This window comes from Saimiri boliviensis, chromosome 16 (genome assembly GCF_048565385.1).
Source record: "Saimiri boliviensis isolate mSaiBol1 chromosome 16, mSaiBol1.pri, whole genome shotgun sequence".
NCBI lineage: Eukaryota > Metazoa > Chordata > Mammalia > Primates > Cebidae > Saimiri > Saimiri boliviensis.
The window spans coordinates 41,683,370-41,755,458 of NC_133464.1; positions in this window are offsets into that span (position 1 = coordinate 41,683,370).

The following is a 72,089-nucleotide window of genomic DNA, read 5'->3' on the forward strand; positions in this document are numbered from 1 at the left end:
TGTCTAAATACAAAAAAAACAGATGGAATATCTGGCCACACATAGTAGCAATTTCAATACTTGTCTTTGTTTTAAACAGCTCTATAACTTGGGAGATATAAAGGAAGTAAATGAACGGTTCCTGATTTCAATGACTTTACTATGTAATTGACAAGATAAAATACTTTGTATATAATCACAAAAATGAGAAGACTATTGATAATTAAATTGTAACATGCCATATCAGAGGCTTAAGTGCAATAGGAATTAAGAGGCAAGGGAATGAGAGCAGTCTCGGAAGTCAATGCTAGCTGAGGGCAAGGGGCATGACCTTGACGACTTCTGTATAACCAAAGTAGGTTTACACAGGATTAAATGTTAAATCAGCTTTGTTTGTCTCTGTCTAGATAAGATGTCACCTTGAGCACAACCAAATGTATACTTACTTTTCCCAACGTTTGACTGCATTGGCAAGTCCTAGTTACTATTACAACTAATATTTGAAGACAATTTACATTTTGAAGATTATGGCTATAAAAATCAATAAAAACATTTAACAATAATTGAACAATTTGAAGTTGACATCTGCCTACTGTTAGCAAAGGATGAACTATTTATAAACATGTAATCAGTAAATAACAATAATGCAAATTTTTGAGTTTAAGGGCCAAGTATTTTCGAACTGCCTTATTCAAACATGCAAAAGACACTTCCTAATGTATATTCAGAAACATCTGCAATGTGACTTTTAAAAACTGTCTCAGGTGTGTGATCATTGAACCAAGGATTTTTTAAATGTCTCAGGTGTGTGATCATTAGACCAAAAATTGGATAATCCATATCTGGAGATAGACAATCTGAGTGATAATGGTAAAACTATTCAGACACTTAGTCTGTCTGAATAGATTTCTTGTGAAATAATATTAATGACACATACATTTGAGATGCGAAAACACCTTTGCTAATGAACACATAGAGAACATTTGTGAGTCTGCTGAATTTGTAACACATATGCTATGCACTGACCTACTGTTGTCCGTCTTCCTTATTTTTACTGCAAATTTCTTCCTAATTATAGCAGCAAACCTGTATTTGGCATTTAATGTGTACCAGTCTGTTTGAGAGTTTGATGTGTCTTATATTAATCATCTATTATCCTTATGTATTGTATTATTATTTGTATTCTACACACAAGGAAAGTGGTGCACAAAGCAACTGGATAGTTTTGAAAGATTCTACAGGTAGTATGGACCAGAGACAGGTAGTGTGTGACAAAAATATAATTAAATCCCAGCCTCTCTGACTCTACCACTTGAACAGAGAATCATACCATAGTGCCCCTCAGGATTTTGCACCTGTAAGAAAATGACTATATTTTATCCAGTTAATTATAAACTCATTTTTTACAGTAGAATTGGATAACAAAACTGTTTAAAATAATTTTTGAATAATTTTTGTTATTTTATATAAGGTTTTTCAAGTGGGAAAGTGTATAAACTATTGTTTCTGTACTTAAAAATCCAATAACAAAATGAGTAATGGCAGAGCTAACTAATCATCTCTGACCTGCTTTGTGTTGGTCTAGAGGTAACACACATTTATATCATTGAGTATATCCTTGCCAGTGCAAATAAATATAACTCTGACTCTCATAGATTATTTACTTGTTTATGTTTTGCTAAAATAAAATCATAATATATGCAATTTGCTTATGTCACCTAACATGATTACCTTTAAGAGTTAATAAATTTAGATCTAAATTTATTTTTATCAGATTATTTTATTTAGACATATATCTCTATAAATATGTCTTTACATACTATTTCTTGATTTATACACACATATCAAAGTATATACAGAAGGTGTTATACTCTACATGTTGTCTTTCCAACAGTCATCTTTTTTCTTCAGTCATCACAATTCATTCAACCTCTTCTGTTCTTTTCAAATTGAATTACAACTCACAACCAGCTTTAGCAGCTTAAGTGTACCCTCCTTGACTTTTTTCATTCTCTCTCGAGTATTCTGTATGCATATATTTTTGTAATGTCTATAAACATATAGGAATAAACATATCAATATACACATACTAATTTAGTGTTATATGCCTTTTAAAGATATAGTAATATACATTATATAAAATTTTTTTGTCTAATTTTTTTCTAATATCTCATGAGTAACTTTTGAAGTTAACTGGTATATTTTGTACTATTTTTCTATTAGTTTCATAATATCCCATTGTATAGATGTACCATTATTTTCCAATCATTTATCAATGGATTTACTGGAATACCACAGAAACAGTGCTGAGATAAAGTGATAAACATAATTATATTCTCAACCTTTGTATTTTTGGAAGTTCTTTGTGTTAGATTCCCAGGAATAGGACTACTGGGAAGAAGGATGGGGATGTGGGTCTTATTTTAGGTGACATTGACAGATTGCTTTCCAGAAATGTCATAGCAATTCACCTATCCACTAGCAATATATGAGAGTTCACTTGCATTTTATGTGCCATTGGGAAGAGAAAATTTTTACATTTAATTTTTTTTTAATGTCAGGAATTTTTCTAAGATCTGCCAAGATTTGTGTCATCTCTCATTAGTCGTGTCTGGAATTAGATGAGCAATGCAACACAACACACAGCTTTAGGTCTTTGATGAGCTCTGAGGAATTTCATCTGTTATTTTCTTAACATATCTCTCTCCTTGTGTCTGTTTTCTTCTGTCCTGATATCATGTTTATCATGTGCATACTAATCCCTAGGGTTTATGACTTACTTTTTCAAGCCTCATTGTTCTTATAGTTTTTCTCTTTTTCTGTGCCTTTAAATGTTTTTGCCACTTGTTTTTCTAGTCTGCTAATTTGAATCTTGTTAGATACTATTTTCCTTGAAGAATGGAGACCCTTCTTTTTAACATTCTAGAGAAACTTTATGAACATGCTGTACTTAAAACTTCTGAGTGCTTTTAATTTATTTATTCAAGTTATCACCTGCAGGAGGCTAATTATCCTGATTCTTGTCTTTGATTGCAGGATTCTCTTCTGTTGTTTTCCTTTTGCTGTCATTTGTTTCTGATCTTGATTTTTCTTAAAGAAATATACGTATTAGGTAAAATTAACGTGGCATTTATATTTGTTCCTGTCAGATTCCAACCCAAGCTGTGGTCTGATGGGATTTGGTGGATAGGTGGTGGGTAGCTGAAAGAACAATTAAGGCGGGTGGGCTATGGCTTTATTCTTCTCTCCCCTCTCTACAGAGTCAGCACTACAGTTATATTACAGACAGTGGTGGCTCAAAGTCAGGTCTGAGCTCACACAAACAGATTACTTTCAATGGCTACTTAATGCACAGGGTTGTACACCTGTGCTCCAAACCCACTGTGCCATGCTATACTGGATGTCTGACTCAGCCTACTCCTGACTGAAGCACAGCCATTTTCCTTGCATTTCCTAGTCTCAACCCTGTCATCTCTTGTCCCAAAGCACAGGTAACAACAGTCCTAAATTTGTTGTTTATCATTTGCATACATCATTAGATCATTTTATTAAATAGCTAGTTGCCTACATACAGTATGTGGTCCCATTTTGCCTTTTTTTTAAAATCATATACATGTGTGCTGATGATTTTTTAGTGATTGTCATTCTAACTGCCGTGAGTTGGTACCTCAATGTGGTTTTGATTTACATTTCTCGAATAATCGGTGAGGATAAGCATTTGTTCATGTGTTTGTTGGCCTCATAAATGTCTTCTTTTGAAAAATGTCTTTTCATAGCCTGCTCTCACTTTTGGATGGGTTTCTTTGTTTTTTTCTTGTAAATCTGTTTTAGTTCTTAGTAGATTCTGAGTATTAGCTCTTTGTCAGATGGGTAGATTGCGAATTTTTTTCCCATTCTGTTGGTTGCTGGTTCATTCTAATGTTTGTTTCTTTTGCTGTACAGAAGCTCTGAAGTTTATTTAGGTCCCATTTGTCTATTTTGGCTTTTGTTGCCAATGCTTTTGGTGTTTTAGTCATGAAGCCCTTGCGTATGCCTATGTCCTGAATGATTTTGCCTAGGTTTTCCTCTAGGGTTTTTATGGTGTTAGGTCTTATGTTTGTCTTTCATCCACCTGGAGTTAATTTTAGTTTACATAGTTAAGTTCAGTAAAACAGTTATATGTGTCATATATCTGTATATACCTATATTTTATGATGATATTCTGTATAATTTATTAGAGAACTAGCAATTTCATTTGTGATATATGTGTCATATCTGTATTATTTGAACTTAACTGTGCAGTGAAAAATCAGGTTTACCCAAATCTGCACAAGCTCAGGTCTCAATACAGCATATCCTTTAAAGCCCTTGAGTTTAAATGCTACCTCTGAGTTTCATTACTTTGTTAATTTAAAATAGCATTCAGGAGCCTGGGATACTGTATGTAAAATGAGGATAATCATACTTGCCTCATTGAAGACACTGCATTTAATACATAACAAAACATAGAACACGGTGTCGGGCCCGTGCTAAAAACTCAGTGGATGAGAGCCAAGTCAGCCTTATGTAATTAATAAACATTTTAACTTCCAATGTATTTTCCAACTGTAAGAGCTATCTTTATAATTTTTATAAATTTGAAAAAAAAAAAAAAAACCTGTGATTTAACGCAGAGCACTTGCAGTGGCCTAAAATAAATAGATCTTATGCTCCCCCTCACTTGTGATACTATGTGCAAAGGAATAAGATACAAAGAAATATACTCGGGATTCTCTCATATGCAATTCTGAAATGAAAACATAATCGGCATGTGGGGTAGATGATGGTAAACTGACTCAACTGTTGCTAAGAAGTATTGGCTGATTATCATAGGTCAAGACCTTTCAAGGAGAGGCTAAGTGTTAAAATAATCAAATCAGGACTTTTGCATATCATCAGCAGCATATTGCACATGACAAAGAAAAATCCAAGAGACGTCCATGCTGTGGGATAAAAGGAATAAAAGAAATAAAATTGCTAACAGTAAGTTCTTAAAAGGAAACTCTCACAAATATGGACTCACCTCCATGTACTTCATGCACTAATTAGTTTTTTATGTTCGTGTTATGGAAAGAGTTTTTGCCATTTAATTATTATGAAATTTCTATGCGTTCATAAAAACTATTGAAAAAACCACTTCCTCCATATTACCCGCCTTATTATGTTTATGTTATGCAGTATGATACTCTACTGAATAAAAGTTAATAATTTACAGATCGTTTACTATACCATCTGGGCTTTGAAAAATGACAACATTTTTGCCTGAATTTTAAAGGGAAATAACATGAACTTTTGGAAATGTATCTGGAGAATTCAAACTGTAATAAGAGTAAGTAAATAATTGTGTATAGAAAATTGTGTTATAAAAGGGAGAATTAACTCTAACCAGCTCCAATTCAGTTGCCCACTCTTCTTCACTTCTCCTTTTTAAAATATAGGTAACCTTTAACTTTTTCTGAAATAAAAATGATTATTATTTCAGTACTAGCAACTCATTCTATAATTTAAAAGATGTACATTGACAAATATGTATTTAAAAATGTATCATAGTTCAAAATAAAAATTTTATTCAAATCAATTTAAGAAATCAATATTGAATACATTTTGTATGAATTAAAAATGCTTTATTTCTCAGTTTAATAATACAATGTATCTGACTGATGGAAGCATCAAGGTATTTAGAATAACATATGGAGAAATCATAAAAATAAATTTGTAAACACATCAACTGAAATGTTCAAATAAATGATGCAAAAAGAAAGAAATAATGATGGTCACGGGACGGTAGCTTATGCCTTTAAATCCCAAGACTTTAAAGGCCGAGGCAGGCAGGTCTCTTGAGCTCAAGAATTCGAGACCAGCCTGGGCAACACGGTGAAAACCCCTCTCTCCTAAAATGGGAAAGAAACTAGCCAAGGAGTGGCCGCAGGCCCCTGTACTCCCAGCTACTCCGGAGGCTGAGGCAGTAGAATTGTTTGCACCCGGGAGGCAGAGGTGTACTGGGAGCCGAGATCCCGCCACCGCACTCCAGCATGGACTACAGAGGGAGACTCCGTCTGAAAAAAAAAAAAAAAAAAAAAAAAAAAAAAAAAAAAAAATAGCTCGGCTTGGCTGCGCTTGCCTGCAATCCCAGATTTTCCAGAGGCTGAGGCATAAGAATTACTTGAACCTGGGAGTGAAAGGTGGTTGCAGTGAGCCATGATCCCACTACTGCAATCCAGCCTGGGCAACACAGTGAGACCCTGTCTCCAAAAAGAGAGAGACAGAGAGAGAAAAGAAATAAATAATGCTGAGCATCTTAAAAGAAAAACTGAAATTATGAAATAAATCATTACTACAAAGAAGTTTAAAAGTCAAGAAAAACATGATAGTACAATGTGCTTTTTTGTCAACATGCATTTTCTTATTTGGTAAATGCTAATTTTGGTGAATAAACTCTGCTGGTTGGTGAATAATTTTATGGCGGAACCAGAAGTTTAACCACAGTATCCAGAAGCATAAGTAAAGACTGACTTTAAGTCTACTCTTCCATTAAGTCATAAATATTTAACATACGTTTACCGCTGACTTAATAAATTAATATAAATTGGTGATCAAAAGTCTAAAGAAGAATGAAAGTAAGCATTGATATTCTTTGTGCAGCTGAATGGAAAAAAAAAAAATGAAGCACAAAAATACTGTTGATTCCAAAATGCTATACTAAAGCAATTATTTCTTAAAATATATTTTAAGAATTTATTTGTTCTTATTCCTTTAAATATGTGAATGTTATAAAACCTTTACAGTTAAAAATGACTTGAACTATCTGAAAACACCCAGGAAACTAATGAGAAAAGAAAGAAGAAATAAAAAGAGAACAAAAGTAAATGGAATGGAGAATTTACATTTACAGTTAAGACAAAACCTTGGAGGAATAAATATCCTTGCAAGATTAGTGAGTGATATTTTTATAGAAAAGCCAAAGCTTTTTAAAATGCCAGATTAAATAAAATAAATCTTTATCATAAAGATGTAAATAAAAAGAGTTAAACAATTGGGGAAAAGTATCAGTACGTTATAAATTGGTCAATCCGAAGTATTTCACTTAAAGAATCCATCAAAAGACTTTCCTTTGGGTTGGTGTAAAGTAATTGTGGTTTTTGCCATTAATATCTTGATTCCATGAAATACTGTTATCCTAAGTTAAAATAATTGAACGTTTGATTTCATGAGATCTTTATATATGAAGTTTTCACGATTCTAGCATAAATCAGGAAATAAAATTTTAATAAATATTTTAGAAAAAATTCAGAAAAGTCTTTTTTTTGTAACTTAGAAAATTTTATTGATATGTATTGCTAATGGCAGACAACGTTAGCTGAGATTTCATAACACTTGTATAACACTTGTATGCCAAGGGAATTTATTTTAATAACCATGTAGCTATATAAATATTTAATAATTATATAAATTATAGTCCTGTAAATCTAGGTGGATCATAAACTTAAAAAACAAATGAACGACATTTTCTTATGTTTAAGAAAGAATAATTATTATTAATATAATACTCTTAATATAAGTCTTTCTCATACATTAAAAAAATGTGTTTATTGGCTAGGTTTTATCCAGAACAGTTGGAATTTCATTTCTGTTTACTGGGCCTACAGTAAAACTAAAGCAAGGAAATAAATTACCTCCATATGGAAGGAACTGAACTTTTTAAATAGAGTACTACATTCTTCTATTCAGTCACTTATTCTGTCAGTCCTCTGCTTCATTACTTTCTTACTATAACTTTCTTCTCTTTTTAACACATACATACTTATACAGGCAAACTCATACTTGCACATGTCCAAAAATATAATTAATGATAAGAATTTGGTACATATTGCTTACATCCTAGATATTGTCCAGCGGTTTCATTAACAAAAAAATTTGAAGGGCCATATTGTAAATTTTAGTTTTCAAAGGGCCAACAAAATAAACTTTAAGAACAAGACACTTAGCCCTACAGAATTTTGATAGACATATCTATCAAAATTGCAAATAAGTTGAAGATTTAAGAAAAATCTTGAGCCATTTATCAATCACAACAAAGAAGGAAAGGAAAGTAATATGATAATTAGCATATCATTGTGATATATCTCAATATTGTTTTGTGGTTAATTCTCTAGAAGCAGTAATGTTCATTTATTTTTGAAATAGACATTTTTAATACTTGATTAACACTTAATATTATATTCCATACTGATAATAAGAAAGGTAGCAGACTTAAACTTCTACAACTTAAATTCTTCAAAAAGCTTCATCTTCTCTTTTGTAAGCAAGCTGTTACCTGCTGAAAAATTGATTGACACGGGGAACAACGCATTGATTTTATTTGTAACAATTTTTCTTTTCTTTTTCTTTTCTTTTTTTTTTTTTTTTTTTTGAGACGGAGTTTCGCTCTTGTTACCCAGGCTGGAGTGCAATGGCATGATCTCAGCTCACCGCAACCTCCACCTCCTGGGATCGGGCAATTCTCCTGCCTCAGCCTCCTAACAATTTTTCTTTTGAAGTAAACATACTTCTTTTTTAATATTCATGTGGTAGTGAAGAATAACATACATATAGAAAAGTATGCAAGTCATGATTTTTCGGGGAACACCTCCGTATAATCAGCTGATAAAAATATAGAACACTGCAGCATCCCAGAAGACCCCAGCCTCAGAACCCATTCAGGCAGTGAGCACTCAAATGTATCTCCTTTTATAACTTCTCTACCAAAGATTGATTTTGTCTGTTTTTAAGATTTATATCAATGAAGTCATGCAGTACACAGTTTTGCCTTTGTGTACTTTTGCTCAAATTTATGTGAATGAGAACCATCCATTTTGTTTACTGTATTTGTGACTGAGTGCATACTAATTCTTTATAAACTCATGTAAAGGGTTTGCACTAATTAGTGTTAATCATGTTAATTTTAGTTCTGCTGAGGATACTATATGTCAGAGTAAGGGCTTTTTCATTCTATTCCTTTTAAGTCAAACATTTATTTTAACTATCAATGGATATGAGATACTGTTAAAAGTTGATTCTTATATTGTGATGGTGATACATTTTTCTTTATCTTAATACGATAGATTAAACTGATTTATTTTTTATATTTACCTTTACTTGGATTCATACAATAAACTTCACTTTCCTTTTTTAAAGTATATTACTGGACTTAATTTTCAATTTTGTGGGTTTTTTTTTAAAACTTTACAACTATTTGCATGGAAAGGATCCTTTGTATTTTTTTTTCCTTGTTATATTCTTGCCAATTATGCTGGCCTTCGTCTTGAGAAGGATTCCTTCCTTTTCTGGAAAAGTTCATGTAAAATTATTGTTCTTTCTTTCACAATTAACAATATTAGACAAACAAGTTACCCTCAATTTTTATTTGTTTGTGGAAATAACGGATATATAGGTTAATTTTCTGAAATACATGTGCAAGTCTTGGAACTATTTTTTTCTGGTATTAATTTTGGAAAGTTGTATTTTTAAAAGAATTTGTTTTTCCTCAAAATATTCCAAATTACATACATGAAGTCATTCATAATAAATTCTCATTGTTTACTGCATGCTGATTTTATAAATAGGTCTCCTCTGTTGTTCCAAATATTAGCAATTGCATAGTCTTATTTTTGTGTGTATAATTGCTTGATTATACACTTATTTTTATGTGTATAATTGCTTGACTAATTTATTGATGATTCCAAATAAATTACTTCCTACTTCATCAACTTCTACTTGTATCTTTATTATTTTCCTATCTACTTTCATTTAATTTGTGTCATTTTTTTCTTTTTTCTCTTTAGAGTAAGAGATTACTGATATATGTTATTCATGATTTCTTATTTTCTAATCTATATGTTTTAAGTTATAAATGTTTCTCTAAAAAAGTATTTAGCTGTAATCCACTATCTTTTGTACACAATATATGAATTATTATTTGACCTAAGAATTCACACATAACAATATTAACCTTAAATGTAAATGGGCTACATGCCCCAATTAAAAGACTTAGACTGGCAAATTTGATAGCTAAGGCTCATCAGTGTGCTGTATTCAGGAGACCCATCTCACGTGTAAAGACAAACATAGGCTCCATATAAGGGAGGGAGGAATATTTACCAAGCAAATGGAAAGCAAGAAAAAGCAGAGGTTGCAATCCTAGTCTCTGACAAAACAGAACTTAAAGCAACAAAGATCAAAAACAACAAAAACATAATGGTAAAGGGATCAATGCAACAGGAAGAGCTAAATATCCTAGACATATATGCACCCGATACAGGAGTACCCAGATTTATGAAGCAATTTCTTAGAGATGTACAAAGAGACTTAGACTCCTACACAATGATAGTGGGGGGCTTTAACACCCCACTGTCAATATTAGACAGATTAATGAGATAGAAAATTAACAAGGATATTCAGGAATTGAACTCAGCTATGGACCAACCAGACCATAGATATCTACAGAACTCTCCACCCTAAATGAACAAACTATACATTCTTCTGCGCACCACTTAATACTTATTCTAAAATCGACCACATAATTGGAAGAAAAACACTCCTCAGCAAATGCAAAAGAAAGGAAATCATAACAAACAGTCTCTTAGACCACAGTGCAATCAAATTAGAAATCAGGATTAAGAAACTCACTCAAAACCACAAAACTACATGGAAACTGAACAATCTGCTCCTGAATGACTACTGGGTAAGTAACAAAATTAAGGCAGAAAAAAGTAACCTATTTGAAAACAAGGAAAACAAAGACACAATATATCAGAATCTCTGGGACACAGCTAAAGCAATGATAGAGGGAAATTTGTAGCATTAAATGCCCACATGAGAAAGCGAAGAAGATCTAAAATCAATGCCCTAACATGGCAATTAAAAGAACTAGTGGCTGGGCATGGTGGCTTACGCCTGCAATCCCAGGGCTTTGGAAGGCCGAGGTGGGCGGATCACAAGGTCAAGAGATGGAGACCATCCTGGCCAACATAGTGAAACCTCTTCTCTACTAAAAATACAAAGAAGATTAGCTGGGTGCGCTGGTGCATGCCTGTAGTCCCAGCTACTCAGAAGGCTGAGGCAGGAGACTTGCTTGAAACCAGAAAGTGGAAGTTGCAGTGAGCTGGGATCACACTACAGCACTCCAGCCTCGTGATAGAGCAAGACTCTGTCTCAAAAAAAAAAAAAAAAAAAAAAGAACTAGAGAAGCAAGAGCAAACAAATTCAAAAGCTAACAGAAGACAAGAAATAACTGAGATCAGAACAGAACTGAAGGAGATAGTGACACAAAAAATCCATAAAAGAAAAATCAATGAATCCAGGAGCTGGTATTTTGAAGATTAACAAATGAAGAAAAGAAGAATCAAATAGACACAATAAAAATGATAAAGGGGATATTACCACTGATCCCACAGAAATACAAATTACCATCAGATACTACTATGAACACTTCTACACAAATAAACTAGAAAATCTAGAAGAAGTGGATATATTCCTGGACACGTACGCTGTCCCAAGACTAAACAAGGAAGAAATTGAATCACTGAATAGACAAATAACAAGAAAATTGAGGCAGTAATTAATAGCCTACTAACCAAACAAAGCTCAGGATGAGAAGGATTCACAGCTGAATTCTAGCAGAAGTACAAAGAGGAGCTGATATCATTCCTTCTGAAACTATTTCAAATAGTAGAGAAAGAGGGACTCCTCCCTAACTCATTTTGTGAGGCCAGTATCATCCTGATACCAAAACTCGACACAGACACAACAAAAATGAAGAAAATTTCAGGCCAATATCCCTGATGAACATCAATGTGAAAATCTTCAATAAAATAAAGGCAAACCAAATTCAGCAGCACATCAAAAAGCTTGTCCATCATGATCAAGTTGACTTCATCCTAGGGATGCAAGGTTGGTTCAACATATGCAAATCAATAAATGTAATCCGTCACATAAACAGAACCAATGACAGAAACCATATGATTATCTCAGTAGATGCAGAGAAGTCCTTAGATATGGATAAAATTAAATACCCCTTCATGCTAAAAACACTGAATAGGTATTGATAGAACGTATCTCAAAATAATAAGAGCTATTTATGACAAACCCACAGCCAATATCATACTGAATGGGCAAAAGCTGGAAGCATTCCCTTTTAAAACTGGCACAGGACAAGGATGACCTCTGTCACCCCTCCTGTTCAACTTCCTCCTGGAAGTTCTGGCCAGGGCAATTAGGCAAGAAAAAGAAACAAAGAGTATTCACTTAGGAAAAGAGAAAGTCAAATTGATGACATGATTGTATATTTAGAAAACCCCATTTTCTTAGCCCCAAAACTTAGGCTGATAAGCAACTTCAGCAAAGTCTCAGGATAACAAATCAAAGTGCACAAATCACAGGCATTCCTATACACCAATAATAGATAAACAGAAAGCCAAATCATGAGTGAACTCCCATTTACAATTGCTACAAAGAGAGTAAAATACCTAGGAATACAACTTAGAAGGGATGTGAAGGACCTCTTCAAGAACAACTACAAACCACTGCTCAAGGAAATAAGAGAGGAAACAAAAAAATGGAAAAATATTCCATGCTCATGGATAGGAGGAATCAATGTTATCAAAATGGCCATACTGCCCAAAATAATTTATAGCTTCAGTGCTCTGATTATCAAACTACCATTAACTTTCTTCACAGAGTTAGAAAAAATGACTTTATATATAATATGGAATCAAAAAAGAGCCCCTATAGCCAAGATAATCCTAAGCAAAAAGAACAAAGCTAGAGGCATCATGCTACGTGACTTCAAACTATAATACAAGGCTACAACCAAAACAACATGGCAAAATAGTTATATAGACCAATGGAAGAGAACGAAGACTTCAGAAATAACACCAGACATCTACAGCCATCTGATCTTTCACAAACCTAACAAAAACAATGGAGAAATAATTTTCTTTTCTTTTTTCTTTTTTTTTTTTTTTTTTTTTTTTTTAGACGGAATCTTGCTCTGTCACCAGGCTGGAGTGCAGTTCCACAATCTCAGCTCACTGCAATCTCCACCTCCATGTTCAGCAATGCTCCTGCCTCAGCCTCCCAAGTAGCTGGGAGTACAGGCTCACACCACCACACCCAGCCAATTTTCTGTATTTTTTACTAGAAATGGGGCTTCACCATGTTGGCCAGGATGGTCTTGATCTCCTGACCTCGTGATGCATCTGCCTCGGCCTCCCAAAGTGCTGGGGTTACAGGTATGAGCCACCATGCCCAGCCTGGATAAAGGATTTCCTCTTTAATAAATGCTGTTGGAAAAACTGGCTAGCCATATGCAGAAAACTGAAACTGGATCCCTTCCATAAACCTTATACAAAAACTAACTGAAGATGGATTAAATACTTAAATATAACACCTAAAATTATAAAAACCCTGGGAAAAAAATCTGGGCAAGGACATTGGCATGAGCAAAGACTTCATGACAAAAACAATTGAAAAAAAACCCAAAACTGACAAATGGGATCTAATTAAACTAAACAACCAAAATAAACTATCATTAGAGTGAATAGACAACCTATAAAATGGGAGAAAATTTTTGTATTCTATCAATCTGACAACGGGTTAATATCCAGAATCTACAAGGACCTTAAAAAAATTTACAAGAAATAACCCCATTAAAAAGTGGGAGAAGGATATAAAGAGACATTTCTCAAAAGAAGACATTTATGTGGCCAACAAACATGTAAAAAATGTTTGTCATCACTGGTCATCAGAGAAATGTAAATCAAAATTACAATGAGATATTATCTCATGCTTGTTAGAATGGTGATCATTAAAAAGTCAGGAAACAGATGCTGGAGAGGATGTGGAGAAATAGGAACACTTTTACACCGTTGCTTGGAGTGTAAATTAGTTCCACCATTAGGGAAGACAGTGTGGAGATTCTGCAAGGAGCTAGAAACAAATACCATTTGACCCAGCAATCCCATTACTGGTATATACCCAAAGAATTATAAATCATTCTACTATAAAGACACATGCACACGTATGTTTATTGTGGCACCGTTCACAACCACAAAGACTTGGAACCAGCCCAAATGCCCATCAATGACAGACTGGATAAAGAAAATGTGGCACATATACACCATGGAACACTATGCAGCCATAAAAATGAATGAGTTTATGTCCTTTGCAGGGACATGGATGAAGTTGGAACCAATAATTCTCAGAGAAAACCAAACACTGCATGTTTTCACTTGTAAGTGGCAGTTGAACAATGAGAACACATGGGCACAGGGAGGGGAACATCTCACACCGGAGCCTGCTGGGGATTGGGGAGGCGAGAGGGGGAGGGACAGCATTAGGAGAAATACCTAATGTAAATGACGGGTTGATGGGTGCAGCAAACCACCATGGCACATGCATACCTTTGAAACAAACCTGCACATTCTGCTCATGTATCCCAGAACTTAAAATATAATAATAATGAAAAACTATTTTTAGTTCATGTTTTCAGAAAATAAGTTATCTATGCTTGCCTGTATAACTCTTTCTTCCTTACTAAAAAAATTTTCTCTTATTGTTATATATTTACTTCATCTCTATCATAGAATAGTATATAGAGTTCCTCTGTATTCTAATTTTTTTCTAATATTAAAATTCTCTGAAAGTCAGAATTACCTCTTAAGACAAGTATTAGCAGGAAAGCCTGTGGGGTATACAACAGATTCTCATTTGAAAGCTATGGATGGTCATGCAGCCACCAGAGGTACACTGAAATTCACCAGAACTAAGTCTCACTCTTGAGTCAGCTCAGTTCTTGATCAAGGTGAGCAGCCATTACAATCTTTGCCTAGCAGAGAGATAGATGAACCCTCAATGGAGAAAGATGATAGCATTGAAAACGTACAAGATTTTAAGACACAATGTTCAGTGTTAAACAAAAGAAACATATATCACGTTTACCAAAGAAATAAATCTGCATGACCAAATGTAAAAGAGAATGAGAGAGAGAAAAGACAAGACACAGCTGATTCAGCTATTGGAATTACCTGAAAGAGACTATAAAATAACTGTAGCAAACTTGTGTTAGAAAACAATTAAAAGGTGGGCAAATTGTTGACAATATGCAGAGTTTGATGATATTACTGAATCTATTAAAACTCGAATGGAAATTATACATTATAAAACTTGATGTGCAAAATCAAGAACTCATTAGTTTATTATAATAAATTCAGAAGAGCAAGAAATATGACTAGTGATTTTGAAGAACAGGTTTTCAGAGAATATGAAAACTTAGCTATATAGACATTAAAGAATAGAGGGAACTAAAGAAAATAAATTATATAAGAAGCGATAAAAATATGAATTTGTAATCTCGTAGTGTAGACAAGATCAAAAGAAATATTTAAAATGATTTTTGCTGAGAATTTCCAAACTGGCCAAAGACTTCAACCCAAATAATAGAGAAGATGCTGTTTATTTTGAGTAGGATAAATATACATAACATACAAACTCTTTTAACATTGTGAAGTAAACAAGGACTTCATTAAGTTCATAAAGAACACTTAAAGCTAGATTTGGGAGGGAATGGGGAGTCGTTGATTAAAGAGTACACAATTTCAGATAGGAATGTTTTTTTTTTGAGATTTATGGCACAGCAGAGTAACTATAGTTAACTGTAGTAATACAGGTAACTACAGGTAACTATAGTTACCTGTAGTTAATAATATTGAACAAAATAACTAAGACAGGGACCACTTCAAATGTCTCACCATAAAAAATGAAAGGTAAATGAACCGATGAATATAATTAGCTTAATTTAATCGTGCCATATAGTATACATATATGAAAATATACTGCATCTCATAAATGTATATGATTTATCAATCAAAAATAAGAAAAAAGTAGAGGTGAGAAAACAATTCTTACATCAGAGAAAAATAATGTACGATTGTGCCTTTAAAAGAAAAAATAGACTGTCAAGTGACTTCTCCATAGTTTCTTATAAAATCCAGTTTTATATTCAAATTTTATACTATCAGTGTTGAAATGCAAAAAAAAAAAAAAAAAAAATCCCAACCTGCATTTAAATGTCATTGACAATGCATTTTTTTGGTATCAAACTGATTATAAAGCAAGAGAAGAAGTACATTAGGTAAAATAAAAATGTATATCAAATCTTACTGTTTTCCTTTTCCCGATTAACTGCCCATATTTGTGCAACCATACCTTTTCATTTATACATAGTTGTTGATCATTGCCCAAAGGCTAAATTCCGGATGATATTCTGTTTTCTGTCATTATAGATGGCTTTAGAATTGAATCTAGTTTCTAGGTCTACCTGAAACTATTCTTAATCATTAAATGAATGTAATTGATGACTTATTTGCAAATTTATATTTTAGTATGCATTATATTCTATAGAAAGTATATGATTATATATATATTCCATAGAAAGTACTTAATTATATATAACTTAGTCACATTAAATTTGTTTAAAAATTCAACCAAAATATATCTTTGTATCCTCATATGCATGGGCACACATACACACACACACACACACACACACACACACGAGTGGTAGGAGAGTCACTAAAATGAGAGAAGAACAAAGATATATTTCTCATTCTGCCATTAAATCTCTACATGAAATCAGCAGAGAAGGGTCGGAATTGCTTTCTGTGGAATTTGTTTCTCTCAAATAGTATGGAGGAAGGAGGAGCTGGTGTCCAAAATTTGTTTTGTTTACTAGCTCAGGTGGGCTGTTTTTTGTAGACGGTGTATTGAACGGCTAAAATGTAACTAGAGTGTTTTATGTTGAATTGGGTAAAATCAGTGAGTTATCCATAAATTTTCAGATCAGTTTAATTTGCTTTCTCCTATATACTGAACTGGAAGAGCAAAGGGCACTACACTGTACATTTCACCTCTTAAATGTGATGAAGAAATATTTATTAAAAATGATTCTTGATGAAAATTACAGTGGATCTAATTACATCAGGTGTTTCAGTTTGACGTTTATTTGAGATGACAAAGAAGTGACCTGACGATCCCATCACTAGAGAAAGCTAGGTTAGCAAAGGACCTTAGAGTCCTTTCTCTTCAGCAAGATCTATGCATTAATAGTGTTTTCTTAAAGAGAAAAATGGGCAACTGGAAACTTTTGGACATATCATTTCCAGCTTCAAAATATGACATTATTAATGTGAAAGCAATAATATAAATATGTTCTATGCATATATTAATAATGATTAGCTTTGTAATGCTTTAACCTTGAACTATAACTGAAATAGTTCAACATAATTTTGCTGACAAACAGGCATATACAATTTAAAACAGAGATTCTAAACTTGTGTATTAAATAATAAAAGCCAATTCTGAAATTTTTTCATACAATATATAACAGGCATATATTTTTGGAATGGGTTTTATTTAGTGTCTGAATTTTACTGGTTAGGGCTTCATCAGTAAAAGCCTTTCATGTGTTTTGAGGAGTTGATTGTGTTTGTGTGACACTCTGTTGGCTCCAGAAATGACCACTTATCCCAAAATATGGTATTTTTCTCTACTGGTAGAGTATCTCTCTCCAGTGAGGGAGAAATGTTAAAGTATTGTCCCTGCAAAAGCATCTGCCTTAGAGTCAGGTTATAAAACCTGTAGTAATGGATACTAAGGTTGGAGAAGCAGTGGTTTAGAAAGTCTGTAATAATTAACAAAATAATGGTCCTCCAGCCCCTAGCACTAAATGCCACCTGAGGAATTATTTGTGCGCGCACTTCTCTCTCTGTCTGTCTGTCTCTTCTTATCACTCTCTCATCTTTACATTTTTCCTTCTCTGTTTATTTTTTTAAAAAATCTTTTTTGTGTAATCATTTCATTCCACTTCGCTACTTAGTATCACAATGAACTCCATTTCCAGTGCTCACTCAAATGACAGTTTAGTTACACCAGACAGAAACAAGCAGGAATACATGTGGGGTTGAATGAGTTAGGTTTATTGTTTGTTGCAAGAAGACACATCACTGAGTGCCTCAAAAAGCGGTTGTTGAAAGAGTGGATTATAGGACTTGGGCTTATTTAGATCATGTTACAGTGAGTTAAAAGGAAGTTACACTTTGCTGTAAGTAGATGTTTTCAGGAAGCAGGGGTGTTTGATTCTTTATCAACCTTATCTAGGAGGAGGTTGGACAGAGGCAGTCCCATATTTACTAAAGATCACTCCTATTAGCCATGGTTGAAGAAATCAGGTTATTCTTATGGCTTAGATATTGCTGATTTCTTATTGCTTTGGACAGGATTGTGGAGTGGCCTTGTTTTGCTTGAATTCATCTTGGTCACAGAGTGATATTACCTGTTGTTAAAATTTTGTAAAATGCTTTGTTTAACAGGTAAACACTATAGTCTAGCTAGAGTGCAAGATCAGATACTAGTTTCAGTGAATATTTTTCTCTTATCACTAGCAGGCTGAGAATCTTAAGCACTCTCCTTCCAGTAGCATAGGTCAGTGGTAAAATATATACATATTCTTGAATCATACTGCCTGGGTTTGATTGAGTACTAAACTTGTCCCTTAGTCACCATATTAAAGAATACTTACATTACTAATCTGTTCTTTATACCCTCCAATGGAAAATTGGGCATAATAACAATAGCTGTCTCAGCAAATTACTGTGAAGGTTAAATTAGTACATGCGAAGTGATTAGACTAGTGCTTGGCATACAGTAATGCTGTGAAAATGTTAGCTACTATTATTTCATCAGTTTTTCTCTTTGGAAGTAAACATTGGAATGCCTAAAAATGTGTTCATATCATATTTAAATCTTTTTTTTTAATCACTATTTGTTCTATAAGCTATTGGTAAGTTCAATCCCAAATGCTTCAAAGCCACCAAGTCACCCTCTAGGTTAGGACCTTGATTTGATATGCACAACAGCAAACCACTTTCCACCATTGCTTCTGGTTGACATTAGATAAATGTTTATTTAGTGGATAAATGAATAAATGATTAGATTTCCAGAACTTTTGACTAGACTGGAGGTAGGATACAGGATTTGTAGAATTGTAGGATGAATATCCTACTATTTGATTTACTTAAAATAAAACAGAGAAATTCATTATTTTATGACTGGCTTGAAATATGAGTTTAGAAATACATCCACCACGAACGTGTGTGTGTGTGTGTGGGGGGGGGTGTGTGTGTGTGTATATATACACACATATATACATGCACATGGTGTGTGTGTGTGTGTATATACATGTATATATACACACACACACAAACACACACTCTGATTATGTTGCCAGCACTATCACAACAAAATAATGCACATGAAACCACTAACTGCTTTAAAATTATGTGTCCGTAAACAAAATAACAATAACTGCAGCAGCAGAACTAGTACTGGTAGAATTTCCATTCTCAAGGCATACTTCTGTGGTTGACTTCTTTGATAAATGTTATATAATCATTAACTCTTCCATAAAACTACAGCCAATTTCTTCACTTTCAAGCAGTGACAGGATGACTAACGGCACTTTGCGGGCGAGGTCATGCTTTCTACACCTCTGTGCCTTTGCACATGCTGCTCCTTAGGCTTCAATGCCTTCTCTCCATCTGTACCTGGCTAACTTCCAATTCACAGTTCTTGATTTTGTTTAGGAATGTTAGCCTCCAAAGAAGCTTTACATAGAAAATAATTTTTAGTAGAAGGGAGATACTGAACATATTTGTAGGTCTCCAAAGCTCGGAGTGAAGAAGGGAAAGAAACACGAAGGAGTGATGAAAATAACTATTAAAATATTTTACTACTACTCAATTTTGTCTAGATTAATTTTATCTATATTCAAGTACATTTTAAAACTGTATACTACAGTTAATTCATATTTAACCATATAACTTAATACCTTTACTGATATTGTATCTCTATATTAATGTTCAGACCTCATTTTTTTGAAGCTAACTGATACAGTGGGAATGTGGGCATTGCAGAGGAAAACTATATATGTGTGTATAGTCAGATTATAACATTAAGTAATCAAATCAAAACTCAAAGGTTAGTACTCCAGAGAACATAGAATTTTAGTTTCCTATGCAAACATCTTATATTTAGTACTCTTTATCCCTTGTTAACACCATTGTTTTTCAAAATAATGCTGTCACTAAAACTGAACAATTTATGAACTTCCTACAATTTAAGATTATTATCAGTTAATGGGGAACAATTTATGATAGTAATGGTTAAAGTATTTATAACCTATAAATATATTACTGTAAATTAGCTGTACACACACACACACATTTTCTATGTCTTTTTAAGGTAAGCATTGTTAACAGTTATTGCAAAAATATTTTACAGCAATGTTGTTGTCCTACTCTTTAAATGCGTTTTCAATCCTTCATTATGTAGGCTTTCATTACAGTCAGGGTAAAATTTATCTAAAAGGAGAAATTAGGGTTCTCACAATGTTAGCACTAAAAGAGATTTTTAAAATCATCTAATTCTAACTTGGTTAATCATGATCAACTGGTAGATTGCTTGGTTGCTTTCTGTCAGTATGCTCCACATCATAGGTATAAGTATTACCAGATTCTAGCTTTAAATAGTGGTTATTGTGATGATTAATTTTATGAATCAGTTTCATGGGGCCATGGTACCCCTATATTTGGTCAAACATTATTCTGGATATTTCTAACAGGGTGTTTTCTTTGGTTGAGATGAATATTTAAATCAGTGAACTTTGAGTAAAGCAGACTACCCTCCATGATATGAGCTCATCCAATCAGCTGAAGGCCCCAGAAAAATATTGACCTTCCTGAGCAAGAATTCTACCAGAATATTGCGCTGGGGCTTGAGCAACAAATCTTCTCTAAATTTCAGCTTGCCAGCCTACCGTGAGGATTTTAGACTCATTAAGCTTTCATAATCATCTGATCCAGATGATCAATCTTTCTCTCTATACACACACACACACACACACAATCTCACACTCACACTCTCTCACCCACACACTGTCTCTCTCTCTCTCTCTCTCTCTCTCTCTCTCTCTCTCACACACACACACACACACACACACACACACATACAGAGTTAGTTCTGTTTCTTTGAGGAACCCAGTTTAATGCTTTTAATAAAGGAATATTCTAAGTCCAATCCCAGCTACAGTACCTTAGGGAGGCAAGACTGGGTGTGTGTGGTGGCCCTTTCATGGGGTTACTTTGGGATTGAAGCAATGTTGCACAGAATTTTAGGCAGAAGAGAAAAAAAATAGAGCTGTATATTTTCAAAATCTGAATATCCACAAAAAAAAACTCACCAGGAGCAAATGAGAGAATGTTATCCCTGGTCACAAAAGCCTATTCACTTTTCTGACCTAAAGGATAGCACGGGAAACCAACTAGCATAATTATTTTGGATTTCTATTAAAAACTATTTATTCCTTAACAAAAATAAACTTTAAAAGAAATCTTTAGGAATAAGTCTGTCAATTGAAGACCCATGAATAAATCTGTATTTGAATAAGGAAAATTTATATTTATTTGTATCTAATTGAGAATTGTACATATTTTAATTCAACTCTTCTGCACTCGAAACTAAAATTTTACAGTTTGTTCATATTTATTCCTGATTATATGCTGTCCATCAAAAAATGTATTAAATATAAAATATGTTCTATGCTTACTGTGTTACTCTTTGGGCTGAAAACACAGGAGAAAACATAAAACATCACCTCAAAGTTTAGCAGTCATTTAACTTGCTATCAAGCAAACAAGCATGGAAAAATGTATGGAAAATATATCAGCCTTTCATTGTAAAATAGGAACCCTAAAGTTAGAAGACATTGGTCTAGGCTATTGACAGAAAATATTTAGGAGTAAAAAATTTTTAGAAGCTATTTATTTTTAAAATCAGCATCTTACATTCAAAGTGAGTACATGAGCAAAAGATTTATATATGCCCATAGACTTAATTATGGACACTGTCAGAAGATCTGTAATGGCTTCATGGTAAGCTTATTCATGGTTGACAAGAAATTATTTTAACTGTGACATGACATGGTACTACCTATTTTTTTTTCGAATTCATTATCTTGGAAGAAACACATTTGAATTAATGTAAAATATATCAGAGTGAAGCTAGAGGCAGAGAGATAAATTAGAATTAAATTGCCTATCGACTCTCCCTTTCTAGAAGATAGCATAGGCTAAAGCACTGGAAAAGGCATAAAATACCTCTGTCTAGTTCAACTTATAACTCATTTTACACCCAGAATTATAATTTTAAGATAAATAAATAAAATGGAAGACTTAAACAATATCATGCACTTTTGCATGATTTCCAGGGGTACACTAGGAAAGTTGTTTGAGAAAAAAAATAGAGTGGAAGACATTTTAAAAAATCTATATATGATGGGATTAAAATTTTTTCTACATTAATTATAAGAAGGTGTATTCAGCTGGAACACCGAAGTCTTTGCAAATAGTTCTTTAAACTGACAGGTAATTGACTTTGACTGAAGGGGAACATGATTGGTAAAATCCCAGGAATGAGAGGCTTGAAAGTCTACAGTGTAATTTGATCACCAGTGTTATTTGTAACCTCTGTACTATGACTATCTTCCACAATTGAACAAAATCTAGTTAAAATTAATGAAGTACCAAAGAACTGCATCTTCAGCAGCTTAGCTAATTCAGAGTATAAGAATTCAATCCCAAGTAAAGAGCAGATGCTCAAGTGTGCCTAGAAATGACTATATTACAAATTCTAAAAAATCATCACACTTCCTACAAATGTGTGAAGACCTGTGGATGAAGGTATCTGGAGTGTGACATCATTTTTAAATTTTAAGTTAACCTTTAAGATACATTTTTCCAGGAAACTATTTTTTAAGACATACTTAGAAAATACTTTAGATATCAGTTTAGATATCTTTATATTTTTCAGTAGGTACAATGGATTTCATAGTAACACAAATTTATATTTTATATACAAATATGTTAAATACACAAATATCACTGAAACATCTATTATAAAAATATAGTAGTATCTTAAAATATTTCTAGGTTTAATAAAATTAGGATTATGCTAAATGGAATGTCTCTGACTTGCGTATCACAGACTCTTGAACTTAATTTTTCAATTGTATGTTTATGTTCGTAGTTTGTATTTAAATTATAGCTCTTTATGAGTTTAACATGGATTCTACATGTTAAAAACACAAATGATTTAAAGATGAATTAAAGGAAAAGTTAATATTTCAAAACAAGACAGTTCCATATACATCAGTATTCTCTGCTCTCAAACATTGTGTGAGACTTTTAGAAAGTACATAAATTATAATTAACCAATTGCAACAACATTCATGAAAGGCAATAATATGCTAACCTTTAAAAAGTTACCCTTCTACCTTTCATCTTTCAATGTACGTATTAGGTTTTAAAACACCTGAATATTGTGTCTTCAAAAAGTGACAGTTTTTGAAAAGGGAACTTTCATGTTAGAACTGGAAAATATTATTATTTATTTTTTTATTTTTTATTTTTTGTGACGGGGTTTCGCTCTTGTTCCCCAGGCTGGAGTGCAATGGCACGATCTTGGCTCACCGCAACCTCTGCCTCCTGGGTTCAGGCAATTCTCCTGCCTCAGCCTCCTGAGTGGCTGAGATTACAGGCATGCGCCACCATGCCCAGCTAATTTTTTTGGATTTTTAGTAGAGACGGGGTTTCACCATGTTGACCAGGATGGTCTCGATCTCCTGACCTCGTGATCCACCCGCCTCGGCCTCCCAAAGTGCTGGGATTACAGGCTTGAGCCTCCGCGCCCGGCCTATTATTTTGTTTTAAGGATGAGATGTAAAAGAGAAATATACTTAGAGTTTCTAGGTTTCTGTCTTATTTTGATAATATGGAGATAAACACTTAGTAATAATATTTAAAAATACACTATCAGAATATTACACACACGTTGTCTTTATAATACCAAATAAACAATTGTTAACAAATACTAATGTTAAGAGGTGAAGCTTTTTATGTGCTACCATATTTGTGGCATTGTTATATATGCCTTATAAAATAAAGACTTATTAATGTTATTTCTATATGATAAAATTAATTAGGTATTAAAATGTGCAAGTTTATAAATCTCCTAAACTTGGAGCCAAAAAAAAACACTAGGTAGGTTTTTAATTATTTTATTTTACTTTATTATTTTTTTTTCTTTAACCACTATGTTAACTGCTGTGTCCTTTACTGTTGTTCTAAGTCCTGTAGACACAAAAGTTGTTCAGTAATTTGTGGAGATAATATGAAATATGATATTTCAAAGATAGTCTTGGGTTAAGCTGATAAAAGATGATTTATTATTTATAAAAATCTAGTTGAATTCTGGTTCCATGATGTATTATTTCTATGACGGTGGACAAGTAGCTTAACCTCTCTGTGCCCCATATAGTTTATCTGTAAAATGTATCTAATAGCCATAATTATGAAAATATTTACTATGCGTGTGGTTTTGAACATAAATTACATAATATATGTAACTTATTCAATTACATTTTACATTTTTGCATTCTCAGAGTTGAACAAAGTAGTTATTACAATAACCAGTAAATAGGTGCCTAATATTGTTAGTAATATTCTAGTATTATTTTGACTAAAAACATTGTTCACAGTAAAAAGAATATTGTGCTTAAAAACGGCACTCTACTTGGTGAATTTATATACATACAGGTTATCAATTCTAAAAATACACATTTACAAACATACAGAGGTTTACAGATAAGTAATTAATGTTAGATAATGACAACCAGGCCTCTTATTGTCGGAAAACTTCCAAATATCTGTAGATATTTCAAGCTCCAAGAGATAGAGCTTAATTTTCCCTCTTTGTTAAGTGTGGATTAGACTGTAATTCACCTCCAAACAGTAAAGTTTGAAAAGGGAGAAATGGCAAATTTAAAAGAGAAACCTGAAACACGTAACCTTAACCGAGTGATGAAAGTTAACATCACCAAGAATGTCATGTGGATATCACATACCCCTGACATGTTGTGCTAAGAAGGGCATTTTCCCTCTGTAGTATTCTCTTCCCAGACTAATAAGCCCCTTTTCCAGTCATGAGGAAAACATCTACTGAGCCCCAAATGGGAACCATTTTACAAAATGCCTGTCTGGCACTTTTCAAAACTGTCAAGCCAGTGAAAAACAAATACCAAGCAACTGTCACAAATCAGAGAATAAGGAGCTAAACAAAACCAAGACACAACATGAATCCATGATGGGATTCTGAACCATAAAAAGAACATTAATATAAGAACTAGTGAAATCCAAATAAAATCTGGAGTTTACTTAATAGTCATGTGCCAATGAAAACTTGTTGATTTTGATAAATGTACCCTGATTATTTTAATATTAGTGGAAACAAGTTGAAGTGTATATTGAAGCTCTCTGTACTATTTTGCAGCTTTCTGTAAGTCTATTTTAAACGTACAAGGTTTATTAAAAAATAGTGATGATTATAAAAAACTAACTTTTTTGGATTGCATAAAGTTTACACATGAAATAATCTACAAATGATACATTTATTTTTTCTCTTGTAGGGTAGCACTCTGATTTTTAATGTAGCATAATGATCAATACATAGCAAATTATGACTTTGAATTTATGATTATGAACTTGCTAAATTATACCTGGACTAATCCAATAATTTTTAAAATGTCCTAGTAAAGTTCTCATTTCTACATTATGAAATGAGTTTTTTCTAGAAAGGCTATTTTGCATTTTAAATATGCCTTTTTTGTGTTACTGGACAGGCAGCCTTGGTAATATGTGACCATATACACATACAAGGTGTTTAATATAGGCTGGCTGAATCAACTAATAAAAGTTTACTCTTTTGTCTCCCTTTAATCTCAAGAGGAAAAGAATTTCAAAGTATATGAAATTCCACATAGAAATCAAGCATCTGAAAATTTCATGAATCTTACTTTATAAAATTTGGTGTTACTTTAAAATTATATTGTGTAACACATCCATAAACTCAGTACACACAAAGGAATATATTATTTAAGTTCAATAGCTTTTCAATTCACATGAATCCCTAGAAGCTTGAGGATTTTTCTTTTGCTGCCTCTCCAAACCATTTTCTTCTTCTTATATTGTTTCCACTCCATTAATTCTGGTGGTTTTAAAATATTGTTAACCCATTTAGTCTTATTTCTTGTTATGTGGCATTATTTAAATGAAGAAGTTAGAAAGAGTAGTTATATTTCAGACAGAAATGAATGTTTTGATTCTTGAAGCATTCATTAACTACTAAAATATTTATTGCTAGTGTTTAAACATCATGCTCTAAAATAAAATGCCCTACCAAGTGCTCTTTGTATAACTAATGTTCAAATAGACACACTAGAAAGATAAGTTGCTATGAAATCTGTTAACTTATGCATATGAATATTTTAAAACCCTACCTAGTAACTTTATTTTGCTTTGTAAAAATCTTTCATGCCCAGTACAAAATACAGAGGAGTAGTCATGAATTATAATATTTTAATGTAATATTTGTCCCTAATTTCAAATTATATGTTAAATACAGAGGTAACCAATTAAGAATGATTGTTTGGGAGAATGTTAGCTTGAATGTAAAGGTAAACTTCTCTCAGTTGGCAGTCTGACTTACCTGTTATGTGAATTTGAACAGAATTTGTATGTCATAAGATAATTGAGTTAAAATTTGACAAAAGAGAAAATTTTGACATACAGTCAGCTTAATATCCCTGGGAAAAGGATCTTGTTTCTTATTAGAAATCGACTTCATCACTAGGTCCGGAATTGCTATGTGGAAAGATCAGTAACAGTGTTTAACCTTTCAGTAAAAACAAATGAAAAACAAATATGAAATAATAGAACAACACATACATACACAATCACATTGAAATGAAAACAAATAGGTTTAGTTCGAGGAAATGAAATATTTCACATAGAACCAACAGTATGCAGAAGCATAACAACATCCTTTTAAGAAGCAAATCATGTATTGAATTGGGAACCCCCAACATTTACATTTCAAGAAATCCAGAGAGCTACAACTTGAAGTACATGAAATAAAAAGAAAATTAAAATAACAAACCGCCATAGCAGATATAATATCATTATATTCATTTTTGTACTTCAATTTCATTTCTCAATATTTCTACATAACTTTTTTACAAAGTTGACTACCACTGTACATTTTATATATTTTATATCCTTTAATAACCATATGTGTTTCTCACTACAAATCTTTAATTCTATACATTTCATTGAAACTTACTATTAAGTATTTTCCTATCATTGAACATTAACCAATAGGATGGATGTAGATTCAAGTCAGTACAGGCAGATTTATACATTTATATGTTTCTGTATCAAGAAGTAGTGGACATTCCTATTCTTTTGCTTCTATTTTCTCTGAGAACTAGAAGACAAGATTATTTGCTGAGCATTTATAAGTATACAGGGAGCAGACTGAAGAAGCATAATAGGCTTTCTATCCACTTGTCTAGGTAGTCCTGAATGTGTATTGGTGCCAGTCTACCAATTACCCTTGTGAATTAGAACAGAATGCGGCTACATCAACAAATATGAAGAGGGCAGATGGTTAGGTTCATCTAGGATTCCAGTTTAATTTCGACGATAAAAGAACAAAGAAATAGGAAAGCTGAGGAGCTTTGTAAGTTTTTTTGTTTTTTTTTTTTTTTTTTCTTTTTAGAAAAAAACATTAGAAGCCAAACTGTGGAGAGAGGTAGATTAGTCAGTTTAAGATGCTAGAGCAAAAAAAAAAAAAAAAAAAAAAAAAAAAAAAAAAAAAATCACAGACTTGGTGGCTTATAACCAACAGAAATTTACCTCTTACACTCTGTAGATTGCAAGTCTGAGATCATGGTGCCAGTGTGGTCACATTCTAGTGAGAGCTCTCTTAGGTTTGAGACCGCCCACTTATAATTGTGTCTTCCCATTGTGCAAAGACAGCTAGAGCAACCCCTGGGATCTCTTTTATAAGTGTGCTAATCTCATTTATGAGGGTGCCATCCTTACACCCTTATGACCTAATTACCTTCCAAAGGCCCCAAATTTCAGCAGAAGAATTGGACTGGGAGCACAAACATTTAGTTAAAAACAATGGGAAAGTCTAGATAGGCATGTGTCTTCAAACAAAGGGAAAGTTGAGCATGTAGCAATTAGTTCACATCCTCACTTACAGCAGAAACCTAAAGAATCTCCATTGTACTTTGATAGTATCTTCCTTTCACCACTCTGGTAGTCAAAGTATAATTTATAAATACAAAATGAATATATGATAAAGATTTATTTAATGAGAAAATCAGCAGGATAGTAAATCTGGCTGAAAGAGGATTTGAGAAAAAGATTTATATAGTCAGAAAAGGCATGCTATAATAAGTCTGCTAAATTGGAGACAAAACTTTTAATATCCTGTAGTGTGACAAAACTGAGAGCTTTGGAAGTATATTATCTGCCAAACAGAAATCATTTTAATTTTATTTTATTGAGAAAAAATAGACAAGTAAATGTGTAACATCACAGATTCTAGGCTCTTATCAATAGCAAATAACATGTTCAAAAAACAAGATTGCTTTTCTTAGATAATTAAATATTACCTACATGGACTCATTATATAATGCTCTAGAATGACGTTGAAAATAATTTAGTCCATCCTCTTGCCTTTTATACAGTTTGAATATTTTGCTTAACAAAAGTAATAGAGACTAACTCTTAAATATCAGTAACCTAAATTCTTATTAGACTTTTTCCTCTTAACTCTGACTAAACATAAGGATACTATAGAAAGTATTTTTTTTCACCTATTTTTCAACCAATTATTCTTTGTTAGATTTTCAGTCTCTTTTTGAGACTTTCATTTGTGGGAATTCTGACAGAGAGCAATGAAGGGTCTGGGATTGTCTATCTTTTCAGGCTATCATGAATCAAACCCTATGGAGGCCAAGCACTAAACCCCAAACCAAATAGCCCCACCAGCTCTCTAAGGTCAAGTCATTCAAAATTTGGTATTGGTTGTCTAAGAGTTCAATTCCTGTGTTGTGAAATCCCGCCTTTTTCTGTCTTAATAGGGATTTATCAATATTATCTAATTACTTATAAAGTGGAGACCTCACTCCATAGAGTATCTCCATTCCTGAGAACTAAAATCAAGATAAACCATTTCAGAGGGTAGGTGTCCCATACCTGAGCTCTGCTTTCCATAGGTTTCAGTACAGTTATAAATTTTGCTTTCACATGAAATAACTAATGGAAGTATATGTTTATATTTTCCTATTCTACTCAAATACTTATGAAGTAGATTTTGTATATGTTGATATTTTTTCATATAAAAGATACTTAGGATTTAATGTAGTGGTTTTGAGATTTATAATAAGCAACTTGAACATAATATTAACATTTTTTTTGTTATGTGAATAAGATAACTTTAGAAGCAGTCAGAGACCCAAAATAAGAATTTAAAAAGTGTGTTAAGCCTGGACAGTTGTAGCTTTTCATAACACTCCACAAAGTCATGAATTTTTAATGAATGTTTGTGAATTCATATTTCTAATTATTAAAATTCATTGTTAGATGCTATGATTATGCTGTGTCATGAATTTCCATGAATATGAAATGAAAATCAATGTGCATGATGTTAAATCTTCAGAAACATTTCTCCAATATGATACTAGAGTTTATAATTATAAATACTTTATAAAGCCCCATATCTATAATGGTACTTATAATTCAAAATTAATTGCATATATTTGCACATTAATTATCTTACCAAAATGCTAGAATTAATTGCTAAAGTAAAAATAAAAAATAAACAGATGTTCTTTTATGCCAGAAAGTATTATCCCAGGAATAGTTTCTAAGATGAACCACCACTATTTCACCTGTGGAACATTAAAAACACACAAACAACAACAACAGCATAACAAAACAAATCTACCCAATACAGACTTTGTGAATCTGTCTTCAGAGAGTTGCGTGAGGGTACTTTTTGCATATTCACCAATAACTTGCATGTAGGTAACTATTCTTTTTTCTTTGGCATTTATAGCAATTTCTATTTTTAATTTCTTAGTATTTTCTAAAATATCAAGTACTTATATAAGCAAAAAGGACTGTATCTTCTTTAAGTATTCTATAGGCACACATGTTTACTTGGTCAGTAAATATTTATTAGAGAGCCTGTTTTACTAGGATTGATAATTCAACAGTGAACCAGACAGAAAAGGTCTATCTCTCATAGTTCCAATTCTGTTAGGGAGAGAAGAAGCAACCGCAAATACATATGCATCTATTTATACATAATATTCATCTGGTAAAGGTAATAAATGTAAGTGAAATGGGATAGTTACAGAGTTGACAGAACTAACATTCAACATAAAACTCTCAGTGAAGTGACCTATCAGGAGGTGGTACCATGCTGAAATTTAAATAAATTGAGGGATCTGCCGCAAGTACTATCAGATATATAGGGGAAGAACTTTTCAATTAAAAAAAAAAAAAAAAAGCATTAAGAGCAAAGGACCTGAATAAAAGTTGACTTGGAATATTCACAGACCAGAAAGGTAGCCAATGTCTGTGGAAGATACTCAACATGGGAGAGGGTTGTATGGGTCAATTTTAGAGAGGAGATTGAGGGCCAAATTATAAAAGCAATTATTTTAAATGCAAGATAAGGACTTAAGATTTTATACTAAGAAATAACATAACCTGAAATTATAATTTTAAAATATTACTGTACTGTGTAGAAAATGAAACTCTAAACATTAGCAGTATGGAAAAAAAGAGACCAGTTAGGCAGTGGTGGCAAAAGACCAAGACAGATATACTGGTGGCTTAGACAGGAGTAATACAAGTGAAGGTCATAAAAGTGGTTATGTTCTTATACCATCTACCTTCTACAGATGTCAGAGGCTTGGCTGCCAGTGCTATTTGAGTTACTGTTTTAGGAAATCTAAACAGCAATATTTGAAACAAAGTTTTTAATATACTTACTGTATTAGTCTGTTTTCACACTGCTAATGAAGACATACTCAGGACTGGGTAATTTATAAAGGAAAGAGGTTTAATGAACTCAACGTTTCACATGGCTTAGGAGGTCTCACAATCATGGCAGAAGGCAAAGGAGAAGCAAAAGCATGTCTTATATGACAGGCAAAAAGAGAATGAGAGCCAAGTGGAAGGGGAAACTGCTTATAAAATCATCAGATCTCGTGAGACTTAGCCACTATCGTGAGAACAGTATGGGGAAAAATGACCCCATGAGTCAATTATCTCCCACCAGGTCCCTCCCACAACATGTGGAAGTGATCAGAGCTACAATTCAAGATGAGACTTGGATGGGGACACAGCCAAACCATATCACTTACATTTTTGATATTAAACATTATTTTAAATTTTATGTACATGAATTCAATAAAGATATTTTGATAAATAGCTAAATATACAAGGAAGAAACAACATGAATCCTACCATGTAAAGATGACAGTGTATTGTTTATCTTAGTGTCATTTCTTCAATAGATATTTATGTATTTTAAAAGAAATGCTGCTATTTATGCAGTTTGGGAACCTGTCTTGACTGACTTACATTTTCACTCTTAGTGTACACATAACATTATGGCATTTTTACATATTTTTTTCAATGTTATATAAATAATTTTTAAAGAGGTACATCATAATTTACATAAGGTATTTTTTTCAACTACAGTTTTTTAAAGGTATTAAGAAGATACTCAGCTAGGTGCATAGTCTGGATGAGTGCTCTGGGTAGTTCATAAATATTGGGATTACCTAGAGTTGTCGCCTCAATCTTCTTTCCTAACTTTATATGTGTTCCTAGTAATCTTCATTTAGTTGCCTATTTTAGTGTCCAATGAAATGTATATCCCTTGTCTATATTCCAAGCTGCAAGTCTTCATACCCCTATATAAATTATAGTTCATGAGTGTTTACATTATTCCTACATATTGAATACTAACATTTTCTTTCTCATATCATTTGTCCAAAATAAAATCTACTAAACCTCTACTTTAGTTGATGACACTCATTAATCTACAGAGAACTGACTTACCTCCCAGACACTTGTCTTTCTCTCATTTCATTTTTACAAAGTTATTCCCATGGGCGAACATAAAGACCTCTCTAAATTGCCCTCATCTCACCATCTATGATAATACCTCCCTAGCTTCAGGTGTTTTCATCTTTTGTGTGGACTCGAACTAATTTTATAACTTCTCTTTCTGTATCCATCTTTTTTTTTTTCATAAACTCTTATTGTTATTTCATCCTTATAGGTGTTTCCTATGTGTGATTATTTCATACCTCCTATACTTTAATCCTTTAATGATTTCTCATTAACTTTATAATAATTTTAAGCTTTTTAGATTATCTACTTCCAAATGAGATTCTATTCTCCTCTTTCTAGGACATCATGTCCTGCAGTAATGTCAAACTAATTTGCAGTTTTTATACATACTATATTTAAAACTTCCTCTTCCCAGTATGTTCTTTTCCCTGTGTCTACCTGACAAACTTTTTTTTCCCAATTTGTTGAAGTTCTAAGGCTCAAAACAAAGGGATGGAATTAAACTGACTCCATTTACTCTGCTGGGTGTTTTACCTCTTCTAAGACCAACACCTTTTTTCCAACCAAACACAATTAATCACCAACCTCTCTGCAATATATGTGAACATTATATATAGTTTAAATTCTTCATCCATTTATAATGAGTACATACTCTTAGTACACTACTTTATCTCTTGTAGACAGGTTTTTCTAGGTAAATAATTCTGGGTTGTTTACTTTTGTAAATCTAGTGCCTTACACAGTGCCTGCCATAAGTGGAAGTGAATTCTTTATAAATCAAACCTAGCAATAGATGAGTGAAACTAACATAGACAACTACTTAAAGATTTCTTTTAAAATCATTGAAAAGTTTCTTACCCCAAACTCTTGTTTGATCCTGCTCTGGACCATCTGTTTTGTTATGTGGTTTGTGTCAATGGTTGATTACCTTCCGTCACCGAGGACAGATTTGTCTCATGTGGTTTGACCAATGTCGTCTTGTATTAAGGATTAAGAGACTTCCCAGTATCTAGAGTTCACATATTAAAATGCAGAAATGTCATCTGCCAGATTTCTCTAGTTCTGGCAATTATTGTTTCCTAATTCAGTACTTCTCGGATAAATTGGTAATTTAAAATTTTTGAATTGTATCTTAAAGCCAACACATGCTCTGAAAGTTACCTGTACAAATTCTTTCACTGATGAGCAATATAGAAAATGACTGCTTTCTAGGCAGAAAGATGTCTTTAATAGATTTTCTCTGCTACTATTTTGGAAAAAAAAAAGTCAGCCATTCCCTCAGCTACACAATGAGGTGCCCTACTGTATTCTAACCTCACTTCCACACAGCCTGCTGGATCCTACTAACTAATACAGAGGTAATCATAACAGTTGAGATCTAGACAGGAAAACAAACTATGCCAAATATTTTAACTGAAAAATCAATATAAGAAATTAAACAGTAGTCGAAGGGCAGAAAGAGAATAAAAAAGAGGCATAATAGAAATGGTATTTCTAGGAAGCAGCTACTGCCTCTAGGATTTTGTGATGAAAGAGCAGAGGCTGCGGTTTATAAGAACCCAGAAGCTTAAAAAAGGGCCTTGAGAAGGGGGCTCAGACTTCTCTTAATAAGACATTACCTAAGTAGCAGGGCTTATGTCTTAGAAATTTGAAGCAGGACTACTGTTCCGAAATTCTCACTTTTGAGAACGGGGCAGTACCTTGATGTTGTCTCTGATGGCACCCATGAAGCTGGTTCTAAGAGAGCAGAAAAAAACATTAGGGACTAGGCCAGCTGCTTGTGGCAGGGTGAATAGTTTTCATGACAATGACACTGTCAGAACAGTTAATAAACACAAAAGGAGTAAGTCCCTTCTCTCTCCTCTTCATTTCCAGGCTCTCTATAGTGACATGTATTTGGCTAAAATCCAACAGGGAATGATCTACCAAAGGAGAAACATGGATTGCAAAATCTCAGTCCCAGTACAATAAAGTAGAGGATGAAAGCAGGGATTTGGAGCTGAGAGACAAAAGTTGAACATCCCACACACCAAACTTTTAGAGACCTATACCACTAATTTGATGTCCTGATGTGCATATTAAGTCACAGTTGAATTTACATTTCAAACATGATTAGGTCCCCTAAACACAGATGTCATTCTGTGATGTTAGCAGTATCCAGAATGCTGTCAATCTACAGTTATTAATAAAAAGTATGACCGATTCATATTACTTGTCAATTATTTGTCACAGATACAAAGGCAAATTCTTTGGAATAATTTCACTGGTAAGCATTCAGTGATTTTACCTATTTTCTTTTCCTTCTGGCAAAGAGTTAAAGTCGGCCTAAATGTTTCACAGAATGCTTTAGACTGGATCAATTATGCGTTAAATTATTCCCATGCTGATATTCATCACCATATTCCTCTATATGTGAACCAATACCTAACCAGATGAATTTCATGACTTAGATGAGGACACTATCGCCCTGTCATAAAAGCTGCATGAGTGCATTGTGTAACTGCTCTTACCTGCAATTGACCAGCCCACAAGGTCTAATACAGTGCCAGCCATAGAGTGGACCCTCACTATATTTTTGTGGAATAAGTAGATGCAGTTTAATTTTTAAAATCTCACCTTGAGAGACTTATTTAATAATTTCAATAAATAGATCATCAGGAATTTTTACAAAATGTCAGTGACTGGAAAGTGTTAAACTTATTTCTGAAGTTTCTAGCTCTCATGCAGAAAGGTACGCCTTTGAGCCTCTGACTTCACAAGATAGAATTTTATTTAATGCCTAATTATGCAATGTGAATTCAGTAAGTATGATTTCATGTTGATTAAAAAGCCTGGTATTTTTAAGTTTCTGTATTTTCATTAAGGGGAATAAAAGCTGCAGGCTGATCTGTTTTGTTTTTTTTTTAGTCATTCACTGTTTCTCATTAAAATACACTTAAAATGTGTTATAAATCATAATCCTCTCTGTGGTCAAATGGAGTGTGTTGAAGGTCTAAAACATTCTTCAAAAGCATTCACCTGGAATGTAGCACTGAAAATAAAGATGTATGTATACATGCATGCATGCATATATGCATAAAATGCATATATATACATAAATGTACCTATATATACACATACGTATTACAATCATTAGCTTTGAAAAAATCTATTTGCATAAAATATTTTATAATTGCTTATATTGATAAAATATTTAATTTTGTAATATATGATTATAAGATATGCTGTCTTATATATTATACTTTGTTTTATATTACTTGTATATTTCATATAAATGTGTATCTATCTGATTTGTTAGTATTGTAACCAATATTTACTAACAGCTAACTACTCCATATATTACACTGTACCACGAGTATAATATATGAAGAACACAAAGACAAATAAGAGAGTATTTTATCCTCAAGGAACTTGCTGCCTTTTAATTTTTAATTTTAGGTAATAGACTTCTCAATCTTTTACAGCATGTTACAAATATATTCTTGAATAGTGGAATGTTAATAGTAATAAATATTTAAAGCAATAATAACTGTAATAATGCCTTAAATTTCCATACAATGTTTTGTTTTGAAATGCTGTTACATACATTTTTCTATTTCTTATTTCATCTATGCATCACTGCTAGAGATGTAGAATATTTGCATATTATGTCTAATGTCTATTTGACATGTAAGAAAGAAGTTAATGAAAGTTAATAAATAATATTATTTACATACAGTCATCCTCTACATCACAATGTTTCAGTCAGCTACAAACTACATATACCAGAATAGTTCCCTAAGATTATAATGGAGCTGAAAAATTAGTGACATAGTCATGGTGATGTCATAGCAGAATGCATTACTAGTGTGTTTGCGGTGATGCTGACATAAACCTACTGCATCATGAGTCGTATTAAAGTTTACACAAATATCCTAGGCCTTCACATCCATTCACCACTCACTCAGTGACTCACCCAGGGCAATTTCTAGTCCTGCAAGCTCTATTCATGCTGCCTGCTATTAAATTAAGTTTAGCCTTAAGTTCCCTCCTTACATACACTAAGTTACGCCCAAAGATTTCTCTGTGCATAGTGAACTGTAACCTAACTAGATGTGTAAATAGACTGTAATCTACTCTTGTGCCAATCTAGCTTCTGCCAGCCAGCTCTTCAAACTGCATTGGAAGAAGGTAAATGCGAAGTTGTAACCTAACTGGCAGTTTCTACACTTCACTTCGGTTTTCTCTATGAAACTTTCCTTTTTCTGTCCATAAATCAACCACAAGGCAGGAGATGCTTCTCTAAATCTATTCTGTTTCAGAGGCTGAATCATTCTTTACTCTGTTAAATTTAATTTGTGTAAGGCTTTTCTTTTAACAGTGCCTTATACAGGTATACCATTTGTTATCTCTTATATTTTTACTGTATTTTTCTCTATGTTTACATATGATTAGAAACACATACACTTGCCATTGTGTTAAACTTCCTGCAGTATTTAGCACAGTAACATGTTGTTGCGGTTTGTAGCTTGGAAGTAACAGGCTACACCTTAAAGCCTAGGTGCATAGTAGGCTGTTACTTGTAAGTAGACTGTGATGTTTCCACACTGACAACATTGCCTGATAATGCATTTCTCAGAACATATCGTCATCATTAAAAGATGAGTGACTGTATTGTAATCATTTTATATGTAAATAAATTTAAAAGTTGAATTTTAAAAATTGCTTTCACACTTAATTTTTTCACATACCATATAAACCTGCAGTTTTCTGGAATTTTAAACAGAAGCTTAGTTTGCTGTTTGCCCTTGAAATGGTTAGGTTGTCTAAAGTTTCCAAGCACAAAAGCCAATGTAAAACTTAGATTATTCATTGATATTCCTTCAGAATCTAATTTATGTATTTCCTTTTGTGAGTCGCTACTCCCAAAGTAGACTGCATTGCCCACTCGTCTGAGCTCCAGTAGCCAAATTCTTAGTTCTGCCTTAGAAAATATATTGCATGAAAACACTTCCCAGATCTTATTAGACATATGTTGAAGTTATTTTACTTGATGTTAAAGGAATAAAGACCTTAAAACTTTAAGGTTTGGAAGACACTTAGGTTACGCTTCTCTGTGTAAACACATTCATATGTTAGGAATTCAGAATGGTATCTGAGATTCTAGGTCCCCTAATTTGGATTTTCTTATTGAAAAATAAATGGCCAAAGAGGAAAACCAGATATTCTATTAATCCAGGCAAGCATGTGATAGCTCTGAATACAGGACTGCTCCAGTGAACTCTAATGGAACTAAGGCAGGATACTTGTAAAAATTACTTTGTGAGTGTAGTCGATGCTGTCTCTGGCTATTCACAGTCACAGGTTTAGCCAAAAGAACAAGGGAATACCAATCCCAAGTACAGCTAAGAAAGTAGCAGTAAAGGCATGAAAGTCAGGTTTGGGCAGAAGAAGCTGCCATACAATGCATTTGCAAGTAAGGATGCAGTTGATTCTAGAAGCTTCTATGGACATGGGATGGTTCTTCATAATTGTCCAAAATAGAGGCAAGGACCAGACTTAATCTTCTCATATCAGCCAGCCAATGACTGCAGGCAGACCCCTGGAAAGTGGTGTAACTTTGGGAAGACATTGTCCTGTCTCCGAAGGCAAGTTTTAGTGAGAGCCCCAGCAGCGTACATTCAACAGATGATATCTTAACTAGGAAAGGATGGATGTGTTGGCCCTCAAAGAGAGCTTTTAGACAGATCATCAATTTACTTATGACAATACCCTTTCAAAGATTAAATATCTTCTATTTATTGTGAAGTTTACTTCTGCGATGCTATTCTTTTGTTGCTACAACTAATGCAGTTATTTCCTTACATATTCTATAACATTTTTAATGTAGGAAATCTGTCGATTTTTGTCTATCATGTAATGAGTATTTTCTAGTCCATCCCTGACTTAAAATAGCAACCTATTCCTGGAAAAATAAAACCAGATCTAGTCTCATTGTCAGAAAAATAAGCATCAGTGACATTATTGGTTTATAATTTTTTCTACAGTTAACAAAGTAGCCATGTGATAGTCAATAGAATTGAAATTGTAATGCAAAAACACAAAAGAACAGTGCAGACAAAATAAATCAATACTAACAAAGCAAATGGTGCATGAACTACTATACATTCACAAAACATGGGTCTTCTGAGGGAAGACCTTAATACTATGGTGCCAACTCCTCACCTGGATGAATAGTTAAAGAAAACATTATATATATATGTATATACACACACATATATATACATACACACATGTATGCATATATATGTGTGTGTATATATATATATACACACACATATATATGTATATATACATACGTGTGTGTGTAGGTATACATATATATGTGTGCATATATATATGTATGTGTATACACACACACACACACACACACACACAAACAATGGAATACTACTGGAATGTGAAAAGGAATAAAAAGTTGTCATTTGTAGCAACATGAATGGAACTAAAGGTTGTTAAGTGAAATAAGCCAGACACAGAAAGACAAATGTCATATGTTCTCCCTTCTATCAGGAGCTAAAAAAAAAAAAAAAAAAAAAAAAAAAAAAAAATTGATCTCATGGAGATAGAGAGTAGAATGATAGTTACTAGAGGCTGGGAAGGGTGTGTTTATGGGGTCGGCGGGGGTGGTGGTGGTGATAAGGGATAAAGAGAAATTGGTTAATGATACAAACATACAGGTAGACAGAAGAAATAAGTTCTAATGTTGGAAAGCAGAGTAGGATAACCTTAGTTAAATGCAATGTATTATATATTTCAAAATAGCTGGAAGAGAGTATTTGAAATGCTCCCAATGCATTTATTTTATAAATGATAAATGCTTCAGGTGATAGATACCCTAAATCCCTTGACTGGATCATTACATAACCTTTGCATGTAATAAAGTAAGACATGTATCCCATAAAAATGTACAAACATTATGAGTCAGTTTTATTATGTGTCACTTTTTTTAAAAAAAAAGAAGGTAACTGCTGACTGCTTTCCTTTTCCTTGTTCTCAAACCTTGGGAAATCCAAATCAGTTCAATCCTACAAAGAAGTGCCTCCCAGCAAAAAACAAAAAGTATATGAAAGTTAATTCTCTGTAATGCCAAATGCTTATAAGCCACGTGGGCACATTTGAAGTTTTATATCTTGTGATGGTATTTTTACTCTTTCTGAATTTTAGTACTATTTTAAATTTAGTTGAAGGAAATTGGTTGACAGTAGTCAGCATCTTATCCTGATCCTTAATGGGAGATTCATGTGCTTCATCATTAATTATAATAAGAGATTGTTCTCTATCATTCTTTTCTATTTATGCAAAGATATAAAGAAGAAATAGAGAATGAAACATGTAAACAATCAATTGAAAAGGTGTTAAGGAAGTGTTCTAATTTCTCATTGTACTCTAATTGATGTACTATTATTATTTTACTTTCTGTGCTGGTTACTGGACACCATTATTTATTATATCATTATTTTGTTTAAATATTTGTCTTGTAATTTTTCTTGAGGGCTCATGAAGACTACAATCTATTCATATTTAAATATTTCCACATACCTTCTTTTATCTTCCAACTTGAATGAGGTTTTGGTTAGAAATAAAATTTACGTAAATTTTCCAAAGTTCTTAGAATTTGCTTCCCTGTCCTCTGTCAGTGATTGTTGCTATGAATAGATCTTAATTAGCCTGATCTTTCTATTTTTAGTTTTTCCTCATATGTATAATTTCTGGATAGGATGCTCAGATAATTATTTACTGATGAATCCTAACACATTTTAAACATTGATTTTGGCATAAATACATTTAAGTCCTGTTTGCCAGGAGTCCAGTTGCTTACTTTTCATATTTACATTCAAGTTCTTATTGGAATTACAATGTTTAGTAAGTTTTAAAAAGTATTTTTATATATTTATTTTTATTTGTTCTTTTCTCTTCTTCAAGATAGAGATTATACCTATGCAGGAACAGCCTTTTTCTCTTTGATGTGAATTATCTCCTCTAAATTTTTCTCTTCTCTTTCTGTTTCATTTTCATCACTGTTTCCTCTGCTAGTGCAGCATATTTATAACTACATTGAAGTTCATATTAATGGAGTTCTTTTTCTTCTTTTTTTCCTCATCTATGCTTTTATTTCCACCCTTCCTCTTAAATTAATATATGTTTTCATTTTCTTGATAACTTTTTTTTTACCTGAATTTATTTTCTAAGCTTCGAAAGCTCAGAATGAATCTTATTGGTTTTATGTAATTTATTCCTTAAGCCACTGCAGGTCTGTTTTGAAGCCTTTAAATCCAGAGGCCATATTGTACCTATATTCTTCGATTTCATGGGAAATCATTTTCATCAAAATGTTTACCTTTTAGAGTACTTTAGAGTGTCACCTTTCTGATTCGATAATATTTCTATGATTCCTTATTCTTGTTATTATCTTCCTTTTTTCCTATTTTCTGTGCAACATTTTTAGGTACTTTCCATAATTGCTTTATTTTTTCAGTTATTACATATAGTTGAATAAAGGAAGCTCATCATGGAGCAACCATTTTCTAGAAATATAGTGAGGAGGTAAGGCCGGAAGATGGATAAAGGGCTCCAGGCACCTTGAGCAAAGGAAACTGGTGTTTCATTACAATGTCTTGCAAATTTTTCATTCACAGTCTTGCTTTCAGGCATTACCTTGTGCAGGCTAACATTACAGGCTAACATTAATTCTTTTTTTTTCTTTTTTTTATTGCATTTTAGTATTTGTAACATGATATTTCACTTATGCTCTGATGACAAAGAAAGGTAGCCTCATGTGTCTTTCCACCTGTATTCTCCTTTTATCCTGCCTTATATTTAGATATTTTTCAGTGAAGATGAAATATCTTAATTTTTTTAATTTTCAGAAGACAGGTTCAATTTCACTGCAAAATACACCTCCATATGTGTTTGTTGCTCATACAACATTTTTCTTCTTATCTTCGGTGTCTTGTCTGATCGGTGGAACTTTGTTCTTTGCTTCCCTTGTAAAAAAGGAGGAGAAGGAAGATGTAAAGAGGGGAGAGGAATAAGAAGAGGATAAGAGAGGATTACTTTATTTGAAATTATGTTTTTAATATCACTTTTAGTATCTTTCAGAAAAAAGTTAATATTGGGAAATCTAAATTTTCAACTGGAGTTAGAATGGTGAAAATGATAGTGGTAATTAAGAAATAAGTGATATAATAGTGCTTTGGTTATTAATATCATGCTTCCAGGTTTTGGAAACAGGATTGTTGAGGGAAGCAGCAATGGAGGAAGGGTTTATAGTGTGCCTACATAAACTAGTCATATGTATAAAAGAAATGAGGAACAATAAACTGCAGAAGGCTGCAGGAGACCTCTGGGGAGGAAGGCCTCTCCATGCCTCATGTTCTGGTGCAGGGTGACCTAGGCTCTGTTACCATAAACATTGGGCTCGAGGATGTAAAACCCCTTTGTAGCACTAAGATGTAACCAGACCTGAAGGCTCCTTGTGAGGCCTGTGTTCCACCAGCTGCACATAGATAATAGGCTAAAGGTAACCACATGTTCTTGTTCTGTGAAACTCCCAAACCTCCAGTGTTATCAATCTTTAGGATGTCACACCAGTTCCAGCTCACTGATTCACTTCTGGCTCACTGATTCACTCCACCATCACGTCACCCTCTCCTCACCATCAATCCTTCCCTACCCTGTAGATCAAAGTGATTGTAACCAATAAATAGTGTGGATGATCAGAGCTCGGGTCTTCACTGTCTCCTCCAGAGTAGTAAGTGATGGCCCCCTGCTCCCAGTCTTTGCACTCTTACTCTGTCTTTTTCTCCTTCCTTTGCCACCACCAAACTTGGGGTACCCACGAATGGGGTGTGGGGCTGGTTCTCTACACAGGATAATTTTTTAAATTCCAGTTTAAAATTCTGGGAGGAAAAAAAAAACTGATTTAAGCACCCTATACATCCACATTGAGCACATTCTTACTGACATATTTAAAATAGCACTAAGTGGGGGAAAAAATCTGCCATATATTTATTCTATTAGACACAGCATTCCAAAAGAACCACGATTTCCTTGAATGTTAAAGTGCTAAAACAAGAACAGTGGTGGACTGCAATTAAAAAAAAAGCCAAACGTTAAAATATTCAAAGATATTTCATTTAAAAGGCCAGACATTTTTGAAGTTTATATAAATTTTAACCTAACAAGTTCAAAAAATTATATACTGAAAAAATAGTCTCAAGTCAGATCTCTACAAATTGAGATAATTGGGCGAAAGTTCTAGGTTTTAATTACTTTTTGAGCATCTCCATTTGCTTTGATTTATTTTAATGAATAATAGCAAGCATTTTACGTTTTCATTTTCCAAGTTAATTTGAAAGTACTATCAATTTTAATATTTTGCAATTTGTTAGAATGTGATTTAAGTCTATCAGTGGTAAAGGAAGGAAAGTACAAGCAGGGAAACCTTAGTGTTAATAGAGTTACAATACCTACTAAGCATGACAGGGTGACAGCATCATGGAGTGAACAAATGGGCAGTGAAACAAAATGATATTCAAGGGTAATGATTTTGTGTACTAATTAGGATCCTGGACTTAGGTGCCGGCTGATGTGGTTAGAATCTCTTCTCTTCCAGCAGTGAGATCAACAAAGTACATAAATGTTCGGTCTCAATTTTCTCATCTATAAATAGATAATGATGGTAATTACTGCACAGGGCCAGTTGGATCATTCAATGAGCTAACTCTTTACAGTATTTAGAACCATAACAGTTACATTATAATTACTATCTGGGTTCATCATAATTATTATTATTTATATCACTAGTAATTTATAAGCAAAGTGTAAGAGGCAAAATAAATTTTAAAATGGAAAGAAAGGGAGAGAAAGCAGAAAGTTATGAAGACAGTGGTATCACTGAGTCTTGAAGGCCTGTGGTCAACATCAACTTGCTGTGATTCAAAGGATTGGGCTCAGACCTACAAGATACAGGTTTGGGTAAAGTTGACTCTAGTTTATGGAAAGTGAAACAGAAAAGAAAATTAGTTTGCCAGATCTAAAAATTTAGTGTAATTTTCGGGCTACTGATTCAAATATTCATGGAAGAGAAAAAATAAATGCAGTTAATCAAAATAGGACTTAACTGCAAGAAAAATATTTTTAAAAACCATAGGAATAAAACATCAGAAGAGACTAAAAGAAAATTTTACTAGAGATTGTGAGGCCTAATATTTTGCCTAAGGCTTCCACAGTTTCTTATATTCAACTGAATTTAGGGTACAGGATTTGCAAAGATAGTTTTGTGAGTGTGATTGAATCTCTCTGCCCCAGCACATCTACTTTCTCTCCTCCTCCAATTTTTCATCAGGAAACTAGCCTGCAACAACACTTCCCTGCTTCTCTGGCTTCTGCTTGGGTTGCACAAACAGAATAGCATCAGAAGAATATTGGAGAAAAAGATCAAGTGTGTTTATTCATTCATTTGGATTTCTCTCTGTGGAATTGGCTTAGGCTGGTCTGTATCCCTCTGGAGAGTTTGTTCAGCTTCCTCTAAAGGTTCTTCAGTCCTAGGAATGGTAACAGAGCCCCACTGTTACTGGCCCTGAAGTGCTGAAGTCTGTGTCCCAGGTTTCCTACGTCGTCTATTTATTTTTAACTCTCTTCAGTTTCAATCTCAGTGTGCCAGCTGATTCCTGCAAGACCCTAAGAAATGCAATGTATTCAAATGTCAGCCTAGCGTATGTACTTATTAGAGGCTATACTCATAAAGAAACACAAATTTAACTCAATGTGCACCCTCCATCTCTCCTTTTCTCTCTTTTATTCTGTCATCATCTCCTTCTTTCTCCCTCTCCTGTTTTTTCTTCTTCTTCTTCTCTTCACCCACCTCCTCCTTTTAATGTATAAACACTTTTAGAGAAATTTTAGATTCACAGAAAAAGTAAATTGAATGTACAGAATCTCTCGTCTTCCATCTACCTAGTTCTGCTTCTGTTAAAAGCTCTCATCTGCATGATACATTTGTAAAAATTGATAACAATATTGGAACATTATCATTAACTAAATTCTATAACCTACATTAGGATTTATTCTTTTTGTTGTACATCCTATGTTATTTTTCTGTTTTTTTTTTCTTTTTTTTTTCCCACTCAACAAATACTTATAACTGCCAGATGCTGGGTATTATGCTAAGGTGTACCAAAAAGCACAAAATAAAACAAATGGTCTCTGGTTTCATGGAGCTTAAGTTCTAGTGCAAGAGTACAGAAAATAAATAATTATTTAGTACGTTAGGCAATGTATCTACTTTGGATGAAAATAAAGCAGGGTTAAGGAACAAATTAGTGGGTTGGGGTATTTCAGAAAGCAGTCAGAAAACGTTGTTCTGGAAAAATGATACTTAAGTACAGAATGAAGGTGTAGAGCTAAGTGAGGAAGTGCAATCACACAGATTGTCCAGGAGAAGAGCACTCCAAAGAGAAAAAAAAAAGGAAGTCCTGATATCTGCTAAAAAAATATAGATGCTTCCCTTTCTGCCTTTGTCGATAAGGTGAAAACAATGTATGCTAATCTGATGAATTAAAAAATTCAAAATGCTGCCAGGAAATAAAGTAAATGAGGCAAAATAGTAGAATAGTTGGTGTTTTACTCTTTAGTGTATTCGTTTTCAAACTAGTACTTTAAATGATACTATGTGGGAACAGTTTATATAACAGTGGGTTTGTTTTTAGTATAACATTAGATTTTTAAAAATTCAATCATAAAACAAAATTTAAACAGTGCAATATTTGGTTTATTGACTTCGGAAGAATTCAATTTTAAGATAATTAAAATTCATAGCAAGTAACTTCAGAAATTTTCTAATTGTTTATATTTAGAAATTTCAACTGTAGATTTTTCTTGTTACGTCAAAATGTCTTAAACACATCTAAACTGCTTTAAATTATATCAGTCCACCTGAAAGCTAAGATTATTTCACTATGTGTAATAATTATTTTATATTGAATTCACTTAAATAGGTATATTTTATATAAAAGACTTATCTGAATCAGCTTTCTAGAATTCAGTTAAATTGGCTGTCTAAGGCATCTCTACCAAGAATGTTTGGTTTTTTATAGACTTCTCTGATTTTATTATTATATTTACCAATTAGCACTATAAATCTGCGTAACTATATGTGAAACTGTATTTCCATAATGAAAATATATTCACCTTAGGCAAATAATAACTTATGTTCACACAATGATCTGTACATGTGAATTTATAGCAGGTCTATTTATAATTGACCAAAATTGGAAATACCCAAATACACATCATTAGATGAATGGACAGACATACTGTATATATACATTCAATTTATTACTACTAAAAAATTAATTATACATGCAATTTTATGAATAAATTTCAAATGTATTATCTTGGTTGAAATAAGCTAATCTTATATACTGTATGATTCCATGTAATATTCTAGAAAAAATAAAACTATAGGAAAGAAGAACAAGTTAGTTGTTGCCAGGAATTGGGATTGGAGAAAGTTTTGTCTACAACAAAGACAGCACCATGGAATGTTTTGGAATTTCAGAATTGTTCTGTATTCTGCGTGTAGTAGTCGTTATACAAATGTATACATATGCTAATGTCCCTGGAACCATACACCAATAAAGTAAATTGTATGGTATGCACATGAGAATCCTTAATAATCATAAACTTCATGGTACACTGGGAATAAAAAAATACTTAATAAAGAAAACCGAAAAGAAGAATATCATATTTGGTAGACAACTCATAAAAACTTCCCTGCCAATGAGATAGGAGTGTCTAGTTGTACTACTTCTGTAAAGCATTATCATTAAGGTCCTAATCAGTATAAAAATTGGAAATAATCAAAACTTTTATTATTGTTGGTGACATGATTTTGTATGTAGAAAATCTAGAATAACTACTGAATAACTCTTACCTCTTGTATGTATATATAATTTAATTCTTATGTATGTACAATAAAAAGTAAGATAGGAAGTGGCAGAGGGAAAGAGAGAAAAGAAATTAGTAATTTGTAGGAAAATCTGAAATACGTTGAAATATAGTATTATCTAGTAATGAGAAGATTTTAATGTTGATAAAAATGAAACGAATTATTACTCAGGATAAAGCATAAAGTTAGAAGAAATAGAAATTGCCTCATTGAGGGAAAATGCCATAAATGAAGGTTTATATTTTTGTTTATAATAGTCATAGTTTACTTCTAAATCCATTTCATTAAAGCTAAACCCTATGTTAAATGCACAGAGATATGAATGATTACAGAAAAAAAAAAGGGCATTTATAAAAGTCCCTGGAATAAATTGAATGCCGTGTACCATATCTAAGAACAAAACTGTCACTTACTGTACACAACTGAAAAGTTGTTCAAGATAGAGACTGATTTATAAAAAAAATTCTCTCTCAAAGCATAGAAGAGAAGAAGTTAGAAGTAAGAGAAAAAAACTTTAAGTTAAATTTGTATATTTAACTGCGATTATTGACAGAGCTTAGGAGACTACCTTAATAAAATTTTTAAATTCTGTAAATCCGACTCTATGCTTTATCTTCTTTTTTTTTAAATCACAGCACTATGAAATATGATGTGTTAATAGAGGGAATATCAACTTTCTCTTGATTTATTATTGAAAAGACTTTTAGTCAACAATATTTTGATGTTTAATATTTGCCTGGCAGCATTTAATAGCAGTCCTTATACAGATAAATACAATGAAAATATACAAGCAAATACTTTTTAGCGATAAAATGGTACCCAAATATAAATACATAAATATAAAGCCAGGCTCAGTGGCTTACTCCTGTAATCCCACGCTTCGGGAGGCTGAGGTGTGCAGATCACTTGAAACCCCATCTCGACTAAAAATACAAAAAAAAAAAAAAATTTGGCATGGTGCGTGCCTGTAGTCCCAGCTACCCAGGAGGCTGAGACAGGAGAATCACTTGACCTGGGAGGCGGAGGTTGCAGTGAGCCGAAATTGTGCCATTAACCCTCCAGTCTCAGCGACAGAGCAAGATTCCAACTCAGTCTGGCCCTCTACCTATTTTACAGTCCACAGTCAAGAATAGTTTTAATCTTTTTAAATGTTCAGTGCAATAATCAAAATATATTGTATGATATATGAAAAGTATATGATATCCAAAATCCAGTCCCCATAAATAATGTTTTATTAGAACATAACCATGCTCATTTGTTTATATATTGTCTGTGGCTTCGTTCATGCTAAACTATAGTGTGGAGTGTTTGAGACAGAGTATCTGCATACATTACCCAAAATATTTGCTATCTGGCCCTTGATAGAAAAATTTTTCTGACCTGTGTTTTAGCACCTAGTGCACTGGGAGAAATAGCATTGCCATCTAGGCATATTGTTGAAAGGGACTAATAGAGGTACCTGAAGGATTCTAGTATTTCGTACTGTCCTATTACATATTTCTGCTCTTCTGTCTTAAATAAATCTGGAATAGATCTATCTTGAGGCTCTTTCTAGTGACTTTACACAGAATCTCCCCTTTAGAGAATCTGGTAATATTATACAGATTAACTCCCTTAATAAATGCATCTGTGATTAATGCACATTTTGCTTACTAAATGGAATTCTCATGGCTCAAATGATTTTTTGCAAGCTCATTTCATTCATGTACTAGTTGAAAATTTTAAATCACGTATAGTCTGCACCCCTACTCCATTTTATTAATTTAGTGCAAATATATATTTTTGTCTTCCCCAGAGACTTTATTTAGGGATCCATGCTTCTGCTCTTCCATGCAGATGATCCATGATAAGTTTAGGCCAGTTGGAGTCAGGGAACTGTCTGATGTTCAGTGGAATTTTTCTTTTATTTTTTAAAAATCTGTTTAGGACGTTGACTTCTGAGAACAATATAAGGTTCTCTGTGTGCCAGTGTTCCCCCAACTGTGTGTTAAGCTGCGTTCAATAAGACAGAATGAGCGCTGCACTCAGAAATGCTGAAAGTCAGAAAATAGAGTGAGGGAGCTAAGAGGGTTTATAAAAGGCTGGTACCGGAAGTGCCTGAAACAAGCTGCTGGAAACAAAGGTCTGCATGGATCTTAGTCATGTGAGTCCAGCTAATTGACTGTCTTCTTTCCTTAGAAAAACCTAGTTGTCATTTGTAGTTTAATTCTTGTAAATAATGTAACCTTGCTGAAAGAGTCAGATTCTAGATTTGCATTTACTTTTTCAGGATTTTCTTCTTTTGTAATGTAATGAATATGAAAAAAACTATGCCCTTTAAAGGATTTTTAAACAGAAAGAGCTCCTCCTATCAGTTTGCCAAACTGTTTCTTGAGACACAGCATTTTATTTTATAGTAGATACAGTTCATGTAAAGGCTTCCTCTAATTTTATCCTCATTTATGATACAGTAAAATGTATATCTGATCCAATTTCTAAATTAAAAAATAATGTTGTTATGATCCTTTAATCAGAAAATTGGTATGAAAACATTCAGAAAGGTAGAATAATTCATTGGATTGTGTTAGTATTTTCATTGGTTTATTAAAGTGACAATTCTTTTGTCTCTAATTTATCATATTTATGCCTGTTGTGTGTCATTTCTTAGTTTGAAAGTGTGTTTTGAGTCTTTGTTTCATTTACTGGTAATTAGAAAAAAATATAACACAAAAGGTCATCACAATAACATGCTGTTGGCCACCTGATTTCCTGTCTTCATCACTACTTAAGGAAATTTATTTGGGCTTAAGTAGGTAGCTGAAAGTAAGAACAGAGATAGCTTATTGGTGAACCAAATAAAAAATGTTGAAGATCATGGAAATAAAACTTAGGAGCTAATTTGATAGTGTGTTATGTCCTTTTTCAATAATTTACTTATCAGGATAGTTTATGAAAACTCACGCTTCGCATAGAAAACATAGTAAGAAAGCTTGAATTCATCACTTCTTCAGAATACTAATGATCTTTATTTCACTGGCTAGAGTTTTCAAAAAAAGAGAAATGTGTTGTGAATGATTAAAAAGCTTTAAATTCACTTTGTGTACTTAGGAATTTATCTTCTCAGAAAATATATAAATATGGTCTGGCATGGTGGCTGACACCTGTAATCCTAGCACTTTGGAAGGCCAAGTGGGTGGATCATGAGATCAAGAGATTGAGACCATCCTGGCCCATGGTGAAACCCCATCTCTACTAAAAATACACACACAAAAAAAAATTAGCTGAGCTTGGTGGCAGGTGCCTGTAATCTCAGCTACTCAGGAGGCTGAGACAGGAGAATTGCTCGAACCTGGGAGGCAGAAGTTGCAGTGAGCGGAGATTGTGCCAGTGCACTCCAGCCTGGTGACAGAACTAGACTCCATCTCAGAAAAAAGAAAAAAACATAAATACATTAGGAGCCCATTTTTTAGATGTAGAAATTGTCACAAAATACACAAGAAATATTTTATTTCTTATAGTTTTAATTGTCAGAAATTTCTAATATTCAATATGGAATAAAAGTAAAATAATTTTAATGGTAGATTTCCATAAAATTATGCATCTAATTTCGAAATCACTTCTCAGATTTACTAGCGTTTGAAACACAGAACAGAGTAAATTACTTAGTAAGTTCATTTAGCCAAACACACACACACACACACACACACAAGTATGCACACATGTATGCACGTCCACCTATTCTCACTGAAGTCTGCTTTTGAAAGAAAATTAAAAGAGTAAGACAACAGTAAGTCTGGCCAGCTGGGGTGGCTCATGCCTGTAATCCCAGCACTTTGGGAGGCCATGGCAGGTGTATCTGAGGTCAGGAGTTCAAGACAAGCCTCACCAAGATAATGAAACCTCATCTCTACGAAAAATACAAAAAATTACCAGGCGCCTTTAATCCCAGCTACTTGGGAGGCTGAGGCAGGAGAATCACATGAACCTGGGGAGGGGAGCCGGTTGCAGTGAGCCGAGATGGCACCATTGCACTCCAGCCTGGGCAAGAGTCAGACTCCATTTCAAAAAAAGAAAAAAAAGTAGTGCCATAGTGCCAGCTATAGATGCTGAAAAAAAATCACTCTATATTATTGCATAGTCCGGGCTATAGATGAGGAAAAAATAGTAATTTATTTCTCTTCATAAAGTTAGGAAAACCAGTTTTTTATTGTTCGTTAAAATATGGCAATCTCATTTGATAATACACAACCTATGTATTGCATTGACAGGGATAAACAAGCATAAATCAGAAAGGCATATAGCAAAACAAATAGAATTTTTAAATTAGCATAAGTAAGTATGTAAGAGAAGCAGAAAAATGAGGAGTAGCAAGAAATAAGATTTTTTTTTTCTTGTGGTACAATATATGATAGAAAGTTAAGATGGAGTTCTTTTTTCTTTTCATTTTTTTATTTGTCTCAGTTTTGGCAAATGACTCAATAGTCAAAAAGAAAAAAAAAATACTGTAAAGTACCCTATACCTTAAACTGAAGATGTGTCCCTACTATGAGAAGTGTATTATGAAATGGGTTCTGCTATCTTTGGTTTGCATAAAAACTGAAGATTGAAACATTCTGTTAGGAGAGAAAATTTCAGAATTCTGGCTTTGATCTTTTTGGGAATAGAGAAGGGTGTTTCTCCCTTTTCTTAAAGCAAATTTAGAGAAGCTTTAAGATAACCACTTAAAGCTTCTTAGGTTTTTAGATGGTCCCTGAAGTTCCAGAGACACTGCAGTACTATTTGATTCTGGCCAGAAAGACTCTTAGTATACCAGTGGAGTGTAAAAAGGAAGTACAGGATGGCGTGTTTCTATATCCTATGCAATGGGTATGTTTCTTACGGAGCAAACTGAGAACTGGGCAATCTATCTAGGGTTATCCTAAAAAGGATTTTCCCTTAAAAAAATCACTAGGGGTTTAAAATGGGGTAAATTTCTGGAAGCTTGAGGGCTGAGAAGATAGCAGAAACTGTCCACCACAAGGAACATGTTTGTATCAAGGAAATTGTGATCGGATCAGAAATTAAAGAGCAAAATTTATCAGTTGCACAACTGCTGTGAGAGAGGACTAACACCAAAATATATGTCTTTAGTCATGTAAGAGCCATTCAGCACTTTACTATTCCACACTCCCTTCTCCCACCTCCTTTAGCCCTGAGGAGCCAAAAATAGAAGATGTGGAATTAGGTAGAAAGAGAAGGAAAGAAAGAAAAAGAAGCAGCCCCTCTACAGGCTTTATGATCTGAGGTAAGATGGAGTTGGAATTGGGAAGAAATGTTAACCTGAATTTTAAAATGAAACTTTAACAGCAAACAAAAAAAGGTTTATTTGCTTACTGGAAAGATATTCTGCTTGTGATTGACATGGACTGGGAACAAAACTTTATGCCACCCGCACATGCCTCCCTAAAGTTTAGAGCATTGTTTTAAAAATACGTGGTGAAATAAAATTGTGTGCTCATCTTCAACTAAGTCTCACTTGTTCAATATGGTTAAAATGTAATGCCTAGGGTATCTCTTGAAAGATAAATAAGGCCCTAGAGACCGTTTGAGGATGAAATTGAAGGAGGGTAGGGGGACAAGTAGAAGAGTAATAAGTACAGGCCAGGTGCAGTGGCTCACACCTGTAATCCTAACACTTTGGGAGGCCAAGGTAGGCATATCTCTTGAGTCTAGGAGTTTGAGATCAGCTTGGGCAACATGGCAAAACCCTGTATCTACAAAAAAAAAATAAAAAGAATGAAAGAAAAAAAAATTAGGCGGGCATAGTGGCAGGCACCTGTAGACCCAGCTGCTTGGGAGGTTGAAGTGGGTGGATCCTGGAAGCCTGAGAAGTCAAGGCTGCAGTGAGCTATGATTTTGCCACTGCAGTCCAGCCTATGTGACAGACTGAGACTCCGTCTGAAGGAAAAAAAGGAATAATAATAAAAAAACAAAGAAGACTAATGCGTACATATTAACACGTTATGCTAATTCCAAAATTTTGAATAAGGATTGTTTTCAATCTGATTTCAAGTTATATTTCCCTTTTGACAAAAAGCCAAAAAATTGTATAGTACATACTTCATACTGTATTCACTATTTAGCTACTAATTTCCAGTAATGTTTCTGCTCTCAGAGATGTACTGAACCCACTTAAATATTACCATCAGATGTACTTTTTCTCTTTCACGCTCTCCCCTTCCAACTCTCTCTTATGCATTCGTATGCCTTATAATACTCTACACACACACACACACACACACACACACACACACACAGGCATTTTTTTCTTACCTATTCTCTACTTCTCTATTTCTCCTTCTTATGACGTCTGACTAATTCTGATTAGGTAGGATCCCTCATTATTTTATAAATGTGGTTATTGGCTGGTTTTCCCTTTCTCTGTTTGCATGTGCTTAGTAATTCAGTAATCTCATCTTTGACTTGCTACAAAATGAACTATGCTGTTGGGGAAAATAGATAAGTAAATAAATATGTAAATACATACATAAATATACTAACTTCTAAATCTTTTTGACCATTCAAAATAATCGCTTCTTTTTTGGAGATGAGAGCTAGCATATTTGAAATAGAGGTAATTACTGCTAAATTAAAAGAGATGAGAGACTTCCTCGTCTCACTTATTTATCAAAAGGTATTTCTTGATCATCCTCTCCATGTCAAATGCTGCACTAGGCATAAAGGTATCATGCATGATGAATTAAATGAACAAAGCCCTACATCAGAAGGGCTACAGGAGCAAAGGGTTACCCGAGTGACTTCAATACGGCAATTAAATAAATACACACGCACACACACATAAACAGGTACACAGTGTGCAGCGGGGCTACCAGATATAAACAAAACATAAATGGTGCTAAAAGATCGAAGTATAGGGTACTCAGATGGGACGCTCAGGGAGTCCTTTCTGAGACTTCAAGATGGAACTTCAAGGATACGTAGAAATTAGCCAGGTGAAAAGAAACAGGAGCACCCCAAGTGAATTCATTGTCTCTGAAAGCACTTAGGGAAAAGAAACTAAGAGCTTTAGAGAAGTTACAAGGAAATTATCATGAATGGAGCAAGTGCACAAAGGGCAGAAGTAAGTGACATAAATGACAGCAGGGAAACATGTAAGAGAGATTTACTAACGTTATTAAGGATTTTGTAGGTCAAGATAAAGAAGGTAAACAGATAAGAAAGGTTTATGTTATTAAGGATTTTGTAGGTCAAGATAAAGATTCTGAAATGTATACCAAGTATAGTAGGTGAAAATTATTGAAGGGTTTTAAACTGGTGAGTGAAATGATCGATTAATGTTATATTTTCTGATTTTGCCTCAATAATGTATCTCAAAATGTTCTGTGTTCACCATGCCAGTGGTCACCATGCTGAGAGTTCTAACAAATCCACTAATTCAGATTATTATTACTCTTCACTGGAATTATTACCCAAGACTTCTAAAACACATATCAAATTAAATTCTTGTTGAAATACAACTTAAATCATCTCTCCCTCTCGCTTATTAGCGATGTCCAATAAACTAATGTCTATGTTACCCTATTTCTTAGCATGACATTAAAAGCTGTCTGCTGGCTGGTTTCCTTTTTTGTTTTACATTCCAGCTTATGTAGCAATCATCTTGAACATCTTGTAATTTTCTACACATTATTGACTTGCAATTACCCTTCCTATCTTTTTTGTTCAAGCTGTTTCTTGTGCCGTTACTTTATTCTTCTCTATATGTTCAATTTTTCTCTCCAAAATAATATATATCCCCATTTACAGCAAAAATGGATGAACCTGAGGGCCTTTAGGTTATGTGAAATAAGCCAGTCACAGAAAAACAAATATCGTATGATTACACTTGGATATCTACAACAGTGTAACTCAGAAGCAGATAATTGAATGTGGATTGCCAGGGGAAGGGAGGAAGAAGACAGGAAATGCTGTCCAGTGTATAGAAAGTTTCAGCTATGCAAGATAATTTATGGAGATCTGTTCACCATGGTGTCTATGAGTTAATACTGTGTTGCGCACTTAAAAATTTAGGATGGTAGATCTCATGTTATATTGTTAAAACAAAAAGAAAAAACAAGCCCAAGCAAATGTTTAGACACGATAGATATTTATTATCTTGATTGTAGCGATGGTCTCAGGAATGCAAGCACATGCCCCAACTCATCAAATTGTAAACACTAAATATGTGCAGATTTTGAGTATCAATCACACCTTGATAAAGCTGTTTTTTTAAAAAAAAAAATATATAGCCCCAATACCTGCTTTGCCACAAATCTTCTTTGAGCAACTTACTAAAATGTCACCTCTATTTTTCTTTCTTGTAATGTGAAAGGCACACAGTTTTTTAAATAAAATGAATACGACAAGTTTTCTGCTATTGAAGCATAGCTTTGCACCCAAGGGAAAAGTGTATCATGTAGTGGTGTAATTTGATAACTCCTGTAGTAGAAATGTACTCCATCAATGTGTGAGCTCAAAGGGGAACCACTAAATCCTTCCTAGAGGAATCAGAGATGATTTTACAAAGAAGGTGGGTCTATTAGGTCTTACAAAAGGCATTAGAGTATTTAGATCAAATGCAGTCAAAGTCAATCTAGAGAGAAGAAATGTCTATTTATGTCTTACCACTTCTCCTACAGTGTATTTACCCAGACATTGGGAGCTGGGTCTACATCATCGTTTTTCCATAGTCTGCCGTCTCCTGCCTTACACATGGGAAATGATCATCTCTTTCCTGTCTAATGTCTTCAATTATAGACACGGAAGCCTGGAAAGCTCATGAAGTCTTTCCTGTCACACCCTATGATATATTCTTAGGTAATTGTTGTTACCCTTGTTGAAACCCAAGGTCCTCACCGTCTTCAAACACACTTGACCGTACTCCCTCTTAGGATAGAGAAGTTACTGGGGAAACAGTCTCCACTTTATCTTCCTTGAGGAGGGCCATTCATTACCATGATAGTCTTGGTCCTTCTCTGTTACTTCTTCACTCATGAATAGGAGGAATAACTTGAGTGAATGTGAATTTAGGATAAGAAGCCTGGCAAGCTTGACTCTGCTCTTTTAATTCTTCTTTTACTTGGGAGCTTAGCTACTGCAGAAAGCTTTCCTTTTTCTCTGTTCTTAGTATCATTCATGATTAAGGGAAGTCCTGAGGTGTTCTTACAGAAACCGTAGAAGGTTGTCCTTGAGAAGGTAAGAAAGTATCTAATTCTGGAATTATGTATTAGAAAAACTGTTTCTTCCTTCCTCACTTCCTTCTGCCTTCTCTGTTTCCTCTTTAATTTCTTTGTCTGTTTTTCACTAAGCAATAGTCTCCAAAATTAAAAACAGTTTTTGCTTGTTTATTTAATGTATCCCTCAACCCTCACTAATACCCATAGTGGTGGTTTTAGTTGGAATGGCTAATCATTCCCTGCGTGCCAAATTTTAATCAGATAATGCCCCTAGCCCCAGCAGTAGCTGTAAGATTTCCAACCTTTTCTCCAGTGGGTTACTATTGTTATTCTAGATTGCTTACTGCTAATCTATTATGGATCACAATAATAGTGATATTCAATAAATATTTAAGTAAATGTCTTCTGACTGCTAGTCTATATGACACAATATTATAAATATTTTGAAATCGATATTTATATAGCTATTTTTTATGTGCTTAAAATGAAGATTCCAGGAAACAAATTTTTTTGTAATTCTACTGTTAATTTTTATTTTTTATGTTTAAAATGAATTAATTTCTGTTAATACCTAACTAAATGCAACTGTTCATTCAATGAAATTAAGGGACATTGTCCAACTTAATGATGGACAATGTCCCTTAATTTCATTTAATGAACAGTAAAAATATATACATAATTTAATGTTATTATAATACTAATATTTTCCTATGAAATGTAATAAAATCTATCCTACAAATTTCTAATTGAACTTTTCTTATAATCTATGTTTATTTATTTTTTGTTTGTTTTTGAAGTGAGGGAACAATCATGGAATGACTTACATCTAACACTACAATCTGAGTCTTTCTCATTCTCCAATACAGCAATTAGGTAAATTCCATTTACCATTAAAAAGAAGAAATGGCAAAACAATTAATATTAAATTCTAAAATATTCAGACAGTGGCATCAACATTAAATAGGCTATCTCTAATTCAGACTAAAAATTAGTGTGAGGGTTTTTCATGTCTCTGAGGAAAAGCATCCAACAAAAATATGTTCTGTTTTATTCTTTTATTAGTTGAGATGAATATTTACATTTTCCATTAAGTGCATATATTAAAAGCAAATTATGGAATGTTACTCCAACTTGCATTAATTTTGAGATGGAAATTCTAAAACTATACCCTCTATAAACTTTACCAAAATTAGTTCTATCTTAGCCTATTGATAGAATAAAATATTACATTGACCCTTAAAAAATCACATATTTACATTTGCTTCTTAAATAATAAAAATAGCTACAAATTAATGATAGCAACCAAAAACACTTTCCTAGAAAATTATTCTAAAATGAATTTCAGGAGAAATTTTAGTTTACAAAATTTTTGATCATAGGATTTCGAATGGTAAAACAAAACAATAATATTAGAGAAAAAGAGAATGTAGAAAAAAATTCTTCTTTATATTTATAAACCTAAATTAAAACTATACTCCCTCAACTTACTGAATGGATCTACCTCTAAGCTAAGGGGATTCTTAAGAATCCTGAAAAATTCATTCAGGCCCGGATGAAAAGGGTTATGTCAAACATGCCTCATATCCTTTCTCTTTTGGAGTTTCAACAAAACTGAACAGAATTAACGTAAAAAGAGAGATCCTAACACTGACAGAATACATTATTTGTATTAATAAGATGCCAAGTCCAACCCAACTTTTGATAGATAACAGGCCCTAAAGGAAATCAAAATATTTGACAACAAAATATATTTCATTGCCATGTTTTGAAATGGCTCTTCAAAGCCACCACTTATGGGGAAAATTTATATTCTATAGAGAATTGCCTTCCCTTTCCATGTCTTTTCCTGATCCAGAAAAGATTTAACTAAGAGTCTGATATTTTCTAATGTCAAATAAGAGACATTCACCCTCTATTCTATCTGAAGCCTGCTATCTAGAGGCTTCATCCACATGGCAAGAATTTTGACTTCCACAACTCTCTTTCATTCTTACCTTAACTCAAACTGACTTCAGCTCTTCAGACAGAGCTTAACTCCTTCAACCAATTGCCAATCAGAAATCTTTGAATCCACCATTGACCTGGAAGCCACAGCTTCGAGATATTCCACCTTTCTGGGACAAACAAATGTATACCTTACATGTATTATGTATTTGCCTGTAATTTCTGTCTTCCTAAAATGTATAAAATCAAGCTGTAATCCAGCCATCTTGGGCACATGTTCTCAGGATCTCCCAAGGCTGTGCCATCTTGGGCACACGTTCTCAGGATCTCCCAAGCCTGTGTCATCTTGGGCACGTGTTCTCAGGACTCCTGGAGGCTGTGTCACAGTCTATGATCCTTAACCTTGGCAAAATAAATCTCTAAGTTGGTGCAGACCAGTCTCAGATATTTTTTGGTTTACCACTGAAATGTTATATGTAATACATTCTGATATTTATAATCAGAATTAGTGACATCTTTATTTTTGAAAATAAGGAAGAATAAATGAGTAAATAATTCAATTTCATTCAGATAATTGGGCACCATACAAACTTTTTTTCTTTTGATTAGAATGTCATCAGGCTCAATTTCAATCAGTCATACAATTTGAGACAGGATTGGCAGTGAAGGAAACACTGAGGAGAGTAACGTATGCTCCATCTATATAATGATAGACCCAACTAAGCCATCAAATGGAGGTAAATTGTGTGTTTCAACAGATTTAAGTTCCTTCACACTTTACACAGATAAAGAACTATGAAAAAAATTCCAATTAGTCACACTCCTTTCAAATTACACTTATTTTATCTATGACTTTGTTAGGTTTCATAAATTCATGTCATTGAAAGTTCAATTCGCATTCTCATATTTTTAAAGCAGAGAACAAATTTTTTTTTTCTGGGACGCAAGTCCCTTTTGGAAGTCAGTTGTCAGTATTATCCTTATATAATTTATTGTCTTCAGACAATATATTGCATTTTGACTTACTGATTTTCACTCCTTTGGAATCCATTTGTAGCTGTTCAGAAACATATCCAAAGGAAGGCACACAACACAGTCAATCCTGTTTACCAAAACATATATTCAATTTTATATGATAAATCATTGAAAATACTGTATTTTAGACTTAATAAACATGTCTTACTAACATCAAGATATGTTTATGACACATTTTAGACAAGGCATGACACCTTGACAATGAAAGAAATTGAATTAGACACTTACAAATTTGCTTTACAAATCTACCTAGCCAAAAAGCCAGGCAATGCTATACCCTTCAAAAAATAAATCAAAATGTATCACAGATCTAAATGTAAAGTGGAAAACCACTAAACTCCTGGAAGAAAATCTAGGAGAGGATCACAGAAATTTAAGTTTGATGAGGTCTTTTTAGCAATACCAAAGGCATAATCCATGAAATTAAAAAATTGATAAGCTGAATTTCATTATAATTAAAAATTTCTGCTATGAGAATAGCATTGCCAATAGAATAAAAAGATAAGGTACAGACTAGTAGAAAATACTTGAGAAAGATATATTAAAGGACTATTATCTAAAATTTACAAAGAACTCTTAAAACTCAACAAAAAGAAGTATTCTATTTGCATGCATACCATAACCACTGATTTAATTTAATTGCTCATTAGGAGAATATTACATATTGGACTCTATGCCAGATTGTTGGGTATAAAAATGAATAGATGTGGCTGTGTGCAGTGGCTCATGCCTGTAATCCCAGCACTTTGGGAGGCCAAGGCAGGTGGATCACAAGGTCACGAGATCGAGACCATCCTGGCCAATATGCTAAAACCTCGTCTCTACTAAAAGAAAAAAAAAAAAATTAGGCGGGTGTGGGTGACTTGTGCCAGTAGTCCTAGCTACTCAGGAAGCTGAGTTAAGAGAATCACTTGAACCTGGGAGGCGAAGATTGCAATGAGCCAAGATAGCGCCACTGTGCTCCAGCCTGAGTGACAAAACAAGACTTCATCTCAAAAAAAAAAAAAAAAAAAAAGTTCACAAATAGTTTGTTCTAGAAAATAATTAGGCAGAGAGAGGCAGAATAGATCATTTACAACCTCTACTCAGAAAATAAAAATAAAAATAATTAGCTAGGTTATTAGGACAAAACCATGTCATATATTTAAAATTATAGAAGTTCAGACAATTAGAGCCGCATCACAGATCACACACAGAGGGCAAGTTTCCAGGTAACCAATACCTATGAAATAGGAAGTATTCATGGGAAATGTAAACAGAAGGAGAAATTGTACTTCATAAGAGACTGCACGTATGTGAGAAGCCATTTTGACAATAGGATGAGAACTGTGAAAGGGACAGTAAGCCACACAGAAATATATTCCTGGGCAATAAGAAAAATACAAATATAAAAAATTAATATTTACCAATATTTTGTGCCAGACACTGTATTACTCATTTTCCCAAAACCATTCTGTAGCGAATTTTATTTTCTGATAAAACTAATAAAAATATAGAACCAAATGATCTAATTTTTAATTTACATACTAATTGTCTATACATAAAAACACAGAATTTATAAATAGGAATTTATTTTAATCTTTCAATATGTCACTAAGTCATCTTAAAATATAGCTATGAATATCCATGTCAACACACTTTGAAAAATAACCAATTTCCATACTGCCAAATTTAATTGAAAGTCTTCCAATATAAAAACTTATTTCTAGAGAGATCAAGCACTTAAAAATGATTTCTGCCATAAAGGTCTTCTGAGTTTCAGTAGTATATGTATTATTTACACTTCTTGCAATGTAGTCAAAAGCATTTATGTCCAGAAAATATAAAACAGAGGTGAGGTACCGACAGCTCAACCTAAGTTCTCTCTAATTAAGCATAGGTACACACATACAGATACACACATAGGTACACTAAGATAATATAATTAGCCTTACTCATCCATGAATATATTTTAAATCTGCAAGAAGTATATATCATAATAAGGAAAAAAAAAACCTTAAATTTCATTTGACATATGCACAGAACACTAGGACACATGCACAGAACACCATAGAGAAATCAGTTTATAATGAGGAACTATTCTAAATAAATTCAGTACCTAAGTTTTGTTTGTTTGTTTTTTAGATTTTTTATTGATGCTTTAAATTTGAAAGAAAACTCACATTATCACCAATAGGTAAATTCCTCTAGGTGATACCTCAGGGCAACAAGCATTTTAGAGGAAAGGAAAAGGAGAAAGAGAGTAATTTGAGGAAATTTAGATTGAATCCAAGGACATTAAAAAGAAGGATGTAAATAGAAAAATGGAATCTAATATTTCAAATGTGAATCTCTCAGCAAGTTGGTAAACTATTTAGAAGGAGATAAAATGTTCTAACATGAAAATTCTGTATATGTAAATGTCATATATGTTTTTTATGAATTTACATTGCACTCTAGTATCTATTCATATTGGTTACCTTTATAAATATTATTCTAAAAAATCAAAAGTTGGCAAGATAATCTGGTACAGAACATAAAAGACATTTTCTCCTAAGATTTGTGCTATCTAATTTGTCAAGAGCATTGTCTAATGGTGATTACAGCAAGTAATTACCATTTCCATGGTGCAGTTATGAAGCCATAGACATACAAACAAGGGTTGAGGGCACACCTTGCAGGTTAACACATATAAACTAATACAAAATCATATTACACAATTGCTAAAACACAGCTCCCATGAGGACTTAAAGAAAATCTAGATCTTTCCTGAGGGAAAGTTTTGAATCAACAGTATTCAGCATTATAAAAAGTGGTGACACTTCCTACCCCTTTAAAGATAAATTATTAACAATCTTAAATGCAAATGAACTGTTTAAAACCTTGGAAGGAAAGCTTTAGCCTAAATAAAGCCCAGTGGACTCATAACCCCAAGTTATAAATAAATTTATTTTATCACAAAGTTTTATTCAGATTTCTCTTTCACACACTGATACTATAAACACACAAATACCTATATTCTGTACATGTTAAAATATATTCAGGGGCTAGGCATTGTGGCTCACACCTGTAATCCCAGCACTTTGGGAGGCTGAGGCTGGAGGATCACCTGAGGTCAGGGGTTCGAGACCAATCTGGCCAACATGGAGAAACTCTGTCTTTCTAAAAATAACAAAAGTTAGCTGGGTGTGGAGGCCTGTGCCTGTCATCCCAGCTACTCGGGAGGCTGATGCAGGAGAATGGCTTGAACCTGAGAGGCAGAGGTTACAGTGAGCTGAAATCCCATCATTGCACTCCAGCCTGGCAACAAGGCGTGGTGCCTAATTTGTAAAAAAATGAAGTTATGAATAAAATGTATAAAATTTATATATATGTGAGTGTGTGTGTATATATATATATACACACACACATGCACATACATATATATTCAGAAGACTCAACCTCGCTCTTGGGTTTATTGTACTGACCTTCTGAAACATTCCATTTTTAATATAAGTAATATTTAATAACTAGTATTCCTTATAAATAGAACACTTTCACAATTTTGATGAATGAATAAAAACATTACAATCAGTTTTCTGGGGGTTTTTTTGGAGTTTTATTGGGACAAAAAATTACAAAACAACATTTTAAGAGAGTGAAATGTTAATACATATATACACACATATATGTATGTATAGACACATACATGTATATATACACATTTGTATATGTAAATTTTTTTCCAAATTGGTTACGGCATTGTAAGTTTTCTTTTTCCCAGGGAATGATATATCCTCTTTGTATTTTGCAGAGAATAAGTTTCTTACATATAAAATAATAATGTTCCAAAAATATATTTGAAAGTTTAACATATTTTGCAGTCATAAATATTTTCATTATGCCAAATGTCTAGTCAAATAAAAAAATATATGGCAAGAATCTGTAGGGTGTGCCATACACAGTTGGGCCAGTTGAACACTGCACAGCATGTAAGGAGATGTTATTCAAACTGTAGACACTGGATTTAATATTTATTACAACATATTTTCAGGAGGAAGCAGTATATTGACAAAGAGGTATTTGTTATGATAGTCTTTGAAAAGATAAGAACAAAGTAATTTGAGGAAGGATCAACTTTTTCCCATTCACGTAAAATAACCATAAGAACTAGGGTAGCCTTGAGGATATACAGCAAGAAAATACAGTGCATGAGAAGGCTTATCCAGGCTTTGAATGCATCAGTAAATATAAAAATTAAATATAATCTTTTATTGTTGAAACTACAAGTAAATGGCTCAACTGTGGTAAGAATGAGACTCAATTTATCCACTGTAATCACTAGTTCCAACATAAAAAGGAGTGGACCCCTACAACTATGTCCATAGTTGATAGCCTTGTCTCTACTGACCATAGTTCATTTGATCTCAAGTGGCAACCTGGCTCACAAAGACAAGTTCATAGAATAAGCTGGAACAATCAGTGTCTTTTTTTCTTTCAAATAATTTGACTTTGAGATTCCTAAAACAGGGTTGGGGGGACATTAAATCACAAAAATGATATAAAATCATTATTCACTACATGTATAGGAAAACAAAGTTAATCTTTGGAAGAGATAAAGTGTCCCAAGAGGAATACACATTCAGAGGATTCCTGAGTTATACACAATTAGGTAAAAACATTCTGTGAGTATTATCATAGCTATAAATCATTGAATTACCTTTATGACTTTAACATTTCTTCTTAGATTTTTGATTTTTGTATTATGGTAACCAAAATTCTGGGGAAAGTGAAATTAGTAAATCTACACATTGTTTAAAACACATGCCCTAAATTTTGGTATTATTAGTCACAGTAACTTAGTGCATATACAGAACGAAAGTATTTACCATAGATATTGGCTCACCATAGAGTTCACATTATTACAAAAAGAAAAATAAATTCTTCAAATGTATTGAGTACTTATTGAAGTAACTTGTTAAGATGGTCAGAATATACAAAAATAAAGAACTTACTGTTGACAGAGGAACATTTTAGTCATATTATTTCATTATAATTTTATGTAGAAATAATAAGTTCAAAGGACTTAGTATAGTTTAATTCAGTATGTACTGGCAATGTATTAATATCTTCAGTTTGTACCTCTGCTCCCACTTTTAGTGCAGAGTAATAATTAGGCTCTGACTTTTTCTTGATTCAATCAGATAATTTTTCATGAAGAGTTGTAACCCTATAACTACCAAGTTTAAGGTTGTAGTATTTTGTTTGTTTGTTTGTTTGTTTGTTGTAAGGGGAGACCTACATGGGTTTAGATTCCAGCAGATTATGAGGTAGAGCTACACTGAAATATCCTAAACCTTGAGCATATTCAAACTTTCAAAAATTTTGATGAAAAAATAGAGCTAGGAATTCATGCCTTGCTTACTCTATAAAAAATAGTTGTATAGACATTTCAGTGAAGCAAGAAGATACTTTTATAAAGGAAAATAAAGCCTTCATCCACTTTTAATTTATGTTATGCACCTTCTGTTGGGAGCAAAATGAGTCATATACAGTTAATTCTGTTTCCTATACTCAAACTCTGTGAGAAAATTCACTAAGTATATTGGTTGCTACATTTTTCTTTGATAAATATTGTGTTTGAGGAAGGCTCGTGAGGCTTCATAATGCATAAGAGAGCATTTAGCATCAGAGAATTGTTGGATTTATTGAAAAACCAATGCTTAACCCTATTCTTAAATTCTTAAGAAATAGTATGAGGAAGTGTGTAAAAATAATATATAATTATAACATGGAATAGTAAAATATGATAATATAAAAAAATATATATTGCAGTAGTATTATGAGTAGCAGTTAAAGCCAGGTTATCTAACACGAAGGACCCAGGGTTTAGCCAAAGAATTGGGACTAGGGCTGCAGCCCACAGAGTTAATCTCTCCACAGAAGCTGGGAGTCAGGAAAAGTAATCTGAGTGCAAGGACAAGTTAGGGAATAGTAGAGAATACAAGACACAGACTCTAGAATGTCTCAGAAATTAAAACAAAACACAACAAAACAAAAAACTAGACTGACAGGTCAAGATGCTTAGTCTGGAGCCAAGAACTAGAAAAAAACTAAAGGTATTATTTACCAAAATATGGTAGGTGCTTCTCATACTTCAAGATATGATATAAGATAAATGTGTAGACATTTAAAAAGTACTATATGTGCAATTCATACTGCATATTTAAAAATGTAAAACTATCAGTGACTTCATGAATATTACCGGTGAGAAAAACAGTAAGGCTGGTAGGGTGGCAGATCTCATGAACTGTAGACATGTATTCCCATAAGTCTTTCAGAATTTCAGTTGTTGAACTAACCACTATAACTATTTGGTATAAATTATATAAATTATTAATAAGAATTATGTACTAGACATCATTGAAAAGTTTTACATTGTTTTTAATTAACTCTAAAATATTGCTTCTATTTACTAATAATTGTATAGTATATAAAATTCGTATAAATCAGAAAGTATAGGTTGGTATTTAGTTATGTTCCCCTCCTCTCTCCTTTTTCATTCTGGAATGCATACTATATTAGTGATTAATGTTTTAAAATAGTTAAATATTGAAATAATGTATATTGTTGGTGACTGTGAACAAAACTGAAAATTATTTGTGTCTGTTGCATTTATTGATGAATATATAGCACCTAGAACTGAGACACTGAATAAATATTTTCTGAATGAATAAATATCATTATATAGGTTTAAAAAACCCAGGTCAAAAAGCAATGACAAAAGCACCTATCTTTTTGTGTTTAAAAATTTTCAGCTTTAAATGAAATAAAATAACACAAATACGATTAACATTTTTTTAATTTAAAATTTAGATTTTAACAGCTTGGTAATGAAAGTTAGCTTACTTTTTTGAATTTAAATCTGGCTTCATATTCTGGATCAGAGCTATCCAGCCTGAAAAATCTCCTTAAGGTACAATAAGTAACCAAATTAAATTTAATGTATTAATAAAGCAAAGCCTAAAATTTCAATAGTCCTGATAAATAATATGTAGTACAACAGGGGGAGACATTGCAAGTGTTATAGCTTGGCTCTGTGTCCTCACAGAAGTCTCATGTTGAATTGTAAGCTCCAATGTTGGGGGAGGGATTTGGTGGAAGGTGATTGGATCATAAGGGTGGATTTTCCCCATGTTGTTCTCATGATAATGAGTGAGATCTCTCAAGGTCTGGTTGTTTTGCTCTCTCTCCCCTGCTCCAGTATGGTAAGATGTGCTTGCTTCCCCTTCACTTTCCTCCATGATTGTAAGCTCCCTGAGGCTTTCTCAGCCATGCTTCCTGTACAACTTGTGGAACTGAGAGTCAATTAAACCTCTTTTCTTCATAAATTACCCAGTTTCAAGTTGTTCTTTATAGCAGTTTAAGAATTGACTAATACAGTAAGTATTAAGTAGTTATTTTATAACATTTAATTGCAAATCTCACAGCCGTTGAGATAATTCTCAGGGTCCTTATTAAACCTGCTTTAAAACGGTCAGGAGCCAGAAAAACGATATCATTGCTGAAGTATAGTAGTTCTTAATTTTGGAATTAGAGATACATTTAGAAATGTAAATTATCTATAATAATTCAAATCAAAATAGTGTACTACAACAAACAAAATCCAATTATGTCAGTTTACCTAATCTTTTCCATTTTGTCAGATGAAAGAAAAATAATGGAGTCCATTTAGCTCTGCCATACTAGAAACACCCATCTACATGGAAAATATCTTTTAAAATATATCAGTTCCTTCACAGCAAATATCAGCATGGCATAGAAATAACACAGTGAGATAAGCTTAACCAGTAAGAGGGGTTTCACATAGATAAACCATTGCTCTTGCTACAAAATCTAGTCATGAATACAACACTTTGACCCTGGAGATACATATGTACCAAGATAAGTACTTAAAGCTGCTAAACATCTTAATTGCATTAAGGAGTGATTCCACTGATTTCTAAAATTGTTTGATAAGGTTTTTAAATGAACAGTGAGAACACATGGACACAGGGAGGGGAGCACTACACACTGGGGTCCGTTGGGGGGAAATGAGGGAGGGATGGGAGGGTGGGGAGGTGAGAAGAGATAGCATGGGGAGAAATGACAGATACAGGTGAGGGGAAGGAAGGCAGCAAACCACACTGCCATGTGTGTACCTATGCAACAATCTTGCAAGTTCTTCACATGTGCCCCAAAACCTAAAATGCAATAAAAAAAAAAGAAATCAACCAGTGACTATTAATGATTACTGTTTTATACTGAAGTTTACCAGCCATTATGCAAGAAAAGTTCTGGATATCCTAAATTTTGAAGAACAAGTCTTTCTTGATGAAATTGTTAATCTTCAAAGAATGTTGGATGATTGGCAATGGATTGTCAGATCTCTCTCATGTGTTAAGTCTTTCTTGACAGTGATGATATCTCAGAAGGGATCCTCCTTCTGGCCAGCATCACAAGTAAACACAGGAATCTCTGTGATATGAAACACCCTTCTCCTAAACTAAACAAAATATAATGAAATAATCTTGGGGTTCTGAAGTTTTAAGTAGTTCTGTTCATTTTCCTAGAAATACATATTTTATGTTGCTGTAAGTTGAAATAATTTTACTTCATTACTTTTAATTTAATAATTTGTTTATGTCTATATGAAAACCTATTAGCTAGAACTAAGTTTGGTTGAAAGTGAAAGAAGCACTCAAAAGAACTGTGTCTTGAAAAAAATCAAAACTTTGTATGTCTCTCATATGAGTCTATAAGTGGGAGGTCTAGGTCTGAAAGGGAATTCTCCTGCTAGTGGTTTTGATAATTTACTGAATATGAGGAGATTTCAAAAATGTAAGAACTGGAATGACTGTAAGATTTGGTTTGGGCAAATAAGTGCCATGAGTATCATTAAGTGAATATTACTAAGTGAAATAAATATATTTAATATTATAAAAATTTATAGTGTGTGCATGTATCTACATATACACTATATATATAGAGAGAGACTGAGTCTCACTCCATTGCCCAGGTTGGAGTGCAGTGGTGCGATCTCAGCTCATCCTAACCTCTGTCTCCCAGGTTCAGATGATTCTCCTGCCTCAGCCTCCTGAGTAGCTAGGATTACAGAAACACACCACCACGCCTGGCTAATTTTTGTATTTTTAGTAGAGATGGGTTTCACCATGTTAGTTCAGCTGGTCTCATACTCCTTAGCCTTCCAAAGTGCTAGAATTACAGACATGAGCCACCACACACTGCCTATAAATATTAATATAAAAGACAAGGAAGTAGGATAAAATTTGAATATGATATGGTGAAATTACAGATGAACAGAATTTTAAAATGTTTATTGGGATCTTGGAAGACTGTTTTTGTATTATTAAATTAAAAATAGGAGACCTCAGTTAATGTCTGAGGCCATCTCTACTTTGACTTGCTATATAACAAACCGCAAACTAAATTAGTTACATAAACAGACCAAAATCTAATTTAGGAGATTTTTTTTTTAACAAATAGCCAGGTTTCTACCAAATATAGACAACTGAGCTGCAGCCAATTACAGGCAACCAACTGATCAGACCATGCCTTCCTCCACTCACCACCCTCCCAAAACAAAAAGCCTCTTTGTAGGACCAAATAAGGCAGATACCTAACTGTAGCCAATCAGATGACTTTTCTAATTTGCTTTTCTCTTTGGCGTATAAAAGCCCACTGTGTCCACAGCTCAACAGAACTCTTGGCATCTGTTCTGTTTTAGAGCGTAGCCTAATTTATCAATTGTTCTTGCTCAGATAAACATCATTAATTAAATTTGTGAAAAAGTTTTAACAGTCTGAAATGCCATATTTGAAAATTGTCTATTTACCACTGGTAGTTTTGTTTTGTTTTGTTATATAATTTATTCAATTTTGTGTCTTATACTGTATATCAGAGTAGTCACTGTAAATTCATGATAGAAAAATAAGTGGCAGAAGAATCTTACCAGTGGGACACCCATGAGTGTCACCAAGATAATTCCACCCTAGATATCCTGTCATGTAATTTATACACAGTAATGCAGATAAAAATGATGTTTTTAAGGGAAAGGGTTGTAAGAAAAAAATGTTCGGTATTGACCCATGTAAATTATAGAGGTTGTCAGAACCTCCCAGTAGGTAGCAGAAGCTTGAGTCCATAGTCAAGGAAGAAGGTGATGTTAGAAATAGAGAACTGGACATTATCACAATTAAGATGGCAGAATAAACCATAGGAATAGTCATTTTATCCAGAAAGGGAGTGTAGAGTAAGAAGATAAAATCAAAAAGAGAGAGAGAGAGATTCATGAAGTAAAAGACAAAATAAGTAATGAGAACAGTAACCAGGTGGTCAATGAAATGGATGAGGAGTTTGTTGTCTTGGAAACCAAATTAGTAGCTTATAAAAGAAGTAGAGAAAATAGTATTGACAAACCTGAACTAAAGATCTGATGTGTCACATAGGGGCCCAAAAAAGGAAGCACAAGTTCTTGCCTTAGGACCCCTGTGACTGCAGTGAAGTCATGACTTACAATTAGTTTCTGGAGTACTCAAAATGAGAATGAAGGAAAAGTCAGGCCAACAAAAGGAAATTGAAGTAAAGTGGATTGGGTGGACTTGCAGCCTCTGTTCAGAACCCAAGTTTATGATTGCTGGGATAGGTAGTGTCGTCCTTGCAGTCTTTGACTTCTGCTCAGCCACATGGCAATAGGAATAGGCACTGGGTATGAAACACTTCCATCCCAAGAGAAAAAGGGTGCACATTGTCTATGCTGGGCTTATCACCTCATGTGATGATATCTTTACTTGTTTCAGACTCAAGGTTTGCTGCTCCTTTATCCTGGCTGAGCGTGTGTGTCAATGGCACCAAGTATATACCCAGATTTTGGTACTCCAGACTCAGTAGCGGAGAGATTGTGGTGTTTCTATTCTGGTATGTGTAAGCCAGTTGCCCTGTGTTGCTTTCCAAGGGCACCCACTACCCATGGTGGACTGGGGCACACCACTGGAGCTAATCTAGCTCTGTCTCTTCTCTATGTGAGTAAATGCACTATTGAATCCAGTGCTTGCCTCTATTGTGTTTTTCATGGCAATTCCCATAGGAAGTTGCACTCAGTAGACATGTTTAGACTTCTCCTGTTGCTTAGCATTGGAACGATCTTTGCTTTCCTCCTTGTAGTGGGAGTCTTTCCCTGGCATGGTAACCAGTTCATGGAGTTTTGTTCAACAATTACCCTTTCTGTGAAGGCAAGCTGCTGGCCACCATGAGACATGTGCCCAATTCTGTACCTGCCTGTGCAGTATTTAGGGCTACAAAATTACGTTCCTTATAATGCTGAGGCATTATAAGAAATTTTGTGTTCCATTGTTTGATGAGCTTGCTGTTGACACAAAACACAAATTAAAATGCTTCACTCAGTTTTCCATGCATGGGAGAAAGACTGTAATTGCTCTTGTCTGAACCTTTATTCTTTGGACCTTAAGTATGTCTTCTGTGTTTTGTAACTTACACATAATTTGATAATATGAATGGCCTACAGGTACCTATTATTTACCTGTTGGCCCATTCTAATGTATAAACTCTTGTTATTAAAGTGATATCCTCAAATGACAAAAATCCTGTTTTTAGCTGATTCTTTATCCTTTACATTATCAGACAAAAACAAAACAAAACTACAACAACCTGATGTTTTTCTAGAAATATTGAGAACAGCAAAGAAATTTACTAGGCCAATGTATAAAATGTGATTCCACTTTGTTTAATTTCTGGAAGGATATCGCTGACTTTCTATATTGTTCTCACCTTAGAGGACAGCCATAACACAGTACCAGAAAGTGGGTGGCCGAAAACAGCATAAATCTGTTGTCTCATAGTTATAGTTGTAGAGGCTAGAAGTCTGGAATGGATATGTGAACGGGACCATTTTTTTTTTTTCTAATCTTCTAAGGGAGCATCTCTTTGAGTCTTCTCGTGGCTGGGAGCCCCAAGCATTCCTTGGCTATAGCAGCACAACTCCAGTCTCTGCCTCTGTTCTCACGTGGTCATTCTCTTTCTATGTCTGTTTTTTCAAGGCTTTTTTCTTTGTCTCTATTTTCTCTTATAAGAATACCACTCTTATGGAATTAGGACTTAAACCAATTTATTAGGACTTTATCTTACCTAATTATATCTGCAAAGACCTCATTTCCAAATATTGTTAACATTCACAGGTACATGCCATTAGGAATCAAACATATCTTTTGGGGATAACACATTTAACCCTTGGAAACTCCTCATTACTAAAATCCAATACTTAAATATTGCAGTACATATTTCTTCATTCTATTTTTTTTTTTTTCACTGTTTAAGTGGTGTGATCATAGGTCACTGCAGCTTCAAACTCCTAGGCTCAAGCAGTCTTCCCACCTCAGCTTCCGGGATAGGTAGGACTACAGGCACATACCACCACATCTGTGTGATTTTCTTATTTTTGATTTTTACTTTTTGTAGAGGCAGAGTCTCACTTTGTTACCCAGGCTGCTCTCAATTGCCTGGCTTCAGGCAATCCTTCTGCTGCAGCCACACAAAGTGCTAGGATTACAGAAGTGAGCCACCATGCCCGGCCTCCTTCATTCTATTTCTGATACACCCACAGACTGCCTCTCCTAGCTCTACCGAAGTGAGGCACTACTGGGTGATTGATACTGATCGCTGCAATGATACTTAAAAGGTTGAATATTAGTCCCAACCCTGGCTGTAGAGATTTTAGAGACCACAGCTTGAAAATAGTGGTTTCCGTAACAATGGAATCCTCTTAGGTGACCAAACCACATTTAGGAAAGAGCTTACGGACACCTCCACATTGGACTTTGCATACACAAAAAAGATAGACTTTAATTGTTAAGATAATAAGATGCAGACAGACCACCTTGACTAATATGCACATTTATATTAAGAGGTTGTACTGCTAAATTTTTATTTAACATAGCTGAAATGAGGGCCAATAAATGTGTATGATTCCTTCAATCACACAATTTCGGGTTCATGTTATAGTCGTAGAGCTACTCTCTCAAAACGTAATCTCTCTCAGTGCGCAATATACATACGTTTTTAATCTTCAACTTATATTTTAGATTCGGGGGTACATGTGCAAGTTTGTTGTCCGGGTGTATTGTGTACACTAAGGTTTAGGGTAGAATGATCCTATAACCCAGGAGCTGAATGTCGTACTCAAGAGTTAGATTTTTAACCCTTTTCCTCCATCCCTTCCCCATCTAGCAGTCTCTAATGTCTATTGTTGCCATCTTTATTTCTATGAGGAATGTTTAGCTGTCACTTCTACACAGTGTTTGGTTTTCTGTTCCCGCATTAATTCACTTAGGATAATGGTGTCCAGCTGTATCTGTTTGTGCAAAAAAATCATAATTTTGTTCTTTTTGGTGGCTGTGTAGTATTCCATGGTGTTTATGTACCACATTTTTTTTTTCTTTTCTTTTTTTTTTGTGACGGAGTTTCGCTCTTGTTACCCAGGCTGGAGTGCAATGATGCGATCTCGGCTCACCGCAACCTCCGCCTCCTGGGTTCAGGCAATTCTCCCGCCTCAGCCTCCTGAGTAGCTGGGATTACAGGCACACGCCACCATGCCCAGCTAATTTTTTGTATTTTTAGTAGAGACGGGGTTTCATCATGTTGACCAGGAGGGTCTCCATCTCTTGACCTTGTGATCTGCCCGCCTCGGCCTCCCAAAGTGCTGGGATTACAGGCTTGAGCCACCGCGCCCGGCCCCCACAT